The 72,089-nt window shown below is 41.3% G+C and overlaps 1 protein-coding gene and 1 pseudogene across 1 annotated transcript; one reads left to right on the top strand and one right to left on the bottom strand.

Moving 5' to 3' along the window:
• Nucleotides 1–46,126: 46,126 nt before the first annotated feature.
• Nucleotides 46,127–48,165, top strand: LOC119521037 (26S proteasome non-ATPase regulatory subunit 10). The gene has a single exon (XM_037819008.1). It carries the CDS (start codon nucleotides 46,144–46,146, stop codon nucleotides 46,822–46,824), a length of 681 nt encoding a protein of 226 aa, XP_037674936.1. The 5' UTR covers nucleotides 46,127–46,143; the 3' UTR covers nucleotides 46,825–48,165.
• An 18,751-nt stretch (nucleotides 48,166–66,916) lies between these two features.
• LOC119514890 lies at nucleotides 66,917–69,969 on the bottom strand (annotated as a pseudogene).
• Nucleotides 69,970–72,089: the final 2,120 nt, after the last annotated feature.

Genomic DNA, 72,089 nt, shown 5'->3' with positions numbered 1-72,089 from the left:
AAGCTATATATACACTCATCTTCAAGAATCAAGGCTACTGGTTTGCAGTTCAACAGTTTCAGGTATTTCCTTCTAGCTATTCTAATACACTAAACACTAAAAAGGGATATCTATATAATGCATAAGAACAGTCTCCAGAATGACTTTTTGACACCATTTGGAATCTCTCAGTCACAGAAACTTTACTTTGTTTCATTTCTTGTCCCCCTTTTGGTCAAGAAGGCTTTCTCAATCCCACAATGCTGAGTCCAATCTCATCCCTGGGAGTAATGTTCCATATTACCAGGAAGATTTACACCCCTGGGTGTCATGTCCCACATTGGGGGGAGGGCAGCAAGTCCACCTGCCAAGTTGGCACAGAGAGGGAGGCCACATCTCACCAACAAAAGACATTCTCTGGGGTGATTCAGGCACAACTGTAAGTAGGCTTAGCCTCTCCTTTTCAGTAAAAGGCTTCATAAGGGCAAGGCCCAAGATAAAGGGCTTGGCTTACTAAACTGGTAGTCCCCAGTATTTGTGAGAATATAAAGAATTCCACAGGTGAGTAAATTAAGTGTCCGGCGCTGCCCCGCTCGGTCCCCGGTTCCCGGCCGGCGAGGGGAAACAGGGAAGGAGAGAGAGAGATGCAGACTGCGCGAACTAACCTGGTCATGAATCACGACTCGAACCACACGGCAGTTGTGAAAGCAAGCCCTTTACTACAGCTAGATGAACATTCTGTGTTACTGGTTCCCACACAGGGCACGGCGCCTCGTGGGAGAGCAGCCTCGATGTGGCCGTCAGGCACGGCTCCTTGTGGGCTGTCTCCCCCTACCCCGTCCGGGTAAGACCTTTTATACACAATTAACAACCAATAAGCTTCTAGGCTAGTATCGCGTATACAGGATTTCGATTGGTAGGAGCGGGTGGCGGATACATGCGTCACTATGCGGAAACAGGATGCAGGCGCCATCTTGGCTCACTCGATGGGCGGGGGTAACTCTAGAGCAGGCTGCAGCGCATACGCTAGGCCCGATTCGGGAGGCAGCTTTCCACATCTCCCCCTTTCTTATTTATTTTTGACCCAGTGTCTCCAGTGATGAGCGTGCTCCCGTGAACCCAAATGGTTCACAACCTCTTTGGTGCTTTGGGGAGTCTGGACTAGGCCTCAGCCATCCAGCGGCGGAGCCTCTAGCACCAACCAGAATGCTCACGTCATATGGAGACCGGAGAGTCCGTAAGCTGGAAGCAACGTGACTCTCCCTGCAGTGCTTTGCCTGGCAACTGGGGAACAACGACGGGGGCAGGAACAGCAGTAACCAGAGTCGGGGGTGTCACTAGGTGTCTCTGTGCAATGGCTAGGGTCCAGTCTGGCCACAACTAGGACTCTGCCCTAGAGACCCACCTGAGACAAAATTATGACTACTGGTGTCGCCTTTTACACCCGAGAAACAGCCATGCGATTCGCTACAAATTTTGCTCCAAAGCGCCCCACCTGAGGCGACCAGGAAGGGGTATGGTTAATAAATCGGTCACTATTGGGGGTAACAGAGGTGGGAGTCATTGCCATCATAGTGGTAACACGCAATTGCTGCTGCGCTTGAAACAGGCGTTCTAGCAAACATTTAACAACGACTAATCCCACCAATAATCCCACTGCAATGAGGATCCAATTAGTTAAATTGGGCCAAGAGAACCAGGAAGAAACACTGTGCAATAGTTTCTGTAGAACCTCGCCTAACCCGGAGAGATCGACTTTAACGGGTTTTAACTTGATCCCCCCAATTGTGTCTAAACTAGATTCCACCTGTTGGGAGAGATTAACAAATTCAGGAAAATATGACCTTTTCAGCCAATCAGAGACTCTGGAAATGCTTCCGGTCACGTTGGCCCTGACAGGAGTGACACAGAATTTAACCGTAAGCCACCGGGTGTCACATGTTTGCTGAAGCACTCTCCAGAGTCCATCTATTTCCAGTCCAAGTTCATCTATCTCCGCTTGGAGTTTCTGAATGGCCTGGAAATTTAAGTTCAGCATCTGATTGTGGCGGCGTAGCACGTCTCGGGTAAGGTTGACCAAGCCATTTACCGTTTCCATCGTTATGGCGAGCTGCCGATCTGTCCATGCTTGTAGCACAGCCTGCCCGATCGTTGGGACAAACAAAGAGGAAGCTACACTGGCAGCATTCGATAGCCATTCTTTTATGCCTCTTGGACGCCTAGACTTAGAGAAGGGGATATTGTTAAGTGAAACAACTTGAGAAACAGGGCCAACCCAGTTGGTTGCCTTGACGGGGAGCCAGACATAACTTGGGCGATACACTAGGATAGCGGGGCGGCGAGGCATCCGGGTCTTTGGAACGGTTGCAGACTGTAGGAGCAAACCCCGGAAGGAAAAGGCACCTTTGAGTCTCCTTTTTACTCAAGATCCCTTCACAAGACTGGCGGCTCTTCCCTGTAACGTTAAGAAATTCAAGCAAGACTCCCTTACTTAACTCGCCATTACCAGTTTCACAAGTAGCATTCGCCGCAACTGTGGTGTTGACAACCTTGACAGAGAGGTTAGCAAAAGAGAGGATCAGTGTGTCATTGGTGAGGGGGAAGGACTCGTTGAAGCTTGTGGAGGGTCAGAAGGCAGGTGGTGGAGACCTAGAGACAGGGTACGAGTGAAAAACACAGGAGAGGCGGGAGACCCAGCAGAGAATGGGGCCAGGGTCGGGGGATGATGCCACAGGCCCCAAAGACCACTCTCCTGCGCTACCACAGTTCCACTAAAAAGAAAAAGGCAGATTAGAAGGATTGCTATAGGAGAGCAAAGAACAGAGTTACCGATCCTCTTTTTGGGCAACCGCGGGGTGGTCAGTCCTACTATTATCGTCTTGTCGGTCGTCGCCATCATCAGCAGGGTCGGAGGCTTGGTCTAATGGTTCAGGTTGTATATTCGTTGGCGTTTCTGACAGCTGTTCCTTGGCTTCTTCAGGTGATGTCACGGTTCTCACCAGTCTTTCCGGAACCCACACTGGTTGACGTCCTGGTTCCTGGGGAAAAACACAAACAGAGCCTCTGGCCCAGCTGAGCACCGGGTCAGGGCCTTTCCACTGCCCCGACAGGACATCCTTCCAACGGACTAGACCTCTATGCGGAGGACTCGGGGTGGTGTGTTGCAGGGCAGGTGTCATTCCTTGTGAATTTTCGTTTAAAAAATTATATGTGAGCAAGGCTACAGACAGTCGAGCTTTTGGGGACAGGCCGTGGCCTATACCCTCTTTCTGTTTTTTAAGCAAGTCTTTGAGAGATCTGTGCGCTCTTTCAATGATTCCTTGCCCCTGAGGGTTATAGGGGATGCCATGTTTTAATTGGACATCCATGTTGTCACAAAATTTTTGGAAGGATTTACTAGTGTAGGCAGGCCCGTTATCCGTCTTTAACGTCTTTGGCTTACCCCAAGCTGCCCATGCAGCAAGGCAGTGTGCAATGACGTGGGAGACTCTTTCTCCTGGTTCAGCAGAGGCAAATAAAACTTGGGAGCATGTGTCCACCGACACATGTAAGTACTTGATCTTACCATACTCTGAATGATGAGTGACATCCATCTGCCAAGTATCCCCTGGGGTGAGACCCCTAGGGTTGACCCCAACCGAGGGGACTGCTCTCTGCTCTGCACAATTGTTGCAGGCTCGGACAATATCTCGAGCAGCTGCACGTGGTATGCTGAACCGCTTAGCTAGGGTACCTGCATTGATGTGAAACTTGGCATGGAATTCTCGGGCTTGTTGATACGGTACCAGCGTCGGAAAGATGTGCAGCTGTCGAGTGGCTACATCTGCGCTATGGTTCCCCTGGGCCATAGGGCCAGGCAAACCTGTGTGGGCTCTAATATGGGTTATGTAAAAAGGGTGTTGCCTGGTCCATATAACCTCCTGTAGTTTGGCAAAGAACGTCCTTACTGTAGAGGAATGTTTAACAATGCCCACCGTTTCTAAAATTTGTACAGAGTTCACAACATAAGCAGAATCCGAGACGACATTTAAGGGCTCGGAAAGGCTTTCCAGGACTGCAATGATAACCTGCAGTTCTACCCATTGAGGCTTTTGTGGTTGGAAGAGCACTGTTTTAGGAGTGTCCCCCTCCACACAATACGCCCCTGTTCCAGAGCTGGAGCCGTCCGTGTATACGGTGGGGGCGCCTGCTAGTGGCCTAGGAGAGGTTACTTTGGGAAAAATCACTGGGTGCCGGGTGACAAACTGCAAGAGAGGAGCCTTAGGGAACTGATTGTTAATGGGACCAAGAAATGTACACCGGAGAATGGCCCATTGATCTATGCATCCGGTGAGTATCTCAAGCTGCTGGGAAGAATAAGGCACCCTGAGATTTTTGGGCTGCTGACCGAAATGCTGCACAGCCCTTTTAATGCATTCTAGGGCCAAGTCTGCAACCGCTGTAGGATAGTGCTCTAGGACTTTTTTGGGGGAAACTCCAGGGTGGACCCAGAGCAGCGGCCCCCGCTGCCACAGTACCGCAGTGGGCTGTAATTCTGTCGGCAGCACGCAGGCTTCAAAAGGCTCATCAGGGTCTATTCTCTTCAATGCAGCGCCACTGAGCGCCTGTTCCACCTGGCATAGTGCTCGCCTTGCCTCTGGAGTGAAGCTTCGAGGTGAGTTTATATTAGAATCCCCCTTCAACAGGTCGAACAAAGGTGTTAGTTTGACATTGGGTATTTTTAGGTATGGACGGATCCAATTGATATCCCCCATGAGTTTTTGTAGATCATTGAGAGTGTGTATATTGTCTAGCCTGAGAGACACCTTTTGGGGGGAAACATGAGTGGGTGCGACTTTCGCCCCCAGGAAAGTGGTAATGTCAGTCATTTGGATTTTTTCAGGGGCAATCTCTAGGTTAGCTTCTCTAAGACTAAGGACTAAATGTGACAAAACTGTTTTAAGAAGATCTGTGTCTCTATGGGCTAAGAGAATGTCATCCATATAATGGATGATTTTCACTTGAGGGAACTGCTGCCGAGTGCTAGCTAGCTTCGCAGCGACATACAGCTGGCACATGGTAGGACTATTAGCCATGCCTTGGGGCAGGACTGTCCATTCAAAGCGTTGACAGGGCTCCTCTTGATTACTAGAGGGCACAGTAAAGGCAAACTTAGGGGCAAAAGTATCAACATCATCAAGAAAACGCTGAAGGGAGCTTTTCCTGACCGAGATACCCCGTTGTTTCAAAAGGTTCTTTAAGGGAGCTAAGAGAGGTGAACTTCCGGACTGCCCCATGATTGCAGTCGGCACTATACTTCAGTCACTCGGAGAGCTCTTCCGAGTCCCCCGGGGTCACCTGAAAACCCACGGGCCCTAACTATCATGTAATAAGACGCACTCACCTTCTCGCGTTGATCAGGCGCGGGAAGTCCGCCGTAAGCTCGACGCGCAGCGCTGCTCTCCTCACAGAGGGACCGTCGAGAGCGAGGCAGGAGGAGGAGCGTCCCCGTACGGGCCACCACTTGTCCGGCGCTGCCCCGCTCGGTCCCCGGTTCCCGGCCGGCGAGGGGAAACAGGGAAGGAGAGAGAGAGATGCAGACTGCGCGAACTAACCTGGTCATGAATCACGACTCGAACCACACGGCAGTTGTGAAAGCAAGCCCTTTACTACAGCTAGATGAACATTCTGTGTTACTGGTTCCCACACGGGGCACGGCGCCTCGTGGGAGAGCAGCCTCGATGTGGCCGTCAGGCACGGCTCCTTGTGGGCTGTCTCACCCTACCCCGTCCGGGTAAGACCTTTTATACACAATTAACAACCAATAAGCTTCTAGGCTAGTATCGCGTATACAGGATTTCGATTGGTAGGAGCGGGTGGCGGATACATGCGTCACTATGCGGAAACAGGATGCAGGCGCCATCTTGGCTCACTCGATGGGCGGGGGTAACTCTAGAGCAGGCTGCAGCGCATACGCTAGGCCCGATTCGGGAGGCAGCTTTCCACAATTAAGTATTTCCACATTTTCCCCAGTCCCTTAAGGGGGCTTTTCAAGTACTTTTTATCTTATTCCCAAATTACTCTGAGATGTATCAGGGCTTCACACTAACCTGTACAAAAAACCAGATCTCACTCCCTATTCAAGTTTCTATGTAATTATGGTGTTTCAATACACTGACCATACAAGTTAAATTATGAATTGTGCTACAGAAAATAAAGATTTTCCACCAAATCAACATCTCTGTCTTCAATCTCACAAGGAAGTGGAAGCCTAAAAATAATTAATTTCATCCTTTACCCTTTACTCTCTGATTTACCTTAGTGCTAACCAAGGCCATTTTTTTTCCTATTTCTAATTGAAGTGAGATCTCCTTTTCAGCTTCTTTAACATTTCCTGTATGTGATAATGTTGTCATTCATAGCTATCAAAATCTAGCCCTGAGTCACAGGTGTCACACTGATACCTGAAGTTCCAGGGACTGGCCAGGTTATAAACAGGAGTTCAGCATCTCAGAATCTAGAAATAACCATTACAACTCAGGAATAGATGTAACCGCTGCAAGAGCTTACAATCTGGGAAACTTAGCCTTTGCCTGATAACCTACTCCCTCAGTTTCAATTCTCAGAGTTTGCACGTTATAGTTATTCCAAAATAGTGAGGTGTTATAATGTCTATCTTTTCATTTCTGGCTTATTTCATGCAACATACTGTGTTCGAGGTCCATTTACCTTGTTGCATACCTTACAATTTCATTTCTTCTTGAAGCTGCTCAGTCTTCCATTGAATGTGTACATCACAGTTCAACATTCCGTTCATCAATTGATACACCCTTAGGCTACCTCAATCCACTGAAAGTCATGAATACTGCCAAAATAAACACCAGTGTGCAAATGTGCATTCTGTCCCTGCTCTCAGTTCTTCCAAGTATAGAGCCATATGGCAACCCCAGACTTGGCTTCCTGTGGAAACACCACGCTGCCTTCCAGACGGGCTGCTCCAGTCTACTTCCCCACCAGCAGTGGTTAGGTACATTCCTTGCTCCACATTTTCCCCAGCACTTGTATCCCTCTGTTTAATTTTTAAAGCAACTTTATTGAGATATATTCACATAATATACACTCTTCCAGAGTGAACATTCAGTTGTTCACAGTATAATCATATACTTTTGCATTCATCACCACAGTCTTTGAACATCTTCATTATTCCAAAAAATAAAAGAAAAATTAAAATAAAAAAGAACATCCAAATCATTCCATTCCCCTCCTCCCCCCATTGTATATTTACTTTTTTTAGATACTCATTCATTGTTTCTTTTTTAACTTTATCAAAAAATTAAAAAAACAAACTATAAAAAAATTTCAAAAAAATCAAAACAAAGGTATAAGGAAAAACAAATAACCTAAAATAACTACATTGCTGTCAACTTGTTCCTACTATACCCCCCAAAATTAACAAACCATAGTCATTCCTGAGCATTCCCATAACATTAAGTTTAACCTCCATAACTTAACTGTTCTTATTAGATTATCGTTCCCCTTCACTCTTTGCTATCACTAGGTCCCCTACATTCTACAATATAAACCATTCACTTTACATTTTTCAGAGTTCACATTGGTGGTAACATACAATATCTCTTTTTTTGTGCCTGACTTATTTCACCCAGCATTATGTCTTCAAGGTTCATCCATGCTGTCATGTGTTTTCTTACCTCATTCCTTCTTACTGCTGTGTATTATTGCAATGTGTGTATATACCACACTTCGTGTATCCACTCATCTGTTGAAGGACATTTGGAATGTTTCAATCTCTTGGCAATTGTGAATGATGCTACAATGAAAATCAGTGTGCAAATACCTGTTCATATCACTGCTTTCAGATCTCCCAGGTATATACCAAGAAGTGAAATTGCTGGATTGAAAGGTAGCTCTATATCTAGTTTTCTAAGGAACCACTAGAATGTCTTCCAGAGTGGCTGTACCATTATACAGTCCCACCAACAATGAATAAGAGTTCCAATTTCTCCACATCCTCTCCAGCATTCATAGTTTCCTGTTTGTTTGATGACAGCCAATCTAATTGGTGTGAGATAATATCCCATTGTGATCTTAATTTGCATCTCCCTAATAGCTAGTGAAGATGAACATTTTTTCATGTGTCTTCTGGCCATTTGTATTTCCTCTTCAGAGAGCTGTCTTTTCATATCTTTTTCCCATTTTGTATTTGGGCTGTCTGTACTATCGTCATTAAGTTGTATGATTTCTTTATATATGCAAGATATCAGTCTTTTATCAGATACATGGTTTCCAAATATTTTTCCCATTGAGTTGGCTGCCTCTTCACCTTTTTACAAATTCCTTTGAGGTACAGAAGCTTTTAAGTTTGATGAGTTCCCATTTATCTATTTCTTCTTTTGTTGCTTGTGCTTTGGGTGTAAGGTCTAAGAAGTGACCTTCTAATACAAGATCTTGAAGATGTTTCCCTATATTATCTTCTAGAAGTTTTATGGTACTGTCTCCTATATTGAGGTATTTAATCCATTTTGAGTTAATTTTTGTATAGGATGTGAGGTAGGGGTCCTCTTTCATTCTTTTGAATATAGATATCCAGCTCTGCCAGGCCCATTTGTTGCAGAGACCGTTATGTCCCAGTTCAGTGGTTTTGGGGGCCTTATCAAAGATCAGTCAACCATAGAGCTGTGGATCTATCTCCAAATTCTCAATTTGATTCCATTGATCAATATGTCTATCTTTGTGGCAGTACCATGCTGTTTTGATCACTGTGGCTTTATAATAAGCTTCAAAGTCAGGGAGAATAAGTCCTTCAACTTCATTTTTCTTTCTTAGAATGTTTTTAGCAATTTGAGGCATCTTTCCCTTCCAAACAAATTTGACAACTAGCTTTTCCAGGTCTGCAAAGTAGATTGGAATTGCATTGAATCTGTAGATGAATTTCAGTTGAATTGGCATCTTAAAAACATTTAGCCTTCATATCCATGAATACAGATTTTTTTTCCATCTTTTCAGGTCCCCTTCTATATCTGTTAGTAAAATTGTGTAGCTTTGTATTTATAAGTCTCTTACATCATTGGTTACATTTATTCCTATGTACTTGATTTCTTAGCTGCTATTGAGAATGGAATCTTTTTCTTGACTGTCTCTTCAGTTATGTCATTTCTGGTGTATAGGAACATTACTGACCTATGTGCATTGATCTTGTATCCCACTACTTTGCTAAATTTGCTCATTAGCTCAAGGAGTCGTGTCATTGATTTCTCAGGGTTATTCAGATATAAGATCATATCATCTGCAAATAATGACACTTTTACTTCTTCCTTTCCAAGATGGATGCCTTTTATTTCTTTGTCTTGTTGGATTGCTCTGGCTAGCACTTCCAGCACAATGTCGAATAACGGTGGTGACAGCAGGCATCCTTGTCTCATTCCTGATCTTAGAGGGAAGGCTTTCAGTCTCTCACCATTGAGTACTATGCTGACTGTGGGTTTTCATATATGCCCTTTATCATTTTGAGGAAGTTTCCTTCAATTAATACTTTTTGAATGGTTTTTATCAAAAAAGGATGCTGGATTTTGTTGAATGCTTTTTCAGCATCTATTGAGATGATCATTTGATTTTTTCCTTTTGATTTTTTATTGGGTTGTATTATATTGATTTATTTTCTTGTGTTGAACCATCCTTGCATGCCTGGAATGAACCCCACTTGGTCATGGTGCATGATTTCTTTGATGTCTTTGGATTTGATTTGCAAGTATTTTGAGAATTTTTGCAACTATATTCATGAGAGAGATTGGCCTGTAGTTTTCCTTTCTTGTAGCATATTTACTTGGTTTTGGTATTAGAGTGATGTTAGCTTCATAAAATTATGTAGTGTGCTGGTTTGTATATTTATGTCCCCCAGAAAAAGCCATATTCTTTAATGCATTCTTGTGGGGGCAGATGTTTTAGTGTGGATTGGGACCTATTGGTTCAGTGTTGATGTGACCCACCCAGCTGTAGGTGATAACTCTGGATAATTTCCATGGAGGTGTGGCCCTGCCCATTCAGTGTGGACTTTGTTTAGTTTACTGGAGGACTTTATAAGCTCAGACACAAGGAGCAAGCTTGCTACAACCAAAAGGGACACTTTGAAGAATGCACAGGAGTGAGCTGGAGCTAAGACAGACATTTTGAGGATGGCCATTGGAGGCTGATGCAGACATTTTGGAGAAAGCCATTTTGAGACACAACCTGGAAGTAAGCAGACACCAGCCACATGCCTTCCCAGCTTACAGAGATTTTCTAGATGCCAATGGCCTTTCTCCAGTGAAAGTACCCTTTGTTGATGGACACTTTATGGCCTTAAGACTGTAATTCTGTAACCAAATAAACCCTCTTTATAAAAGCCTGTCCAATAGGGGACTGGTGGTTTGATGGGCTGAGCCCTCTACCACAGGACTTGCCCTTGGAAAGACTGTTGCTGCAAAGGATAGGCTAGGCCTCCCTATAATTGTGCCTAAGAGCCTCCTCTCGAATGCCTCTTTGTTGCTCAGATGTGGCCTCTCTCTCTAGCTAAGCCAACTTGGCAGGTGAAATCACTGCTTTCCCCCTACGTGGGATCAGACGCCTAGAGGAGTGAATCTCCCTGGCAACGTGGAATATGACTCCCGGGGAGGAATCTAGACCCAGCATCATGGGATGGAGAACATCTTCTTGACCAAAAGGGGATGTGAAAGGGAATGAAATAAGTTTCAGTGGCAGAGAGATTCCAAAAGGAGCCGAGAGGTCACTCTGGTGGGCACTCTTACACACAATATAGACAACCCATTTTGGGTTCTAATGAATTGGAATACCTAGCAGTAAATACCTGAAACTATCAAACTACAACCCAGAACCCATGAATCTTGAAGATGATTGTATAAAAATATAGCTTATGAGGGGTGACAATTGGGAAAGCCATATGAAACACACCCCCCTTTGTGTAGTTTATGGATGGATGAGTAGAAAAATGGGGGGGATAAAGGCATCCAATGTTCTTTTTTACTTTAATTGTTCTTTTTAACTTTAATTTTTATTCTTATTATTTTTGTGTGTGTAGTAACGAAAACATAAAAAATTAATTTTGGTGATGAATGCACAACTATATAATGGTACTGTAAACAATTGAATGTACACTTTGTTTTGTATGACTACATGGTATGTGAATATATCTCAATAAAAATGAATTTTAAAAAAAGCCAGTCCATTTCTGGTGTTTTGCATTCCAGCAGCATTAACAAACTAGAAGAGGTAGTGTTCCATTTTTCTTCAATTTTTTAAATAGTTTAAGTAAGATTGGTGTCAGTTCATTTTGGAACATTTGAGAGAATTCCCCTGTGCAGCCATCTGGCCCTGGGCATTTATTTATGGGAAGCTTTTTGACGACTGATTGGATCTCTTTGCTTGTGTTTGGTTTGTTGAAGTCTTCTATTTCTTCTCTGGTCAGTCTAGGTTGTCCACGTGTTTCCAGGAAATTGTCCATTTCCACTACATTATCTAGTTTGCTGGCATATAGTTGTTCATAGCATCTTCTTATCATTTTTTAAATTTCTTTTGGATCCTCAGTAATGTCACCTCTCTCATTTATTATTTTGTTTATTTGGGTCTTTTCTCTTTTTGATTTTGTCAGCCTAGCTAGAAGCTTGTCAATCTGATTTATCTTCTCAAAGAACCAACTTTTGGTTTTATTTATTCTCTCCATCGCTTTTTTTGTTCTCTATGTCATTTATTTCTGCTTTGATACTTGTTATTTCTTTTCTTCTACTTGGTTTAGGATTAGTTTGCTGTTCATTTTCTAGCTTCTTCATTTGTTCCATCAGCTATTTGATTTTAGTTCTTTTTTCCTTTTTAATGTATGCATTTAGCTCTTATAAATTTTCCCTTCAAGAATGCTGTCACTGCATTCCAGTAGTTTTGATATGTTATGCTCTCCTTTTCATTCATCTCTATACATTTAGCAATTTCTCTTGCTATTTCTTCTTTACCCCATTGATTGTTTAGGAGTGTGTTGTTTAACCTCCAGATATTTATGAATGTTCTAAATCTTTGATGGTTATTCACTTCTAATTGTATTCCACTGTGATCCAAGAATGTGCTTCAAATAATTTCAATATTTTTAAATTTATTGATGCTTGTTTTATGGCTGAGCATATGATCTATTCTGGAGAAAGTTCCATGAGCACTAGAGAAGAATGTGCATCCTGGTGATTTGAGATGTAATGTTCTATATATGTCTGTTAAGCCAAATTCATTTACCACATTGTTTAGGTTTTCAATTTCTGTATTGGTCCTCTGTCTGGTTGACCTAGCTATAGGAGATAGTGATGTATTAAAGTCGCCCACATTTATTGTGGAAACATCTATTGCTTCCTTCAATTTTGTCAATGTTTGTCTCAGGTACTTTGGTGCATCATGATTGGGTGCATAGACATTTATGATTGCTATTTCTTCCTGTTGAATTGTCCCTTTTATTAGTATATAGTGAACTTCTTTGTCTGTTATAACATCCTTGCATTTAAAGTCTATCTTATCTGAGATTAATATTGCTATTCCTGCTTTCTTTTGGCTGTGGCTTGCATAGAATACTTTTTCCATCCTTTCACTTTCAATTTCTTTGTGTCTCTGGGTCTAAGATGAGTCTCTTGTAAGCAACATATTGATGGTTCATATTTCTTAATCCATTCCACCAATCCATATCTTTAGTTGGGGAGTTTAAACCATTCACATTCAGTGTTATTACTGTGAAGGCATTTCTTGAATCAGCCTCTGTTTAATTTTAAACATTCTATCCTAAGTAAACAATCAGTGGTTCCCAACATAATCATATGTTTATGCATTCACCACCACAATCTATACGTGGAAATTTCCATTTCTTTAACAAAAAAAGAGGAAGAGGAGAAAAATAAAACATAAAAATACAAAAGAAAAAAATGAAAAAAAATAGAAATAAAAATAAAATGAAATACATTAAAAAGTTAATAGAAGAACATCACCGCAAAGAATCCCATAACACTCCCTTATATTTCCCTGTTATAGATATTTAGCTTGGTATATCGCCTTTGTTGCAATAAGTGTAGGCATATTACAATGTTACTGTTAACTACAGACTCCAGTTTGTATTGATTGTCTTTTCCCCTGAATACCATCCAATTCTGAACACCTTGCAAATTTGACACTTATTTGTTCTCCCTCATGTAAAAACATTCTTATATTTGCACATTTAATCACCACCATTAACCACTCTATGATTTGTTAAGTTATAGAGTCCCAGCCTTTAACTGCTATCTTTCCTCCTGGTGTCCTATAGGACCTTAGCCTTCCTCCTTCAACCATACTCACACTCATCTTTACTCAGTGTAAATAGAGTATTGTGCTACCAGCAGATAGTATTTTTACCCATTTCTGGATCTTTACAATCAATCCTATTGAACATTCTGTAGTCATTTGGCATCAAATGCCCAATCTCCACCTTCTTTCTATTTCCTGATAACCTGTGTTCTTAAATTTAGCTCCCAGAGTTTGCTCATTATATTTAGCTCATTTAGTGAGACCATACAGTATTTGTCCTTTCGTTTCTGGCTAATTTCACTCAATATAATGTCCTCAATTTCATCCACATTGTTATATGCTTCATGGCCTTACTCTGTCTTACAGTTGCATAATATTCCATCATATGTGTTTACCAAGTTTGTTTATCCACTCCTCTGATCATGGATATTCGGGCTGTATCTATCTCTCGGGAATCATGAGTAATGCTGCTATAAACATTGGTGCACAAGTGTTCATTCGTGGCCTTGACTTCAGTTCTTCTGAAGATAAACCTAATAATGGTATTGCTGGATCGTAAGGCAATTCCATGCTTAGCTTCGTGAGGAATTGCCACACTGCCTTCCAGAGTGGTTGCACCATTCTGCACTCCCACCTGGAGTGAATAAGTGTGCCTCCTTCTCCACATCCTTTCTAGCACTTGTAATTTTCTGTTTTTTTATAATGGCCAATCTAGTAGGTGTGAGATGGTAGCTCATCTTTTCATATGTTTCATATGTTTTAGAACCATTTGTATTTCTTATTAGGAAAAGTGTATGTCCTTGTCTTTTGCCCATTTTTTGACTTGTTTGTCTTTTTATTGTTGAGTTGTAGGATTTCTTTATATATTCTGGATATTAAACCATTATCTAAGATGTGGTTCCCAAATATTGGCTTCCATTTCATAGGCTGCCTTTTTACATTTCTGGCAAAGTACTTTGATGTACAAAAGTGTTCAAATTTGAGGAGATCCCATTTATCTGTTTCTTCTTTCACTGCTTGTACTTTGAGTGTAAGGTCTTTGAAACCACCTTCATATCACAAGATATTTAAGATATTTTCCTACATTGTCTTCTAAAACTTTTATATTCTTAGCTCTAATGTTTAGGACTATGATCCATTTTGTGTTAATTTTTGCATAATGTGTGAGATAGGAGTCCTATTTCAGTTCTCCAAACACCACTAACTGCAGAGGCTGCTCTTTCCCAGTAGAGCTGACTTGACCACCTTATCAAAGGTCAGTTGTCCATAGATGAGCAGGTCTATTTCTGAACACTCAATTCAATTCCATTGGCAGAATATATATATATATATATATACACATATACACACACACACATATATAGATACATAGATATAGCTATATGCCAGTACCATGCTATTTTGATCACTGTAGCTTTGTAATATGCTTCAAAGTCAGATACTGTGAGACTTCCCAATTCATTTCTCTTTCTCAAGAATTTTTGGCTATTTGGGGCACCCTGCCCTTCCAGAAAAATATGGTTATTGGTTTTTCTATTTTGGCAAAATAAATTGTTGGGATTTTAATTGGTAGTGCATTGAATCTATAAATCAATTTAGGTAGAATTGACATTTAACTATATTTAGTCTTCCAGTCTATGAACCTAGTATGTTCTTTGATTTTTTTTTTAGGTCTTCTGTGATTTCTTTTAGCAATTTCTTGTAGTTTTCTGTTTATAAGTCTCTTATATCCTTGGTTAAACTTATTCCTAAATATTTTATTCATTTGGTTGCTACTGTGAATAGAATTTTATTTTTGATTACCTCCTCAGATTACTCTTTACTAGTGTATAGAAACACTATCAATTTTTGCATGTTTCTCTTGTATCCTGCTAAATTGCTGTGTTCATTTATTAGTTCCAGCAGTTTTGATGTAGATTTATCTGGATTTTCTACATATAGGACCATGTCATCTGCAAACAGTAGAAGTTTTACTTCTTCCTCTCCAATTTTGGATGCCTTTTATTTCTTTTTCTTGCCTAATTGATCTACCTAGAATTTTCAGCACAATGTCAAATAACAAGGGTGACATTGGGCATCCTTGTCTTGTTCCTGATCTTAGAGGGAAAGCTTTCAGTCTTTCCCCATAGAGTATGACATTATCTGTATGTTTTTCATGTATTGCCTTTAACATATTGAGGAAGGTCCTTTCTAGTCTTAACCTTTTGTGTGTTTTTATCAAGATGTTGAATTTTGTCAAATGCCTTTTCTGCATCAATTGTGGTGATCATGTAGTTTTTCTGCTTTGATATATTGATGTGGTGTATTACAGTAATTGATTTTCTTGTGTGTTGAAACAGCCTTGCATACCTGGAAAAAATCCCACTTCATCATGGTATATAATTCTTTTAATGTGCAGCTGGATTTGATTTGCAAGTACTTTTTGAGGATTTTTGCAGCTATAGTCATTAAAGAGATTGACCTATAATATCCTCTTCTTGTAGTATCTTTACCTGGCTTTGGAACTAGGGTGATGTTAGTGTCATAGAATGAGTTAGGTAGCTTTCCCTCAGTTTCAGTTTTTTTAAGATTTTGAGCAGGATTGGTACTACTTTCCTGAATCCTTGCTAGAATTCACACATGAAGCCATGTGATCCTGGACTTTTCTTTTTGGGAAGCTTTTTGATGAATGGTTCAATCTCTTTAATTGTGATTGGTTTGTTGAGGACATCTATTTCTTCTCAAAGCATTGTTCACTGTTCATGCTTTCTCTAGGAAGTTGTCCATTTCATCTAAGCTGTGAGGTGTATTAGCATATAGTTGCTCATAGTACACTCTTAACTCTTATTATCTCCTTTATTTCTGCTGGGTCAGTGTTATTTCCCCGTTCACATTTCTGATATTATTTATTTTCATCCTATCTCTCTTTTTGTGGTTAGCCTAGGTAATGGTCCATAAATTTTATTGATTTTCTCAAAGTACCAGTTTCTAGTTTTGTTCATCTCTCTATTGTTTTCATGTTCTCAATTTCATTTATTTCTGCTCTAATTTTGTTATTTCTTTCCTTCTGCTTGCTTTGGGATTAGTTTGCTCTTCTTTCTCTAGTTCCTTCAAGTAAACAGTTAATTCCTCAATTTTTGCTCTTTCTTCTTTTTAAATATAGGCATTTAGTGTAAGAAATTTCCCTCTCAGCTCCACCATTGATGCATCCCATGAGTTTTGATACATTTCATTTTCATTTTCATCTAGAAATTTTCTAGCTTCTTCCTTGACCCACTCTTTGTTTAAAAGTATATTCCTCAGCCTACATATATTTGTGAATTTTCTGGCCCTCCACCTGTTACTGATTTCCAACTTCATTCTATTATGATCTGACAAAATGTTTTGTATAATATCAATATTTTAAAATTTATTAAGATTTGTTTTGTGACCCAACATGTGGGCTCTCCTGGAGAATGATCCATGTGCACTTGAGAAAAATGTGTATCCCACTGTTATGGTGTGTAGTGTTCTATAAATATCTAATTCTAGTTCATTTATTATACTATTCAACATCTCTGTTTCTTTATTGATCCTCATTCTTGATGTTCTATCCATTGATGAGAGTGGTGTATTGAAGTCTCCAACTATTACTGTAGTGGTATCTCCTCCTCCCTTTAGTGTTGTCAGCGTGTCTCATATTTTGGGGCACTGTGTCTGGGTGCATAAATATTTATGATGGTTATGTCTTCTTGAATTATCCCTTTTATTAATATATAGTATCCTTCTTTTTTCTCTTTTTATTGATTTAATTTGAAGTCTAATTTACCTGATGTTAATATAGCTACAATCACTCTTTTTGGTTGCTGTTTGCATGAAATATCTATTTCCAACCTATTTCTTCCTTGTGTCTAAAGTGAATCTCTGGTAGACAGCATATAAATGGGTCCTGTTTTTTAATCCATTCTGTCAGTCTATGTCCTTTTATTTGGGAATTTATTCCATTAACATTTTTTTTCTTTTTTAAATTTTTTAAATTCAGTTTTATTGAGATATATTCACATACCATACATTCATCCACGGTGCACAATCAACTTTTCACAGTACCATCCTATAGTGGTGTATTCATCACCCCAATCTAGTCTTGAACATTTTCCTTATACCAGAAAGAATCAGAATAAGAATAAAGAATAAAAGTAAAAACAAAATACCCAAATTATCCCCACTATCCCACCCTGGTTTTCATTTAGTTTTTGTCCCCATTTATCTACTCATCCATTATTACACTGGATAAAGGTTTCCAATTCACAAGGTTTTCACAATCACACTGTCACCACTTGTAATCTACATTGTTATACAATCACCTTCAAGACTAAAGGATACTGGGTTCAAGTTTAGTAGATTCAGGTATATACTTCTAGCTATTCCAACACAATTAAAACCTAAAAAGTGTCATCTATATATTTCATAAGAATGTCCACCAGAGTGACCTCTTGACTCCATTTGAAATCTCTCAGCCACAGAAGCTTTATTTCATTTCATTTTGTTTCCCACTTTTGGTCAAGAAGATGTTCTCAATCCCATAATGCTGGGTCCAGATTCATCCCCAGGAAACATCCTGCATTGCCAGGGAGATTTACACCACTAGGAATCAGATCCCATGTAGGGGGAAGGCAGTGAGATAACCTGCCATGGTGGCTTAGTTAGAGAAAGAGAAACACAACTGAGCAAAAAAGAGGCACTCAACAGAAGACTCAGGCACAATTATAAGCATGTTTATCCTCTTCTTTGCAGTTACAAGCTTCATAGGGGCAATATCCAAGACAGAGTGCTCAGCATGTCAAGCCATCAGTTCTCAGTATTTGTGAGAACATCAGTAACAGTACAGGTGAAGAAGTCCAACACCTCTGCATCCTGCCACAGATCCTCAGGTGAGAACTAAATATATATTTTTTCTCCATCCAAATTACTTTGGGATATGTTGAAATTTCACTCTAACCTATACAGACCTACCATATCTCACTTCCTATTCAAAGTTCCATGTAATTGTGGAGTTTGAACAAACTGACTGTAGAAGTTATATTGTTTAGAAATATAGATCCTACACCAAATAAACATTTCTTCCCTTATTCTCACATGGAAGTTGAAGTTTTAACACACAGTCAGTTTCAAACTTTACTCTTTAGACCAATTTTCCCTAGTCTTAACCAGATCTGCTTCATTCATATCTCTAATTGAAGTCTGAACTCTTTTTCAGCTTTTTAACAGTTGCTGTATGTGGTAATGCTGGCATTCATATCTGCCAAGCTCTAGCTCTGAGTTTCAGGTGTCACACAGATACCCAATGTTCCAGAAACCAATGAGGTTATACACCAAGGGATCAACATCTCACAGTTTGGAGATAGCCATGACAATTCAGGAATAGATGTGACTGCTGTAAGAGCCTACAATCTAGGGACCATTACAATAACCATTTCCCTGTTAGGCTGTGCTTTAAGGTTGAATTCCGAGTTTACACATTGTAGTTAGTTCACATCAGTGAGGCCTTATAGTGTTTGCCTTTGTTTCCGTGTGCCTACTTTTTTAGTGTTTTATCAAGTAAGAGTGTTTAATTTAGTAGCTTGATTTTTTTTAAAGTGTCTTCAGATGATAATGTGCTTTTTAATTTTTTTCCTTTTTTAAATGTAATTTTATTGAAATATATTCACATACCATACAATCAACCAAAATGTACAATTGTTTTCAGTTACATCACATAGTTGTACATTTGATACCACAATTATTTTTTGAACTTTTTCATCACTCCAAAAAATAAAAATGAAAATAAAAGACAAAGAGAACACTCAAAGCATCCCATAACCCACCTCCCCCATTTACCTTTTTTAGTTGAAATATATTCACATATCATACAATCATTCAAAGTTTAAAACAATTGTCCACAGTCTCATCAATTAGTTGTGCATTCATCACCACAGTCAATTATTGAATATTTTCATTACTCTCTCTGTTTTCTGCTGAGAGATCCACACTCAGTCTTATGGAGCTTCCGTTGAATGTGATGGATTGCTTTTCTCTTGCTGCTTTCAGAATTCTCTTTGCCTTTGACATTTGAAAATCTGTTTAGTATCTTGGAGCAGGTCTGTTTGGATCAATTCTGTTTGGGGTGTGCCGTGCTGGCCCAGCATTCTTGTCTCAGCGGCATCTCCTGGAGTGAGGGGCTGCGGGCGCCGCCGCCATCGCTGTCACCCGGCGGCCCAGGGAGTCTCGTGCCCGACCTGTCCTAGCCTCTTCGCTGCCCTGCGGCCCGGGCTCTGGGGCCGGCGGCGCGGCAGGCCCGGGGCGGCCATCCAGGGAGGCGTCCGCCACTCCCCGGGGCACGGCACGCAGCCTCGAGCCTGGTCCTCTCCGGCGGCGGCCGCTGGTTCCCGGGCCGGAGGGAGCGCAGGAGGCGGTGGCAGCGCCGGGGACATCCATGGGACCCTGCGGCCCGGCGGCCTCCACTAACATTTAATGTTATTACCGTAAAGGCAGCACTTTCTTCTACCATTTTGCCTTTTGGATTTATATGTCATATCTTATCTTTTTTCTCTCTTACCTGTTACCCTTCTTGATAGAATTCATTTGTACACTCTTCTCCAAACCTGTTTTACTTATCTTTTCCTATCAGCCTGTAGCACTCCCTGTAATATTTCTTGTAAATCAGGTCTCTTGTTCACAAACTCTCCCTGTGTCTATTTGTCTGAAAATATTTGAAAATCTCCCTCACTTTTGAATTACACTTTTGCTAGATAGAGAATTCTTGGTTGGAAGTTTTTCTCTTTCAGTATCTTAAATATATCATGTCACTGCCTTCTAGCATCCGTTGTTTCTGCTGAGAAAGCCACACATAGTCTTATCAGGCTTCCCTTGAATGTGATGGACAGAGAAAAAAATGATTGCCAAGGCTCTGGACTAAATATAGTCCAGTGGCCACAAAGGCTCAATTATCATGCTTACCTGTCCGACCAGGTCTCCAGACATCAGGCATCTTCCCATCTAGGTTGCCAAATTTTTAGCAGACTAAGCTGGTGAATTTTTTGTCTGACGCACTTAAATTACCAATTCCTGAGACCCTGGGGGTTCAAAGAGAGACAGAGTTTATTGTAAGACACAAATCAGGAGAGCAAATGGTCTATCAGCCCAAAATCTGTCTCCCCAAACTGCAGTAATTCTGATAGTTTTATAATATTGAAAGATGGACAGGTTTTAAAATAATGCTCACAATGATTCTAGATGATGTAATTAGAGGTGATCTAATTATTGAGCACGTGTAGATTGATTACATACTTAGTCACAGAATGTATGCAAGAGAATAGTATAATGATGGGCATGATTTTTTGTGTTATAGTGAGGTATAGGTGACTTACAGGTTAAAGTCTAAGCTACTGTGCCTGTCAGGCAGGCCCATTTTGGTTAGATCCAGCTTTGTTTATCAAGATAATTTTGGACTTGTGGTGGTTTAGTTCTGGGCTGACCCCAAACTTCATTAATAATCACTAGGGACTGTCTTTAGAGATTATAAGACTGAAGTAAAATAAAAATTGATGAAATGTGTACAAGTGAAGGTTATTCACAAGGGCACACAATCACAAGGGCAAAAGACAAAGGCTATACCATTGTATTAGTTAGGGTTCTCTAGGGAAACAGACTCAATGAGAGGTATCTACGACTATAACATTTATAAAAGTGACTCACTCAACTGTGGGTATGCACAAGTCCAAATTCTGTAGGGCAGTCAGCAAACTGTCAATTCCAAAGGAGACGTCCAATGAGCTCCTCAGGAAATGAACAAGCAACTTTGACGAACTCCTCAGGAAATGAACTGAGATCTTTGACAAATGTGTTCAATGAACGCCTTAGGAAATGAACAAGCAACTTTGATGAACTCCTCAGGAAATGCTTCACTGGGCAGCCAAAGAAGTGAAGATCCTCTATCTGTCTTGCTTAAAAGTCTTGAACTGATTAATTGGATTAAATCCAGCCAATTTCATTCTCTCATTGTGGAAGACATGCCCTTCAGTGAGTCATCAGTCATAGCTGCAGCCAATTGACTGATAATTTAATAAACCAGCCTGTTGGTTTATTAACCAGCCACAAACATCCTTACAGCAATTGTTAGGCCAGTGCTTCCTTGACCAGACAGCTGGGTACTATCACCTGGCCAAGTTGGCACATGAACCTAACCATTACAACCATCATTATAAGAGATTAAGGAAGCTGAATTATAGTTCAGAGATTTCAGGTATTTCCCTCTGTCTACTCTAATAAACCAGGAAGTAAAAATTAATATCTATATATTAATTCAGTAATCATACCCATCCCTTGAATTCTAACTTCTCAGTTATAAGAATGTGTCATTCTTGAGAAGAATGTGTACCCTGCTGTTGGGGATGCAGTGTTCTATATATGTCTTTTTGGTCTAGTTCATTTATTAGATATTTAGGTTCTCCATTTCTTTATTGATCCTCTGTTTAGTTGTTCTATGTATTGTTGAGAGTGTTGCATTTAATTCTCCCACTATCATTGTATGGTCATCTATTTCTCCCTTTGGTATTGCCAGTGTTTACCTAATGTACTTTGGAGCACCTTGATTAGGATCATGGATATTTATGATCATTATTTCTTTTTTGGTGAATTGCCCATTTTATTAATATATGGTGTCCTTCTTTATCTCTTGTAACATTTTGCACTTAAAGTCTATTTTGTCTGGTATTAGTGCAGCTACCTCAGCTTTCTTTCGGTTACTATTTGTGTGGAATATTTTTTCCATCCTTTCAGATTCAACCTATTTGAATCATTTTAAGAGGGATATGTAAATGGTATAAAGAAGGATCATATTTTTTAATCCATTCTGCCAATCTGTGTCATTTGATTGGGGAACTTAGTCCACTAACATTCAAATTTGTTACTGTAAAGGCAGTTCTTGAGTCAACCATTTTATCCTTTGGTTTTTATTGTCAGATATATTTTTCTCTCTCTTTTAATCCTTTAAGTTATCCTTACAAATATTCTTCAGTTCTCTACCCTCCTCCAGACCCCTCTCTCCTGTCTTTTCTTTTCATCTTGCACAACTTCCTTTAGTAGTTCTCATAGGGCCAGTCTCTTATTAACAAACTCTGTCAACTTCTGTTTACCTCTGAATATGATAAACTCTCCCTAATTTTTGAAGGACAGCTTTGCTGGATAGAGAATTCTTGGCTGGCAGTTTTTCTCTTTTAGTATTTTTAAATATATCATACCACTGCCTTCTAACCTCCATAGTGTCTGATGAGAAATCAGCACTTAGACTTATTTGGCTCCCCTTTTTTGGTAAGTCACTTTTTTCTTGCTGATCTCAGAAATTTCTCTTCCTCAGCATTTGACAGTCTGATTAGTATGTGCCTTGGATTGGCTCAATGTGGGGCTGCATCCCCCACTGTATTTGTGTCAGATTTCCCGAGTTGCCCCAGTCTGCAGCTGTCCCCAGGAAAGGATCAGACCCCCAGTTTCTGTTTTCCTCAAGGGTGGGGGATTGGCACCAGGTCCCAGAGCTTGAACACAGTCTCTGTCCAAGTTTATCAGACCCTTCATCCCTCACTGACCTGGGCCTTGAAGCATCCTCCCCTGTCCCCTATGCCCCCAAACAGTTGATTTATGTAGTTTCTGCCTGGCTACTTGCTGGTTTTAGGGAAGATTTTGGATTACCTCCCTGATCCTCTATTTTGGGAACGCCTCCTTGTTACTCTTTGTATTCCACACTCCCCCAAGGATTATATCTTACTGTGATTACATATGGGCACATGTCTCTGTTTCTGTACATAAGTAGGGATCTGTCTCACTGCTGTGAGAGATTTTATAGTCTGTGTCCCTGGTGTGATGTAGGAGTGATCCCAGCTGCTGCCTCTGTGCCCATCTTGAGGTGTGTGAGATCCAGTGAGCAGGAAGAGAGATGACTGGCCAGTCTGGGACAGAGGTTTCCCACCTGATATTTTTCACTTTCCTTGATTCAGCACTTCTTCTCCTGCCTATACCCTCCTCCCATTCTGAACAAGTGAGAATTGTCCTTTAATTCAATGAATATCTGGGGAGAGGTTTTCATCAGCTGTTTACATCATCATGTTGATGATGTCCCTTTCACATATAATAGCACATAAGTAAAGACAGTGCAGCAGCACACAGAATGAACCCCTGAGATTGCTCTTCTAAAAGATGTTCCTAGCCTGTCCATTCTAGGGGTATAAGACCATCCAGTCTCTACTTGGTACCTCCAAATACCCATGTTCATTGTTTCTCCTATATCTTCTCCTCCTCTTTCTGTTCAAGAGTACGAGAAGGGGGATGTGGGCAAGATGGCAGCATAAGGAAGTGTGAATTTAGTTAGTCTGGTAGAGCAACTAGTAAATAGCCAGAAACAACCAGAAAATAGTCTGTAACAACTGATGGGCAGACATCCAAGACCAGACAACACTGCACACCAGCCTGGAATGGGTGGAACAGTTGAGAACACAGCATAGAACTGTAAGAAAATCTCCCCAAACTGCGGAGCTGCTGTCCCTCCCCCACCAGCCCAGGCAGTCTGAGTGGCAAAACTTTGCTGTGGGAAAAAGAAGCAGTCACTGCCAGGAGCAAGGGAATATAGCTCAACCAAGCTCCAATTGTGGTTTTAATTATCAAATTTGGACTACTGGATACATGCTATGAACACAGATAAACCAGGAGCAAGAAGGAAAGGAAGACAGATTTTTATCCTGGCAGAGAAGAGGCAGGTCTGATGTAAAAAAAACCTACATAAATAAATAAAAACAGAGTCTTTGTAGTCCACTGAGCTCAGAATAATGGAAAAGAGCTGTGTTCCAAGAAAAGGGGCACAGAGAACCAGGTACCAATTTCAGTTCTTGCCTGGTGATATGAAGGACTGGGGACTGGCTCTGAAAATGGGACAGCTTGATTTTTCTTTTTTTTTCTCTCTCATTCTAAGCAGATCATTAGAGGAAGCCTCAGGCATTTTCAATTGTCAGCACTGACCCAGGTAAGGGTGGAGTTAAGATAATCAGTCAAAGGAAAAACTCAAGTGCAGGAGACAATTTCCAAAAGGGCTTATCTTTCCTAAGTGAATGGGGATGCAGAGCCAAGTTCAAGTAGTGGCCCTCCCATGGAGAACTCAGACCCCAGGGCCTGGGGGCAAAAAGGAGAAATAACTTAAGCTTGGCTTCTGGCACTCTCCACTCATGGCAGGGACAGGGTCTACTGAGAATTAAATGCACAGCACTTCTTTATGCCAGTGGGGAGCTTCAGGCTGACAAACTCCACCTGCCAGGCAGGATAGGAAAAGCACAGAGTCTAGAGGACTCAAAGGGAAGTCTGATAATCCTATGGGTCCCACTCTCAGAGAAACCTGATACTGAAAACAGACTCCTCCTGAGACAGGGGCCTGTCTGGTCTTGGGAATTCTGATTGGGGTAATCAAAGAAAAAATATGCCTAGACAACAAAAAATTATAAATCACAGCAGGAAAAACAAAGATATGGCCCAGTCAAAGGAACAAACTTACTCTTCACCTGAGATACAGGAATTGAAACAATTAATTTCTTTTTCATATATATTGAGATATATTGGCATACCATGCAGCCATACAAAACAAAGTGTACATTCAGTTGTTCACAGTACCATTATACAGTTGTGCATTCATCACCAAAATTAATTTTTGACATTTTCATTACCACACACACAAAAATAATAAGAATAAAAATTACAGTTAAAAAGAACAATTAAAGTAAAAAAGAACACCGGGTGCCTTTTTCTCCTTTTATTTTTTTCTTCCCCCATTTTTCTACTCATCCATCCACAAATGAGACAAAGGGGAGTATGGTCCATATGGCTTTCCCAATCACATTGTTACCCCTCACAAGCTACATTTTTATACAATTGTCTTCAAGATTCATGGGTTCTGGGTTGTAGTTTGATAGTTTCAGGTATCTACTGCTAGTTATTCCAATTCATTAGAACCTACAAAGGTTTGTCTATATTGTGCTTAAGAGTGCCCACCAGGAGGGGCAAGATGGCGGCATAGAGAGGAGTGGAAGCTAAGTAGTCCCCCTGGAACAACTACAAAAAAACAGAAACAACTACTAAATAATCCAGAATAACTGCGGGGGGACAAACGAGACCATCCACTCATCATACACCAACCTGAATTGGGAGGAATGCCCGAGAACACAGCATAAAATCTGTAAGTAAAACCTGTGGAACCAGGTCGGGAGACCCCCTCCCCCATAGCCCGAGCTGCTAAGCCTCCTGGTGCCAGAGAGAAGCTCTCTCCCAGCAAGCGAATATAGCTCAGCTGAGCTCCAACTGGGGTTTTAAGTAGCGAGTGTGAACTGCTCACTACAGGTACACATCCCCAAAAAACAGACAGAGGCTTTGGGTGATGACTGACCTGGGAGAGCCAGAGGGTCACCTTGGACTGGGTCTGAAGGGGACTATCTGTTTCTTTTTTTGGCTCAGTGGAGAAAGCCCCAGTCATTTTCAGTTTCCAGGGCTGTGACTCCGGGAAGGGTGGAGACACCACAAGCAGAGAGTGAGACCACTGAAATGCTAATGACCTCCACCTGAGGGGTCTGTCTTCTCTAGGAGGAAAGGGGTGGGGCCCTTTCCATTCAGAACCAGACCCCAGAGCCTGGGGGAACACAGCCATACCTCCTCACACCAGTCAAGAATTATAGGCTAACAGGCATCACCTGCTGGGCAGAAAAGCACAGTGACCCGAGGCATCAAAGGGTGGAGCAATTTTCTAAGACACCCGCAGGAAACCAGATACTGAATATTTCTTCCCTCTGGGACCTGAGCCTGTTCTGGTCTGGGAAAACCTGATTTGGATAACCAAGGAAACCATGCCTAGACAACAGAAAATTACAACCTACACTAAGAAAAACAAAGTTATGGCCCAGTCAAAGGAACAAACGTACACTTCAACTGAGATGCAGGAATTTAAACAACTAATGCTAAATCAATTCAAAAAGTTTAGAGAAGATATTGCAAAAGAGATAGAGGCTGTAAAGGAAGCACTGGGCATGTATACGGCAGAAATCAAAAGTTCAAAAAACCTACTAGTAGAATCTATGGAAATGAAAGGCACAACACAAGAGATGAAAGACACAATGGAAACATACAACAGCAGATCTCAAGAGGCAGAAGAAAACACTCAGGAACTGGAGAACAAAACACCTGAAAGCCTACACACAAAGGAGCAGATGGAGAAAAGAATGAAAAAATATGAGCAACGTCTCCAGAAACTCAAGGATGAAACAAAGTACAATAATGTACGTATCATCGGTGTCCCAGAAGGAGAAGAGAAGGGAAAGGGGGCAGAAGCAATAATAGAGGAAATAATTAATGAAAATTTCCCATCTCTTATGAAAGACATAAAATTACAGATCCAAGAAGTGCAGCATACTCCAAACAGAAGAGATACGAATAGGCCTACGCCAAGACACTTAATAATCAGATTATCAAATGTCAAAGACAAAGAGAGAATCCTGAAAGCAGTAAGAGAAAAGCAATCCATTACATACAAAGGAAGCTTAATAAGACTATGTGCAGATCTCTCAGCAGAAACCATGGAGGCAAGAAGGAAGTGGTGTGATATACTTAAGATACTGAAAGAGAAAAACCGCCAACCAAGAATCCTGTATCCAGCAAAGCTGTCCTTCAAATATGAGGGAGAGCTCAAAATATTTTCTGACAAACAGACAATGAGAGACTTTGTGAACAAGACACCTGTCCTACAGGAAATACTAAAGGGAGCACTACAGGGTGATAGTAGACAGGAGTGCATGGTTTGGAACACAATTTGGGGAGACGGTAGCACAACAATGTAAGTACACTGAACAAAGGTAACTATGAATACGGTTGAGAGAGGAAGGTGGGGAGCATGTGAGACACCACAAGAAAGGAGGAAAGATAAAGACTGGGACTGTGTAACTTGGTGAAATCAAGAGTATTCAACAATTGTGATAAAATGTACAAATATGTTCTTTTACGAGGGAGAACAAGCAAATGTCAACCTTGCAAGGTGTTAAAAATGGGGAGGCATTGGGGGAGGGATGCAATCAGCATAAACTAGAGACTATAACTAATAGAATCATTGTATTATGCTTCCTTTAATGTAACAAAGGTGATATACCAAGGTGAATGCAGATAAGAGGGGGGGATAGGGGAGGCATGTTAGACACTTGACATTGGAGGTAATGTCTGATTCTTTATTTTACTTTGATTTAAGGTTATTTTTCCCTTTGCTGCTTCCTAGCTGTCATTTTTTTTTCCTCTTTCTTTTTCCTCTCTACCTTCTTTGACTCTCCCTCCTGCCTTGTGGAAGAAATGTAGATGCTCTTATATAGATAATGGTGAAGGTGGTGAATACATAAATGTATGACCATGCAGAAAACCATCGATTATTTACTTGGGATGGAATGTATGGTGAGTGAACAAAACCATATTAAAAAAAAATGGATTGATGACAAAACTTCGAGGGCAATATACTGAGTGAAATAAGCCAGACACATTAGGACAATTATTGCAGGGTCTCACTGATAGGAACTAATTATAATATGTAAACTCATAGACATGAAATATAAGGTACCAAGATACAGGACAAGGCTTAAGAATAGGGAGTGGTTGCTTAGTATGAGCAGAATGTTCAATTAGGATGAACTTAAATGTTTGGAAATGAACAGGGGTGTTGGTAGCAAGATGTGAGAATAACTAACAGCGCCAAATGGTGTGTGAATGAGGTGGAAAGGGGAAGCTCAGAGTCATATATGTCACCAGAAGGAAAGTTGGAGGTCAAAAGATGGGAATGTATAAAACTGAATCCTATGGTGGGCAATGTCCATGATCAACTGTACAAATACTAGAAATCACTTCCATGAACCAGAACAAATGTATGACAATACAATTAGAAGTTAATAATAGAGGGACATATAGGGAAGAACTATATACCTATTACAAACTATATACTACAGTTAGTAGTATTTCAACATTTTTTCATAAACAGTAACAAATGTACTATATCAATACTATGAGTCAACAATTGAGGGGGGTTGGTTAGGGTTGGGGAGGATTAGAGTTTCCTTTTCTTTTTTTTTTTTTTTTTTCCTTCATCTTTCACTTTATTTCTTGTCTGGAGTAATGAAAAGTTTCTAAAAATTGAACAAAAATTAAGTGTGATGGATGCACAGCTGTATGAGGGTACCCAGGGGCAAGTGATTGTACACTTTGGATCTTTGGATAATTGTATGGTATCTGAACAATCTCAATAAAAATGAAAAAAAAAAAAAAGAGTGCCCACCAGAGTGGCCTCTTGGCTCCTTTTCGAATCTCTCTGCCGCTGAAGCTTATTTCATTCCCTTTCACATCCCCCTTTTAGTCAAGAAGATGTTCTCCATCCCACGATGCCAGGTCTAGATTCCTCCCCAGGAGTCATATTCCATGTTGCCAGGGAGATTCACTTCCCTGGATGTCAGATCCCATGTAGGGGGCAGGGCAGTGATTTCACCTGCCAAGTTGGCTTAGCTAGAGTGAGAGGGCCACATCTGAGCAACAAAGAGGCATTCGGGAGGAGGCTCTTAGGCACAATTATAGGGGGGCCTAGCCTCTCCTTTGCAGCAACAGTCTTCCCAAGGGCAAGTCCCATGGTAGAGGGCTCAGCCCATCAAACCACGAGTCCCCTGTGTCTGTGGGCACATCAGCAACCATTGAGGTGGGAAGCCCAACACCCCTGCATTCTCCACCAGCTCCTCAAGGGGGCTCTGCATATTTTTTTCATTGTTTTTTTTTTTTAATTAACTTTTTTTAAAATCAACTATATCAAACGAAAATTTAAAAAACATACAATAAAAAAATGTTTCAAACAAACCATAACAAGGGAGTCCAACATGTTCCTACTCTACCCCAAGAAAATAACCCAATATAGCAACATTTCTGTGAACTTGTTCCCACAATACCCACCAGAAATTAACAACTCATAGTCATTCCTGGGCATTCCCAGAATGTTAAACTGACCCACGATAGCATATCTGTTCTTATTGGGTTATCATTCCCCCTTCACCAATTGCTCTCTATCACTAGTTCCCCTACATTCTATATTATAAACCATTTATTTTAGGAGTGTGTTGTTTAACCTCCAGGTGTTTGTGAATTTTCTAAGTCTCTGATGGTTATTGACCTCTAAGTGTATTCCATAGTGGTCAGAGAATGTGCTTTGAATAATTTCAATTTTTTTTAAAAAATTTATTGAGGCTTATTTTATGTCCCAGCATATGGTGTATTCTGGAGAAAGTTCCATGATCACTAGAGAAGAATGTGTAACCTGGTGATTTGGGATGTAATGTTCTATATATGTCTGTTAAATCAAATTCATTTATCAGATTGTTTAGGTTTTCAGTTTCCTTATTGATCTTCTGTCTGGTTGATCTATCTATAGGAGAGAGTGGTATGTTGAAGTCTCCCACAATCATTGTAGAAACATCCATTGCTTCCTTTAGTTTTGCCAGTGTTTCTCTCATCTATTTTGTGGCACCTTGATCGGGTGCATAAACATTTATGATTGTTATTTCTTCTTGTTGAATTGCCCCTTTTATTAGTATGTAGTGGCCTTCTTTGTCTCTCATAACATCTTTGCATTTAAAGTCTATTTTATCTGAGATTAATATTGCTACTCCTGCTTTCTTTTGGCTGTAGCTTGCATGAAATATTTTTTCCATCCTTTCACTTTCAATTTCTTTGTCTCCCTGTGTCTAAGATGAGTCTCTTGTATGCAACATATTGATGGTTCATATTTTTTTTTATCCATTCTGCCAATCTGTATCTTTTAATTGGGGAGTTTAATCAATTTACGTTCAATGTTATTACTGTGAAGGCATTTCTTGAATCAGTCATGCTATTCTTTGGTTTATGTTTTTCAGATATAATTTTTCCCTCTCTCTCTTATTGTCCTTAAATGAACCAATATTAAGTCTCTTTAGTACTGAACCCTTCTCCATGTCTGTCTCTGTCTGTAGGGCTCCCTTTAGTATCTGAAGTATGGCAGGTCTTTTATTAGCAAGATCTCAGGATTTGTTTGTCTGTGAAAAATTTAAGCTCTCCCTCAAATTTGGAGGAGAGTTTTGCTGGATAAAGTACTCTTGGTTGGAAATTTCTCTCTCTCAGAATTTTAAATATGTCATGCCACTGCCTTCTTGCCTCCATGGTGGCTGCTGGGTAGACCCTATTTAGTCTTATGTTGTTTCCTTTGTATGTGGTGAATTGCTTTTCTCTTGTTCCTTTCAGAACTTGCTCCTTCTCCTCAGTATTTGACAGTCTGATCAGAATATGTCTTGGAGTGTGTTTATTTGGATTTATTCTATTTGGAGTTCACTGGGCATTTATGCTTTGTGTATTTATATTGTGTAGAAGGTTTGGGAAGCTTTCCCCCACAATTTCTTTGAATACTCTTTCTAGAACTTTGCCCTTCTGTGCCAGTTTGAATGTATTGTGTCCCCCAAATGCCATTATCATTGTGGTCTTGTGGGACAGACGTTTTGGTGCTGGTTAGATTTGCTTGGAATGTGCCCCACCCAGCTGTGGGTGGTGACTCTGGTGGGACAGTCCCATGGAGGCGCGGCCCTGCCCATTCAGGGTGGGCCTTGATCAGGGGAGCCATATAAACGTGCTGACTCAGAGAGAACGCAGTGCAGCTGTGAGTGATGTTATTTGAAGAGGAGCAAGCTTGCTAGAGAGGAATGTCCTGGGAGAAAGCCATTTTGAAACCAGAACTTTGGAGCAGACGCCAGCCATGTGCCTTCCCAGCTAACAGAGGTTTTCCGGACGCTATTTGCCATCCTCCAGTGAAGGTACCCGATTACTGATGTGTTACTTTGGATACTTTATGGCCTTAAGACTGTAACTGTATAGCCAAATAAACCCCCTTTTCATAAAAGCCAATCCATCTCTGGTGTTTTGCATTCTGCAGCATTAGCAAACTAAAACAGATTTTGATACCAGGAGTGGGGTGCTTTTGCTGCTGACTTTGCAAACACCAAACATGTTGGAATGGCTTTTTAAATGGATAAGGGGAAGTTTCTGGAAGAATTGTGAGGAGCTTGATAGAAAAGGCCAAAACTGCTTTAACGAGACTGCTTGTGGAAATATGGACTCTAAAGATACTTCTGACGAGGCCTTGAACAGAAATGGTGAATGTGTTGTTGTAAACTGGAAGAAAGGTGATCCTTGTTTTAAAGTGGCACAGAATTTGGCAAAATTGAATCCTCGTGTCAGATGGAAGGAAGAATTTAAAAGTGACAAACTGGAATACTTAGCTGAGGAGATCTCCAGACTACCTGTGGAGGATATACCCTGGCTTCTCCTTGCAGCTTATAGTAAAATGCAAGCGGAGAGAGATAAACTTAGAACTGAACTCTTGAGTTCAAAGAAACCAGAAGCTGATGGCTTGGAAAGTTACAAGCTTCCAGGGGGTGGAATCCCAGAAGCTATAGCCCAACGTGAGGATGGAACCAAACATGGAACCCAGCCGCCATTTCAGTACAAGCAAAGATTGGAAAAGGAGTTAAGCAGAAAGGATTTGTGGAAAGTCCTATTGTCTGATGGCTTTGACCCCTGCGTGCTTCATGCAAAGCCAACAGAATTTTTGCGAGATCTTTATAGACGGAGCCATTGCCGGTCTGGACTGGAGGAGACAGACAAGGAAAAAATTAAAGGAAAAATCTCTTCAAAGACAGAGCCATGGAGGTTGAGGTCTGGAGTCAGGAGGTCTCCGGCTGGGAGAGCGGAGCAGCCCACATGCATGGAAAGGGTGAGTTTGCCCTGGAGGTCGAGGGCGGGCTTTCCGCCTCGATGCTCTGGAAGAGCTTTGCCACCTCAGGTCCCAAAGAGGGTGGAGCACATTTCCAGGGAATTGAGGAGAGCCTGGCTGCCACCACACTGTTCTGAAGGGGTTGAGCGTGTGCCCCGGAGATGGAAGGGAATCCGGGAGCTGCCCCGATGTTTGAGGAGGATGGAGCCGAGAAGGTGGTCTCCCCAATGTATGGAAGTGTTGGAGCACTCACCCAAGCGTTTGAAGAGGAAAGGGCTGCCGAAAAGGCCCTTAGGAAGGGTTAGACTCCCGCTCTCTCAAGCCCCAAGGATGCAACATTGTTCTGTAAATGACTCTCGGACTTTGAAATCTAATGGAGTTTGTCCTGCAGGTTTTAGGAACTGTTTTGGTCCTGTGAACCCTGTTTTCCTTATGCTTTCTCCTTATGGCAATGGGAATGTTTATCCTATGAATGTCCCTCCTTTGTATACTGGAAGCATATAACTTGTTCTAAGTCCACAGATCCAAGCTAAAGGAAAAGTATGCCTTAGGACTGACCACGCCTATATTTGATTTTGAAGGGATTTTGTACTTAACTTTTGTTACTGAAATGGTTTAAGTTTTTGTGATATTGTGATGAAATGAATGTATTTTGTATTTGGAAAGATAATGTCATTTTGGGGTCCAGGGGGTGGAATGTGCCAGTTTGAATGTATTGTGTCCCCCAAATGCCATTATCATTGTGGTCTTGTGGGACAGACGTTTTGGTGCTGGTTAGATTTGCTTGGAATGTGCCCCACCCAGCTGTGGGTGGTGACTCTGGTGGGACAGTCCCATGGAGGCGCGGCCCTGCCCATTCAGGGTGGGCCTTGATCAGGGGAGCCATATAAACGTGCTGACTCAGAGAGAACGCAGTACAGCTGTGAGTGATGTTATTTGAAGAGGAGCAAGCTTGCTAGAGAGGAATGTCCTGGGAGAAGCCATTTTGAAACCAGAACTTTGGAGCAGACGCCAGCCATGTGCCTTCCCAGCTAACAGAGGTTTTCCGGACGCTATTTGCCATCCTCCAGTGAAGGTACCCGATTACTGATGTGTTACTTTGGATACTTTATGGCCTTAAGACTGTAACTGTATAGCCAAATAAACCCCCTTTTCATAAAAGCCAATCCATCTCTGGTGTTTTGCATTCCGCAGCATTAGCAAACTAAAACACCTTCTCTTCCCCTTCTGGGACAGCAATGAGTCTTATATTTGGATGTTTTATTTTATCTATAATATCACTGAGGTCCATTTTGATTTTTTCTATTTTTTCCCCATTCTTTCTTTTGTTCTTTCATTTTCCATTCTTTGCCCTTGAGGTCACTGATTCATTGTTCAGCTTCCTCTAGTCTTATGCTATGAGTATCCAGAATCTTTTTAATTTGGTCAACAGTTTCTTTTATTTCCAAAAGATCATTTTTTTTATTTATTCTTGCAATTTCTTCTTTATGCTCTTCTAGGATCTTCTTCATGTCCTTTATGTCCTGTGCCATGCTCTTCTTCATGTCCTTTATGTCTTGTGCCATGCTCTCATCGTTTGTCTTTAGTTCTTTGATTAATTGCTCCAAGTACTGTGTCTCCTCTGATCTTTTGGGTTTGGGTTATCCATATCATCTGTTTTTTTCATATGCTTTACAATTTTCTGTTGTTTCAGTCTCTTGGCATTTTCTTTACTTGATAGGGTTCTTTTAGGATATGTAGGATTATTCAAAGCCTAATCTTTAATTTGTCAGATCTACAGCTTGGTGGTGTACACTTTAACCAGCAGATGGCATCTGTGAGTCACCTATTTCTCTCAAGTCAGTTTTCCCCAACTTTGTCTTTGTGGTGTGTGGGGGTCTGATTCTTGTGGGTCCAACTGGTGCACCAAGTTTGGGTGTGTTGTTGGTGCTGTCCACCTTGAATGTGGGGCATGTGTCTGAGTGGTTAGGGAGGGAGGGCAGCTTTAATAATCAAACCTTCCAGGTGTTGCTGGAGATTTAAGGCTGTTGCAAGAGTCTAAATCTTCATTTCAGTCTCACCACAGATTGTCTCTGCCACTGATCCACAAGTCCTTGGTATTGGCATATGGTCCCTGGGATTTCAGAGTGGGTCTCTGTTCTAGTTTGCTAATGCTGCTGGAATGCAAAACACCAGAAATGGATTGGTTTTTATAAAAGGGGGTTTATTTGGTTACACAGTTACAGTCTTAAGGCCATAAAGTGTTCAAGGTAACACATCAGCAATCGGGTACCTTCACTGGAGGATGGCCAATGGTGTCCAGAAAACCTCTGTTAGCTGGGAAGGCATGTGGCCAGTGTCTGCTCCCGAGTCCTGGTTTCAAAATGGCTTTCTCCCAGGATGTTCCTCTCTAGGCTGCAGTTCCTCAAAAATGTCACTCTTAGATGCTCTTGGGGCATTTGTCCTCTCTTAGCTTCTTTGGAGCAAAAGTCTGCTTTCAAAGGCTGTCTCCAGAATGTCTCTGTAAGCTGAAGCTTCTCTCAGTTCCAGTGCATTCTTCAAAGTGTCCCTCTTGGCTGTGCTCCTCTTCAAAATACCACTCACAGCTGCACTGAGTTCCTTCTGTTTGTCAGCCCATTTATATGGCTCCACTGATCAAAACCCACCCTGAATGGGTGAGGCCACACCTACATGGAAATTTTCTCATCAGAGTTATCACCCACAGTTGGGTGGGTCACATTCCATGGAAACACTCAAAGAATTACAATCTAATTAACACTGATAGGTCTGCCCACACAAGATTACATCAAAGATAATGGCATTTGGGGGACAGAATATATTCAAACTGGCACAGTTCCTCTTCCAAGCAGTGCCCTTCCAGGGCCTCTACTGAGGGAAGGTTGTGCTATGTCACAAGTGCATGCCATCTCTCAAAGGAAATTCTGGGCCACCGGGCTGTGTAGGTGCATTCCAAGCCTGCTGTAAGGATGGCTGTATGGGGTGTGTCAATTTCCCCCTTTTCACACAATTCCACCTTCCCAGCTCTGGGACAATTAGCTGTAAGTGTGTAAGGCTATTGTCCACATCTGATATTGTGGCATGTGTGTGTTTTTCTGGAAACACTTCCTGTCATACTGGGTTTTTTAGCACAGCTCTGGGCTGTGGCTCTGGCCCTGGGCAGGAGCATTCCCAGCCCACCAGGAAGATGGCTGCAAGGGGTGTGGTTATTTTCCCCTTTTGGCTGACCTCTGCCTGCCTCACTGTGAGACAATTAGCAGTGGGTGCCCAAAAGGCTATCTTCCATGCCAGATACTGAGGCATTCGCACAGCCTGCCACACTTCACTGTGCAGTTCTCACTGCCATATCTACAGCTACTTTAGGGTTTTTTAAAAAAGAACTCATCTACCTTCAAATGCCAACCCATGGTTTCCCCACACCACAACATGGCTGCTGGACATTCAGCAGGCTTACTCACTTGTTTCAGAATGTAGACTCCTGGTTTCACCAAGTACACATTCACTGTGGTTTTAGCAGATCTTGTCCAGCTGGTGCTTCACTGGAACTGGTGCTCTGGGTCACTTTCTGGCTTTTATCTAGTATTTTTCACAGAGGTGTTTTTTTTGCCCTGTCTCTCCTAACTGCCATCTTAGGTTCTCCCTGAAACAATTAATTATTAACCAAATAAATCTCCTAAATAAATTAAAAAACAAAATCAATGAATTGAGGGCAGATATGGCAAAAGAGATTAAGGATATAAAGAGGACATCGAGCAAACATAAGGAAGAACTTGAAGGTTTGAAGAAATAATTGGCAGAACTTATGGGAATGAAAGGCACAACAGAATAGATGAAAAACACGATGAAGACATACAGCAGGAGATTTGAAGAGATGGAAGAAAGGGTCATGCACTGGAAGACACAAGAGCTGAAATCATAGACACAAAAGAACAGATATGGAAAAGAATGAAAAACTATGAGTAGGAGCTCAGGGAATTGAATGACAACATGAAGCACATGACTATATGTGTCATGGGTGTCCCAGGAGGAGAAGAGAAGGGGAAATGGCCAGAAACAGTAATGGAGGAGATAATCACCAAAAATTTCCCATCTATTATGAAAGACAAAATTACAGATCCAAGAAGTGCAGCATACCCCAAGCAGAATAGATCCAAGTATACTGACTCCAAGACACTTATTAATCAGATTGTCAAATGTCAAAGACAAAGAGTGAATTCTTAAAGCAGCAAAAGAAAAGTAATCCATCACATGCAAAGGAAGCTTGATAAGATTATGTGTAGATTTCTCAGTAGAAACCATGGAGGTGAGAAGGAAATGGTTTGATATATTTAAAATACTGAAAGTTAAAAACTGCCAACCAAGAATTCTATATCTGGCAAAACTCTCCTTCAACCATGAGGGAGAGTTTAAAATACTTTCAGACAAGCCAACAATGAGAGAGTTTGTGAAAAAGGTACCTGCTCTATAAGAAATACTAAAGGGAGCAATACAGGCAGATAGTAAAAGACAGGAGAGAGAAGTTTGGAGAAGAGTGTAGAAATGAAGATTATCAGGAAGGGTAAAAAAAATAGAGTCAGGAAAGATAGAGATAAAATAATATCTGGCATATAAAATCCAAAAGACAAAATGGTAGACAGTAGACATTATGTTGAATGAAATTAATCAGAAACAAAAGGATGGATACTGTATGGTCTCACTACTATGGACTAACATTGATGAGCAAAATTTGAGAGTTGAGAACACATGTTATCAGGAGATAGAGAGGTTGGATATCAGGAGTTTGATGCTGAAGGAGTATGGAAGTTTCAAAAGGATTGATTACATAGATCTATAAATGGAATGGATAGCATAATAGTGTGTGATGGTAACACAATATGGTAAGTACTCTGAACAAATATGAATTTGGTTATGGTTGAAAAGGAAGACTAAGTGCAGGTATGACACCCAAAGGGAAGATAGAAGATAAAGTTGGGGATAGTGTAACAGTGAAACCTAGAGTGGTCAATGATGGCGATTAAATGTACAAATATAAGAATGTTTTTAATGAAAAAGAACAAATGAATGTCAACATTGCAAGGTGTTGAAGATTGGATGGTACGGGGGAAATATAATCAATGCAGACTAGAGTCTATACATAGATTGCAGTAAAACTGTATTTAAAAATAAATTTAAAAAATTAAAAAAATCTACAGTCTATAGTTAAAAGTTGCATTATAATATGCTGCCATTAACTGTAACAAAGGCAATATACCAAAGCTAAATGTCTGTAGGAGGGAGATATAAGGGAGCGATACAGGATTCTTTGCAGTGGTGATGTTGTCTGATGTTTTCATTGTATTTTTTTTATTTTTCTTCTATCTTTTGTATTTTTAGTCTACATTTTTTCTCCTTTTCCTCTTTCTTTGGGGAAGAGATGTAAATGCCCTCATATAGATTGTGGTGGTAAATGCATAATTAAATGATTACACTGGGAATCATTGATTGTTTACTTATGGTAGATTCATGCTGTGTGTACAAAACTGTTAAAAAAATAAACAGAGGGATACAAGTGCTGAAGAAAATGTGAAAAGAGGGATGTACCTCTTCCACGTTGGTAGGGAAGTAAAATGGCACAGCCCACCTGGAGGGAAGTGTGGTGTTTCCACAGGAAGCTAACTATGGGGTTGCCATATGATCCTACATCCCTGTTATTGGGTATATACTTGGAAGAATGGAGAGCAGAGACATCAGTGGACATTGCACACTGGTGTTTATGGCAGCCATATTCATGATTCACAATGGATAGAGGTGGCCTAAGGGTACATCAACTGGTAAACAGAATGGTGAATTGTTGTGTACATATACAATGGAATACCAAGCGGTGGCAAGAAGAAAAGAAGTTGTGAGTTATGAACCTAAGTGAATGGAGCTAGAGGACAGTATGTTGAGTGAAACAGGCCAGAATGGAAAAGACAAACATTATAACACCTCACTAATATGGACTAACAATAATGTGCAAACTCTGAGAATTGAATCTGAGAGCATAGGTTAGCAGGGGATGGCTTAGTGTAAAGGTTTCTAGATTGTAAGCTCTTACAGCAGTCACTACTATTCATGAGTCATAACAGTTATCTTTAAATTCTCAGATGCTTAAATGGTCAGTACCTGTAACTTTGGGTATCTGTGTGACATCTGAGACTCAAAGCCAGAGTTTGGTAGCTATGGATGTCAGCATTACCCCATATAGCAAATATTTAAGAAGCTGAAAAAGAGATCAGAGTTCAATTAGAGATATGAACAAAATGGACTTAATTAGAACTAAGGTAAACCAGACTAAAAGGAAAAGGATGATACTGACTGTGTTTTAAAACCTCAACTCCTGTGTAAGACCAAAGGAAAAGATGTTTATTTGGAGCAAAATCAAACTTTCTGAAGTACACTATATAATTTAACTTGTATGGTCAGTTTATTCAGACACCATAATTATATGGAACCTTGAATGGGGGTCAGATCTGGTTGGTTTATACAGGTTAGTATGAAACCCTGATACATCCCAGAGTAACTTGGGCAGAGAATAAAAAGAATTTGCAAAGCCCCCTTGGGGGAAAATGTGGAAATATTAATCTTCCCCACCTGGGGAACTCCTGCTATTCTTGCAAGCATTGGGGACTACCATTTGTAGTAGGCCAAGTCCTCAATCTTGGGGCTTGCCCTTATGAAGCTTGTCACTGCCTAGGAGATGCTTAGCCTACTTACAATGGTGCCTACGGGTCACCTACCGAGCACCTCTTTTGTTGCTTGGATGTGGCCTGTCTCTCTCTTAGCCCACTCAGCTGCTCACTGCCCTCCCCTGAAAGTGGGACATGACTCCAAGGGGTGTAAATCTCCCTGGCCATGTGGAACATGCCTCTCAGGGATGAGTCTGGAATCAGCATTGTGGGATTAATAAAGGCTTCCTGACCAAGAGTGGGAAAAGAAATGAAACAAAGTAAAGTTTCTGTGACTGACAGATCTCAAATGGAGTCGAGAAATCATTTAGAGGTTATCCTTATGCATTATATAGATATTCCTTTTTAGTTTTTAGTGTACTAGAATAGCTAGAAGGAAATACCTGAAACTGTTGAACTGCAATCCACTATCCTTGATTCTTGAAGATGATCGTGTAACGATATAGCTTCTATGGGGTGACTGTGTGATTGTGGAGGTCTTGTGGTTCACACTCCCTTTATCCTGTGTATGGACAAATGAGTAGAAAAAAGGACAAAAACTAAATGAATATGTGATGATACTGTGAACAATTGATCATACACTTTTGGATGATTGTTTGGTATTTGAATATGTCTCTATAAAATTGCATTAAAATTAAGAGTACAAGAAGCCTCTTGATCCATTCTTAACTCTCCAATTCTTCAACGGTTTCTGCAGGGCCATAAATTAAAATCTGTATACCCTAGTTCATCTCCTGAATGCATGCTAAAATTAAAAAAGCAGTATTTCTTATGGTTTATTCCATTTATAATGTTTGAATAAATGTTAGCTACAAAAGTGAAATTTGGCAATTGGTATATACCTGGAAGACCTGAAAACAGGTCTTCCAGATATTTGTTCACCAATATTCATAGTGGCATTATTCACAATTGCCAAAAGATGGAAACAACCCAAATGTCCATCAACTGAAGAGTGGATAAACAAAATGTGTTATATACATAAAATGGAATATTATTCAGCAGTAAGAAGGAATGAAGTCCTGAAGCATGCGACAAGATGGATGAACCTTGAGGGCATTATGTTAAGTGAAATAAGTCTGTCACAAAATGACAAATATTTTACATTCTCACTGATATGAACTAATTATAACATGTAATCCCATAGATGCAAAATATGGAATGACTGTTACCAGGATATAGAATAGGGCTAAAGAATGGGGAGCAGTTGCGTTCCATGCATAGAAAGTTTAACTAGAGTGACCTCAAATGTGGGAAATGGACAGAAGTGATGGTATCCCATCATTGTGAGAATAATTAACAGGGCTGAATGGTTTGTGAGTTTGGTCGAAAGGGGAAGTTTAGAGTTACGTATATCATCAGAAGGAAAGTTGGAGGTTAAAACGTGAGAATGAATAACAGCGAATCTTGTGGTGGACAATGTCCATGACTAACTGAACAAATATAAAAAAGTTCTGCCATGAACTAAAGCAGAAGTATGACACTATTTTGAGGAGTTAATAATAGAGGGGTTTATGGGGAAAAAATGTACCTATTACAAACCATGGACTATAGTTAACAGTAATATTTTAACACCCTTTCATCAACAGTAACAGATGCACCAAAACTATATATCAGTAATATGGTGGGATGAGGAGTATGGAAGAATTAGGGTTTTCTTTTCTTATTTTTATTTATTTTCCATAGTAATGAAAATGTTCTAAATTCAATCATGGAGTTATATGAACAACTGTGCTCTGGTGACTGTATACATCAGACGGTTTCTATGCTGTCTGAATATATCTCAATAAAATTGCATTAAAATAGTCCAATCAGAGGTTCCTTGTGGAACCCACCAGCAAAGCAAACTTAAGAAAAAAGGTCTGTATGTTAAATTGTTATTCTTGCAGCACCTATGTAAATAATTAGGCCAAATATAATGAAACCAGCCTTATTGTATGATGAAGAATAATTTTTTCAAGTTGTATTTGACCAAAAGGAGGGTAAAATGTAGAGAAATTTTGTGCTTCAATAGAAACTGTAGCACACTACTGTGGCTTATTAGATTCTGCTCCTGTTCATTGTCTCAGCTATTCTGAATCCCCTTTGTAAACAAACATGAGTTTGTTACAAACCTGTAAACTAGAATTGATCCTGTGCTCTTACATGTATTGTCTACCCTAAATGCCATTCAGGAAGAAAACAGAATCATTTGTACACTGGTCTTTAAACTTAAAAAGGATAATATCCCCAATTCCTTTCCTTTCCATAATACATGGTTACCTTCTTTCTTGTGCAGCATCAAATTTTTCCTGGGAATAAATAATTTGGAGTAAACAGTTATAAACATACCCAGGGTTAGCAGAGTTTAACACCACTTCAGTGCGCTTCATAGCTGCAGGCTGAAGTTGAAAGCTGAGCACAATGTTCTTGCAAAACAGATAGAATGTAGATACCCTGTCTGCCTGTGAACAGTGTTGCACTGATGTTAATAAGCCCGGCTCAGTGATAAATATCCTGAATATTTTAAAGGATCAAGTCAAGGTGTTTCATATCATGTGGGGTCAAACAGTTCAATGGATAAGATTATTTCCTGACATAGGTATTTGGTTAATGAAATATTGAGACAAACTAGTGTTTTTTTGATTTATGCTTTTAATTCTGATTATCAGACTGTATATTTTTATTTCTTTTGCAAACCATGTGTGCCAGTTTGAGTCTTTAATGTACCCTATAAAAGACTATGTTCTTTTAATTCACTTCTGTGGGGACAGACCTATTGTGGGTGGGAACATTTGATTAGACTGTTTCTATGGAGAGGTGACCCCACCCATTCAAGGTGGGCCTTAATCCTTTACTGGGCTACTTTAAAAGAACTCAGAGAGAGGGGAGAGAGAGAGAGAGAGAGAGAGAGAGAAAGGGAGAGAAAGGGAGAGAGAGAGAGAGAGTTCAGAGAAGCTGACAGAGACATTTGGAGAGAAGCTAAGGTATATAATCCAGGGCTTGCCTCTGGGAGAAACAAGGAGAACCCACAGGAGCCAAAAGACTCAGAAATATTTAGACAGAAATGCCCTGGGAGAAACAAGCAGAGAGCCAAGAGAAGCTAAGACAGAAGCCCAGAGACCTCCTGGAGAAAGCCATGGGAACCAGCAGCTAAACCCAGAGGGGACAAGAAGACCCTGGTAATGTGCCCTCCCATGTAACAGCGGAAACCCAGATGCCATTAGACTTTCTTCAGAGGAGGCATCCTGTTGGCACCTTAATTGGCACACGTTCATGACCTTAGAACTCTAAATTTGTGAACAAATAACCCCCATTGTAAAATCCAATGTATTTCTGGTAAATTGCATTCCAGCAGCTTTAGCAAACCAGAACAGATTTTGGTACCAGAGAAGTGGGGTGCGTCTACAACTCACAAATGCCAAAAATGCTGAAACTGCTTTATAAATGAATAAGGGGAATATCCTGGTAGAATTGTGACGTGCTTGATAGAAAAGGCCTTGCTTGCTTTGAAGAGCTATAGTAGAAATATGGATGCTAAAAGTACTTCCAATGAGGCCTTAGACAGAAATGGTGAATGTGTCATTGCCAACTGGAAGAATGGCAATCCTTATTTTAAAGATAATTTGGCAAAATTGAGTCCTGGTGTTGGATGGGGGGCAGAATTGAGAAAAACATGAGCTGGGATACTTATCTGAAAAGATTTTCTAATTAAATGTGGAAAGTATGGCCTGGCTTCTCCTTGTAGTTATAGTAAAATGCAAGAGGAAAGAAATAAGCTGGGAACTGAAGACTTGGGTACAAAGAAACCAGAAATTGATGTTCTTGAAAATTCTCGGCTTCCATAAAGTGAGATCCCAGAGGCTAGTGCCCCACAGAAGGATTTAACCAAACATGGAACAACTCAGCCATGTCAGGATGAGCTAGGCTTGGAGATGGCGTTATCCAGGAAGGATTTGTGGAAAGTCTGATTGTTTTGATCCCTGTATGTAGCATGGGAAAAGAGCAATATTTTTGTGGGATCTGTATAAATGGAACCACTGCCAGTCTGGACTCAAAGAACAGAAAAGGGACAGGTTGAAGGAAAATTACTTCAAAGACAGAATGATGGAAGCTGATGTATGGAGTCCAGAAACTAGGAGAGTGGACCCACCAGTGCATGTAGAGAGGGTGAGTTTGCCCAAGAGCTTAAGAGTGCTGCTGCCTAAGGGCTCTCAGATGCCTGGAGAATTGAGGGCAGCTTGGCTGTTCTGCTGTTCAGAAAGAGTGTTGCTGCCCCAGGCTCTAGAGAGGGTGGAGAACATTCCCAGGGATCAGGGAGAACCTGGCCACCACCACACAGTTTGGAGAGAGGAGAGCCTATGCCCCAGACCTGCAGAGGGTATGAGTACCACCCCAATGATTGAGGAAGGTTGAGAACTGGTGGTCTCCCCAATGCTTGGATATTTTGGATCACCCCAGCATTTGGAGAGAAAAGGGCTGCAATGCAAGATTTTGGAAAGTGCGGGTCTGCTAGTTTCTCAAGTCTGGAGACTAAAACACCATTCTATAAATGTCTCTCTGACTTTGAAATCTAATGGAGTTTGCTCTTCAGGTTTTTGGAACTGATGACCCCTGTTTTCCTTCCAATTTCTCCCTATGGCAATGGGAATGTTTATCCTATGAGTGTCCCTCTTTTGTATATTAGAAGCAGATAACAAGTCCACAGCTGGAAGGGAATTTTGTCTTAGGGCATACCATGCCTGTAACTGATTTTGATAAGACTTTGTACTTAATATTGTTATTGAAACGATTTAAGGCTTTTGTGATATTGTTATGGCATGAATGTATTTTTCATATGGAAAGAACATGTCTTTTCAGGGTCCAGAGGGTGGAGTGTGCTGGTTTGAACCTGTTATGTATCCCATACAGGACTATGTTCTTTTAACCCAAATTTTTGGGGGCAGACCTATTATGGGTGGGAATATTTGATTAGACTGTTTCCATGGAGATGTGACCCCACCCATTCAAGGTGGGCCTTAATCCTTTACTGGAGTCCTTTAAGAGCGCTCACACAGAGAGAGTTCAGAGAAGCTGAGGGAGACATTTTTGAGAGAAGCTAAGTAATGTAATCTAGAGTTTGTCCCTGGGAGAAGCAAGGGTGACCCACAGGAGCAAAAAGAAGCTAAGAGAGATGCTTGACAGAAATGCCCTAGGAGAAACAAGCAGAGAACAAATGAAAACTAAAACATTAGCCCAGAGACATTTTGAAGAAAGCCATGAAAACCAGAAGCTAAACCTGGAAGGAGATCCACAGACTCTGGCCATGTGCCTTTCCACGTGACAGGGAACACCAGATGTCATCGGCCTTTCTTCAGAGGGGTATCATCCTGTTGGTGCCTTAATTGGGACATTATCAAGGCCTTAGAACTCTAAATTTGTGAACTAATAGACACCCCATTGTAAAAGCCAATCAATGTATGGTATATTGCATCCTTCAGCTTTAGTAATGGAAACACTGTGTTTCATGATTTTGTTCAAATTCCTTCCCACCCTCAAGAAAGAATATAGCTCTTAATATAGCTAACCAAAAGGAATTTGAGACAGAAATGGAACTCTTTCTAGTAGTCTGAGAGTAAAATAAAATTAAAATAATAGATACCCAGATTCAGTGAGAGGGCTGTACCCATAAAACACTCAACTGAAGAAATAACCCCAGTCCAAGTTCTTAAATGTAATTTAACAGACACTCAAGAAACCCCATTGCAATCAAGAAAGAAATGCAACAGATACAAAAAAAAAAAAAAAAGAAAGAAAGAAATGGAACAAAATGACTGACCAAGGATTCTCAACTACCTGACAAGAAAATAAATTCATGCTGGTTGCCAGAGTGTTTTGGTCAAGTTTCAATAAGATTGAACATAAAGGCATAAATAAGACAACATAAACAGCTACTGGAAACTTCTCTTCTCTCTTCCCAATGGAAAAAGGACAATTCTGAATTGTTTGAAACTCTGGAGGAGGATACAGACTGCAGAAAGACCCTGCAAATGCCAAACTGAAGAAAGAGAAGAAATATCAGGTAGGAATCTTCTGTCCCAGGCCAGCTGGCACTCTTCCCTCCCCCTCAGTCTCAGTGTGGGGAAGGCACAGGATCAGCAGACAGGACCCCTCCCACCATGAACACAGACTACAAAATTTCTCACAGTAGTGAGACACACCCCCACCACTTGACCCAGGAGACAGAAGAGGACATATCAAGGCCCAATTCAGTGGGGGAAAAAGAGACTGAGAAAATATGAATACAGACTCTGTTTCCAGCCCTGGGTCTGAGAGCCATTCCCCCACCCTTGAGAGAAGAACTAACCAGCAGCTTTTCCTTCCCTTTGGGACAGCTGGAATACTGGGTCAGCTGAGGGAGTAATTTGCCACTGATGAAGCCCCACATCAAACCAGATTTGGTTGGCAAAGTGAAGGCATATGAGTCCCACAATTTCAGTTCACCTGTGTAGATGCAGCCTGTGCCCAGAGGCAAAGTAGCTTCTGAGGTCAAGCACCATCTGTTGGACAGTCTGGAAGGTGCAATACATTTGAAAAATTTTTCAAAAGATGCCCCAGACCATTTCTTAGATGCAGAACTGGTCTGCATGCCCTATACAGAAACATGGCCCTGTTTTGGCTAAGAAATACAGAATTTCCAACTGTGAAAGCAGGGATCTAAGACAAACTCAGGTAATGCTCGTTGGCAGAAATCAGAGCACCACTGGAAGCCAGCAGACTTGTATTACCACACACAGTGAACTTCCTGGGGTGCCTAATGCCTATCTCTCATCCCTGTGACAGGTCATAGTGGGCACCTGAATTTGGAGGAATTCTGTGGAGCAGAGCCAATCTGACAACTAGCCAGTGAGAGAAACAGAGAAAAGATAGAGATCAAAGACAACCAAAAAACCCTAGGCAAAAGAGAGAAAACAACCTCCTGAATAAACTAATCAAGAAATTCTGATGCCTAGACAGCAAAAAGTCACGAGCCACACCAGGAAACACAAAGATATGGACCAGTCAAAGGAACAAACTAACATTTCAACCAAGATTTGGGAGTTGAAACAACTAATTAAAGATATTCAAACAAATCTTCCAAATCAAATCAATGAATTAGAAGAAAATGTGACAAAAGGGATGAAGGATATAAAGAAGACACTAGGTAACCATAGGAAGTATTCATAAACTTGAAAGAACAAATGACAGAACTTACGGGAATGAAAGGCATAATAGAAGAGATGAAAAACACAAAGGAGACATAGAACAGTAGACTTGGAGAGGCAGAAGAAAGGATCAATGAAATAAAAGGACATCTGAGACGCAGATCCTAAGGAGAGCGAAATGGAGGGGTGTGTGTCTAACTTGATGGTCTGCAATCTGGCCTACACTGGAAAGCTGGAGGAGTTGAAGGAGAAGATCCTGGCCGATAAATCCTTGGCTACCCAAACTGACCAGGACAGCAGAACTGCATTGCATTGGGCATGCTCAGCAGGACATACAGAAATTGTTGAATTCTTGCTGGAGCTTGGAGTGCCAGTGAATGATAAAGATGATGCAGGCTGGACTCCTCTTCATATTGCTGCTTCTGCAGGCCGGGATGAGATTGTAAAAGCCCTTCTGGGAAAAGGTGCTCAAGTGAATGCTGTCAATCAAAATGGCTGTACTCCTCTGCATTATGCAGCTTCCAAAAACAGGCATGAGATCGCTGTTATGTTACTAGAAGGTGGGGCTAATCCAGATGCTAAGGACCATTTTGAGGCTACCGCAATGCACCGGGCAGCAGCCAAGGGTAACTTGAAGATGATTCATATCCTTCTGTGCTACAAAGCGTCCACAAACATCCAAGATACTGAGGGTAACACTCCTCTACACTTAGCCTGTGATGAGGGGAGAGTGGAAGAAGCAAAACTGCTGGTGTCCAAAGGAGCAAGTATTTACATTGAGAATAAAGAAGAAAAGACACCCTTGCAAGTGGCCAAAAGTGGCCTGGGTTTAATACTCAAGAGAATGGTGGAAGGTTAAGCAGCTTCGATTTATTCTTTATTTGTGTTATGGTTGTCCTCAATGTCCTGGAAACTAATGTACTTTGTGCACAAGACTTCATCTATGTATGATGAAGTTTTTCTCACCTGTAAAGTCTTGTAACATGTTGAATATGGTTCCTGCTAAGGTACTTGTTCTAAGCTTACAACTTGCTGTCCAAGCATTGAATAACTGTTGAGAGTGTTCTTGTTGTTGTATATTATTCTATATTGAATTTTAGCTAATTTTGGGTAAGTGAGTCTGTGGTCATTGTGCATCTTTGGCATCCTCCCGTGCACCGTCTCCCCCTCTGAGGCAAAACAACCCCAGTAGCACCAGGCCACTTGTTTTGCCAAATGTTTCTAGGTGGATTCTAGAATGTTCCTCCATACAGTTGAAACTTACCCTTGTTTTCCAAGCTGATTTGGAGGCCTATGCCAAAATTTTCGTTTTTTTTTTTTTTTCTCAATCATAAGGTGTAATTTATTTTTGTTATAGGAGGAATCCTTATGGTTTTTAGTGGACCAAACTTTAAGTTGGAGGGCATTCATAAACACTAAAATAAATTAAATAAAATAATGAAAAATAATAGCCATGTATCTATGTATCTTTTTAATGAGCTGTTTCATTCTAAAATAAAACATATTTTTAAAAGGCAGTTTTTAAAGTACCTATTTAAGTCATCCTGTATTGAAAGGAATGTCAAGCTTGTTAAAATGATACGTAACAAAAACATATTTTGATTTGTATTTCAGAAATTAAAAATGTTGAGAGAATCTTCCAATTTTTCTCTCAAAAGTACTTAGTAAAGACATTTCTCAGTTTGGGGTAGTTCTAAAGTCAATAAGATTAGTGAAGCGTGAACTGCAGCTAAAGTCATTGAAATAGTAATCTTCTGAACTGCTAATTAAGTCTGGAGCAAAAGGAAATTAATGAGTGTAAACTTGAACTCAATTTAAGGTAACATCTTAAATGACCACTAGTCATAAAATATAATGAACTCCAAGTGACTCTTCAAATTATTTGTTCAATTTGAATTTTATGCTACAAATATTGCTTGAAATAAGTGATCCAAGTGAGCCCACAAGTTTGCATCGATTTTGGCCAAAGACTTAATGACAGTAGTGAAAGTGAATTTTGTAAGCATGTACTGTGGTGTTGATATACAACCTTTTTTTACATAAAATATTTTGAGTGCTTATCTTTACAAATATTAATCAGGGAAGCACCTTAAGGAACTAAACTTTGTTGAATGCTGGTGATAAAGTTGATGGCAGAGGGAATCATTTCCATTTTTTTTTTTTAGCATGGTCAAAAAATAAAGTTGTGCCTTATAGGGCCTGTTAGAACTGAAGACATTTTTTCTTCATAAATATTGAGTTTATTGTCTGAGATAATAGGATTTGTGGATGTAAAAGAAAGTTCTTCCTATTTCTTCAATAAGCAGTACAGATGGAACCAAGCCTCAGGTAATTTGTGGGTTATTGGCATTTTAAATCAAGTGGCTTGTTAACATTAAATCACTGATTTGTATAGACAAGGGACACTAATGGCTTCAGATATTGATCAAAATTGTTATCTTTTCCCCATAGGAAGCCTGATAGAAATAAAGCTGATTCAAGATCAGTCAGTTTTAGTTACTCCCAAAGTGAGCTCACAAGACAGATGACAATTATAGATCTTAGCTTAGAATATAAGATGGAAGAAATAAGTAAATGGCAACAGTAGGCAAAAAATTGCATTCTTAAGTATCTATTATAGAGAATCCGTAATTTCACTGAGGTTCTATGAGATTCAAGGTAAATCTGAATTTTACTACATAATCTCTGACTTAACAAAATTTGTCTGTTATGATCCCAATGTTTTGATTTCCTGTTTTCTCAACTACAACTACAATGAATTCAAAAAAAAAAATAAAAAAAAAATAAAAAAAAATAAAAAAAAAAAAAAAGGACATCTGAAATCCTGCACACAAAAGTACAGATAGGGGAAAGAATAGAAAAATACGAGCAGAATATCAAGGAACTGAATGACAATATGAAGCACACAAATATACATGTTATGTGTGTTCCAGAAGGAGAAGAGAAGGGAAAATGGGAAGAAAGAATAATAGAGGAAATAATCAATGAAAAATTTCCAACTCTTATGAAAGACATAAAATTAAAAGTAGAAGAAGTGCAGCATGCCACAAACTGAATTGATCCAAATAGGCCTACTCCAAAACACTTACTAATCAGATTTTCTAACATCAAAGACAAAGAGAGAATTCTGAAAGCGGCAAGAGAAAAACAATCCATCACATACAAGGGAAACTTGATAAGAATAAGTGCAGATCTTTCAGCAGAAGCCATGGAGGTGAGAAGGCAGTAGTATGATATATCCAAGATAATGAAATAGAAAAACTGCCAACCAAGAGTCCTATGTCCAGCAAAACTGTCTTTCAGAAATGAGGGAGAGTTTAAAATATTTACAGAATAATAGACACTGAGAGAGTTCATGAAAAGGAGACCTCCTCTACAAAAAAAATAGTAAAGGGAGCATTACAGGCAGATAGGAAAAGACAGGAGATAGAGGTACATAGAAATGAAGATATCAGGAGACAGAAAGAGGGCAGTGTTCTAGTTTGCTAATGCTGCCAGAATTCAAAACACCAGAAATGGATTGTCTTTTGTAAAGGGAGTTTATTTGGTTACAGTCTTAAGGCCATAAAGTGTCCAAGGGAAGTCATCAACAATTGGGTACCTTCACCGGAGGATGGCCAATGGTGTCTGGAAAACCTCTGTTAGCTGGGAAGACACGTGGCTGGCATCTGTTCCAAAGTTCTGGTTTCAAAATGGCTTTCTCCCAGGACGTTCCTCTCTAGGCTGCAGTTCCTCAAAAATGTCTCTCTTAGCTGCTCTTGGGGTGTTTGCCCTCTCTCAGCTTCTCTGGAGCAAGAGTCTGCTTTCAATGGCCATCTTCAAACTGTCTCTCATCTGCAGCTTCTCTCTCAGCTTCTGTGCATTCTTCAAAGTGTCCCTCTTGGCTGTAGCTCCTCTTCAAAATGTTACTCTCAGCTGCACTGAGTTCCTTCTGTTTGCCAGCTCATTTTTATGGCTCCAGTGATTTAATTTAGATCCACTCTGAATGGGTGGGGTAACACCCCCATGGAAATTAACCAACCAGAGTCATCACCCACAGTTGGTTTGGGCACATCTCCATGGAAACACTCAAAGAATTACAATCTAATCAACACTGATACATCTGCCCACACAAGATTACATCAAAGATAATGGCATTTGGGGGGACATAATGCATTCAAACCAGCACATTCCAGCCCCTGGACCCCAAAATGACATGATCTTTCCATATACAAAACACATTCATCCCATCACGATATCACAAAAACTTGAATCATTTCAGTAACAATAGTTAAGCACAAGATCCCATTAAATCAGTTACAGTTGTGGTCTGTCCAAAAGCAAAATTCCCCTCTGACTGTGGACCTGTAAACTTAGAACAAGTTATGTGCTTCCAATATACAAAGGAGGGACATACATAGGATAAACATTCTCATTGCCATAAGGAGAAACAGTAAGGAAAACTGGGTTAACAGGACCAAAACAGTTCCTAAAACCTGCAGGGCAAACTCCATTAGATTTCAAAGTCTGAGAATCATTAACAGAATGATGTTCCCTCTCTGGGGCTTGAGAGAGCAGCAGTCCAACCTGTCCTAAGGGCCTTTGTGGCAGCCCTTTCCTCTCCAAATGCTGGGGTGAGTGTTCCAACATATCCACACATTGGGGAGACTACCTTCTCAGCCCCACCCTCCTCAAATATTGGGGCAGCACCCAGATTCCCTTCCATCTCTGGAGTACATGCTCAACCCCTTCAGAACAGTGTGGTGGCAGCCAGGCTCCTCCCAATTCCCTGGGAATGTGCTCCACCCTCTTTGGGGCTTGGGGTGGCAGAACATTTCCTGAGCATTGAGGTGGAAGGCCCGCCCTCAACCTCCAGGGCAAACTCACCCTTTCCATGCATGGGCTGCTCCACTCTCCCAGCCTGAGACCTCTTGACTCCAGACATCAACCTCCATGCCTCTGTCTTTGAAGAAATTTTTCCTTCAATTTGTTCCTTGTCTGTATCCTCCAGTCTGGACTGGCAGCATCTCTGTCTATAAAGATCTTGCAAAAATTCCATTGTCTTCCCATGAAGCACACAGGGGTCAAAGCCATCAGACAATAGGACTTTCCACAAATCCTTTCTGGATAACTCCGTCTCCAATCTTGGCTTTTACTGAAACGGTGGTGGGGTTCCAAGTTTGGATAAATCCTCAGGTTGAGCTATAGCTGCTGGAGTTCCACTCCCTGGAAGCCTGGAATTTTCCAAACCATCAGTTTCTGGTTTCTTTGACCCCAAGAATTCAGTTCTAAGTTTATCTCTGTCCTGTCACATTTTATTATAAGCTGTAAGTAGAAGCCAGGCTACTTCTACTTTTTGCTTGGAGATCTCATCAGATAAATATTCCAGGTCATCACTTTCAAATGCTGCCTTCCATCTGACACCAGAATTCAATTTGGCCAAATTCTCTGCCACTTTAAAACAAGGATCGCCTTTCTTCCAGTTTGCAACAACACATTCATCATTTCTGCTCAAGGCCTCATCAGAAGTATCTTGAGAGTCCATGTTTCCACAAATAGTGTCTTCAAAGCCTTTTAGGCCTTTTTTAAATAAAGCTCCTCACAATTCTTCCAGAATCTTCCCCTTATCCATTTAAAAAACTGTTCCAACATGTTTGATGTTTGCAAACTCAGCAGCACCAGCACCCCACTTCTCGGGTACCAAAATCTGTTCTAGTTTGCTAATGCTGCTGGAATGCAAAACACTAGAAATGGATTGGCTTCTATAAAAGGGGATTCCTGGCATTAGTGTTGTTGTCTGACATTTATATTATGTTATATTTTATTTTTATTTTATTTTCCTTGTATATTTTATAGTCATCATTTTTTTTCTGTTTTCTTTTTCCCTTTTTTCTCCTCTTCCCCTTTTTTTGCAGAAGAAATGGAAATGTTCTCATATAGATTGTGGTGGTGAATTCATAACTATGAGTATACTGGGATGCGGTCGCGGTTACTACTTCTAGGGGGAGAGGCGGCCGGTAGCCGAGCCCTCAGCTCTCGGGGCTGCTCAAGGGGTACCGGCGGCGGGGGCTCTTTCCCGGAGGCGAGGGCGAGGCGGAGGACGTGGCCAGGGTCCTCGGCGAGAGGCGTGCAAGGAGGGCGGCGATAGGGACAAGACACTCTTCATCTAGTAGGAGTATGCGCCAAAGAGATTTATTCAGGGGTGATTACAGGTTATATAGGCTGGTAAGAAGGGCAGGGCTGGAAAAGAGGTGAAGTAGCCTTAAATGGCAATATTGAAGGGATAGGGGCTAGGATTGGTTCTGAGAGAACGCCGGAACCGTTGCAGCGGGGCGGGGGTTGTTCTGGCCACGGGCATGCGCGCTGGCGGTGGCAGGAGTGGCCTTGGCACCAGGGAGTGAGTGGGTAAGATAAGGAAGTGGGGAAAGGGCAGTTGGGAGAAAGGCGGTTTCCTCCGGCAAGCCTCCCCTGCCAGTGGCATTTTGGGTGAGGAAAAGGGAGCTGCCTTGACCTCGCTCCCCAGGCTCGGGGGGGCTGCAGAGGGCACTCACGCCCGTACCTACTACCCTCCCCAGGGGGTGATCAGGTCCCCTGGCCCAGGCCTGGTAAGTCGAGGTACAAGCTCAGACACCCGCAATTCCCCTTTCTTTTCTAATTAGAGGAAGAGGCTTTACCGGAGAGGTCCGCTAAGGGTGAGGGAAGGGGGAGGTTAGGGAAGGGAAAAAAGGGGTTGACGGTGGCTCAGCGAGGCTGGAGCTCAGTGTTGGTGTGGTGCCCGGGCGCTTGACAATGGCTTCGCTGCAGCGGGCTGGGCGAAGGTGAGGGGTTTAAAGTTCAGGGGTTCAGAGAAGCTGGAACTCGAGGTGAGAACGATGTTCAGGTAATTGAGAAGGGTCTCGCGGTTGGCGAGTCGACCGGTGGCGTTGAGGTCGCGGAGGGTTGGCTGTCATCTTGGAGTGGGGGGCGTCAGAGGTGGCGAGTCGCTGATACTGGATTTGCACGAACGAGGAAAGAATGGCATCCGTTTGTTTTTTTACAAGCTGGACAATTTTGCGGATGAGGCAGGGTCCTAAGATGAGAGCTAGAATAATTATTAATAGGGGGCCAAGAAAAGGAAAGATGTATGGGAGGATGGGAGTGAAAAAAACTGGACCAATAACTGGTGGCTTCACGATCTCTTTTACGTTTCTCTAGTCCTTCTCGGACCCTTTTCAGGCTGTCCTCGACGAGACCTGTGGAATTGGCATAAACACAGCACTCTTCTCCTAGGGCGGCGCAGAGGCCTCCCTCTTTGAGGAGGAGAAGGTCAAGACCTCGGCGGTTTTGGAGCACTACCTCAGAGAGGGAATTGACAGAATTTTTTAGATGGTGAATAGCGTTTTGTAAGTGATGAATGTCTTCGTCAACAGCCGCCCTGAGGTGCGTTAGGGCGGAGTCTTGACTGGCTAGTGCAGCGATTCCGGTGCCAGTGCCGGCAAGACCTAGGAGGGAGGCAATTGTAAGGACGGTGATGGGCTCTCGCTTTTGCAGTGGGGCAGGAGCCGCAGTTTTTTCCAGACGGAGGAAGAAGTCTTCTTCGCTGTGGTATAAGACCCTAGGGATAAGGACAATTAGGAGGCAAGTTTCTTTATATTCATTGATGACATTCGTGCTGAGACAGGGGGTAAGTCCTGTAGAGGAACAGAGCCATTGGGAGGAGTTATGAGGAATGAGAAATTTGGCAGAGTTGCTGGGAGATGAATAGCTGGCACAGGCAGTGAGGTCGGGAGAGTTAATGGAGCGAGGGCGGACGCACTTTCCCGTATAGGAGACTGAATGAAAGGTCAGGGGGACGGCAGAGGTATTCCAATTGCATTCCGAGGGGCTGTTTTCTGTGCTTTCTGAAAAGGAGAGGTTGGAGGCAACGGGCTCGTATAGCGAGGAAGAGGTGGAGAGGCAGAGCCAGCAGGATGAGGTAAAATTGGGGTTGGAGGAGTTTATTGAGGCAAAGGCGGCTTGGATGAGGCTGAGGAGGGGAGAAGAATAACGAGAAGGGGGCAGAAAAGGTTGGGGTGGTGGGGTTTGAGATGCGTTGTTTGCAGCTGAGGTGCGGCCTCCGGATGCGCTGCTTGTACTTGAAGTGCGGCTGGAGGGCTGTGGAAAAAGGGGGTTAATGACTTGGTTGGGACCTATGCCAGAGGGTGTTCTTAATGCAGTATTTTGGCCTGGTTGGTTTACAGTCTCCTTCTTTTTTATAAGAATAAGTGATTCTCGGTCGGTTCCTTCTCATAGATTCTGAAGCCCCAAATTTGACCGAGTAACCAGGAGGGATTAGTGGGGAGCTGCACTGTAAGATTAAGATGTGTGCAGGATCCCTTACTTTCTTGGCCGAGCCAGTTAATAGTAGGGAGTTTGCACCCTGTAGGGGCCCACTTTAGGGTAAGGTAATGATTAGGAACAGGAGGTTTTCAATTAGTGGTTAGTGTTTCACACCCCCAGTATGCACAGTAGTACTCGTTGGGGGAATTACAGTACGATTTTCCAGGATTTGAGGATGGGCACATGTAATATTGGGCCTGGGGATTACTTACCTTTCAAGCGCAGGTTTCTTCGACTCTGGAGACAAAGGTGGCGAAAGGCTTACTCGGCTCCTGGAAGAGCTTGGTGAATTTATTAGGCCGACAGGCAGAGCAATTGGCAAACGCGCGTAAGGCGATGCCTCTGAGGATAGTTCAGAAGGTGGCAGGGACATTAATATAAGCAGACGCATTTAGAAATGCTCCAGTGCCCAAATAGGCTTCAGGGGGATGATAGACTCCAAGGGCTGCGTCTTGCTCACTTTGCTTAGCTGCTTCTGCCTGGAAGTGAGCACGCCAGTCAACAAACTGACCGGGGTTAAGAATGGAACGGGCAAGCGAGGCCCAGTCTTGGGGGATGCAATAGTCCATGCCGAGATCCTGCAGTATTTGGGAAGCGTATGGGCTACCTAACCCGTCCTCCCTGACGGCCCTGCGAAGCTGCTTGATAGTATCTGAGTCAATGGGATACCAGTCATACGGTTTCTGTGGGGTGGGGGCAAGGTTAAGAGGAAAACAGCGAAAAGCACGAGAGAAAGGAGGACACGCTTGCAGAGGACTTGGCGCGGGAGTGGGGGTAGGGGGAGCGTTGCCCCAAGGGTTGCCTTGAGGTGTAGAAGGCAGCCAGGGGTTGTTAGTTGGCGGGGTGGAAGGAGCGGCGGCAGCTGCCGGTAGCGGCTCCGAGGGGGAGCTCGCCGAAGGGGGAGGTGGGAGTGGGAGGCCCCAAGCGTCGCAAGATGGCGGCGCGGTGGGCGTGGCTAAGACACAAGATGGTGGATCAGCCCCGCCCTGTGAAAGGGCGGGGCCCAAGGCATAAGATGGTGGACTAACTCCGCCCTGTGGAAGGGCGGGGTAAAGCATATGCGGTTTCCGGCTCAGCTTAGGGCTGATGTCATCGCCGGAGCATTTCCTCCCCTCAATGGAAGAAGAAGGAGGAAGTTCGCCATCTTGGCGTGGCGCAGTGTTATTTTGCTTTTTGGGAGTCACCTCGAGCGCGTTGTTAATTTGCTCGACTAAGGACTCCGTGTCCGAGTTATGATTTGAATTAGTATCGCTATCTGAGTCTGTTGGCTGGGTTGATAGGGCCTCCTTGGATTTAACGAGGCCTCGATCAGGGGGGAGGGAGCCTTGAAGGCAGGAGCGGATGGTTATCAAGGTGGGGAGCAAGCCGGGAGGGAAGCGCTTGCTCTCATGTTCCATGGCATTAGTGACTCGATCAATAAGACGATCATAAGTAACAGGGTCCCAAAGATGGCAAGTGGTGAGCCATGGGTTAAAAGGCAGCAGGAGGTCCCAGTACACCTGCAGCTGCCGGACAGACACTTTGCAGCGATGCGTATCTAGGAGACCCGCTAGAGCACGAACTTGAGGTGCCTGACATGTAGATATACGATTACCCATAGCTGAGGGGGGAGTAGGGGGGATTGCTCCCGAGCCGGGCCGGCCGGCTGGCAGGGAGGAGGAGGAGGAGTTGTTTACCGAGCAGAGAGAATGAGATAAGCTGCGGCCGCAAGGCCGAAGGAGACGGCGAGAGCAGAAAGCAGTGCCCTTTGGCAACGGGAGCAGTCAGGGGGGGCGGTTGCAAAGAGGCACACGGCACCAAATGAGGAAATAAAAATACAAAGAACTACAGCAAAGTAATGTAGGGGAAGAGGGAGAGTGTTAGGAGGAACGGGGGTCATAGAAGTGCGCATACAAAAGGACGCAGAGAGCGTGGGGGAAGGGAGGAGTTCCTACTGGATGAAGAGAGCGTGGGGGAAGGGATGAGCGGCTTCGGAGCAGGGAACCTCCCGCGGCTCCAGAAGCGGCGAAGGAGAGGCGGCCCTACCCTGCAGGCGAGGAAACGGGAAGCTGGAGAGGCGTCCGGGCGAGCGATCGACCTGCTGAACTGTTGTGTGGAGACGTTCCTCACACGGGGCACCAGTTGCGGTCGCGGTTACTACTTCTAGGGGGAGAGGCGGCCGGTAGCCGAGCCCGCAGCTCTCGGGGCTGCTCAAGGGGTACCGGCGGCGGGGGCTCTTTCCCGGAGGCGAGGGCGAGGCGGAGGACGTGGCCAGGGTCCTCGGCGAGAGGCGTGCAAGGAGGGCGGCGATAGGGACAAGACACTCTTCATCTAGTAGGAGTATGCGCCAAAGAGATTTATTCAGGGGTGATTACAGGTTATATAGGCTGGTAAGAAGGGCAGGGCTGGAAAAGAGGTGAAGTAGCCTTAAATGGCAATATTGAAGGGATAGGGGCTAGGATTGGTTCTGAGAGAACGCCGGAACCGTTGCAGCGGGGCGGGGGTTGTTCTGGCCACGGGCATGCGCGCTGGCGGTGGCAGGAGTGGCCTTGGCACCAGGGAGTGAGTGGGTAAGATAAGGAAGTGGGGAAAGGGCAGTTGGGAGAAAGGCGGTTTCCTCCGGCAAGCCTCCCCTGCCAGTGGCATTTTGGGTGAGGAAAAGGGAGCTGCCTTGACCTCGCTCCCCAGGCTCGGGGGGGCTGCAGAGGGCACTCACGCCCGTACCTACTACCCTCCCCAGGGGGTGATCAGGTCCCCTGGCCCAGGCCCGGCAAGCCGAGGTACAAGCTCAGACACCCGCACTGGGAAAAGTGTTTTAAAACTTCAACTTCTGTAGATGGCAGAGTGGGAGTTGTGGGTTTTAGTTACTCCTCCAGGGCAGTAAGTAGAAAGCCAGGAACTGTGTGGATGGGACATTGCAGAGCAATTTGACTTTGGGCATACTTCATGTAACACTCACGAATGTGTGGAACAGCTGAGATCAGCGAAATCTGGAAGTTCTCACTGCGAGGGGACCCGCACCCCTCCCTGCCAGGCTCAGTCCCATGGGGGGAGGGGCTGTCAGTGCTGGAAATGAGGAGGGAGAACTGCAGTTGAAGCTCTTATTGAAAACTCAGACTGCTGATCAAAACTCCAAACATAGATAGACTGAGACCAGACATCAGAGAATCCAGGAGCAGTCAGCCCTGTGGAGAGGAGATAGGGCTAGCAAAAACAGCAAAAAACAAAAAAACAAAAATAAAAACAGAGACTTTTTGGAGTTCCAGTGAACAGAAAATGGAGAAGGGAAGGGCTCAAACAATCAGGTGCATAGGCAAATCCAGAGGGTGTTGTCCCTTGTCTGAAGAGCTGGTTTCTCTGCTTTCTTGATTGTTACTTTATGGCTCTAATCTCCTTGTCTCTTATCATTTCAATAGCCCATTAGATCTGCAAGGAGGGCCCTTCTTTTTGTTTTTCCTTTTTTTAATCTTTTCCATTTTACTAAAACAATTACTCTAGGAAGCCCATTACAGAAAACTTCAAAGACTTGTAATTTGGGCCCAGGCAAGAGCAGGGCTAAGATAGCTCTGAGAGACAAAGCAATAAATCTAGTGGCTGAGAAAATTCACTAAACACCATATTTCCCAAGAAAAGGGGGTGTCCACTTACAGCCATCTTCCTGGCAGGCTGGGAATGCTCCTGCCCAGCATCAGTGCCACAGGCCAGAGCTGCCCCAAACAACCCAGTGTGATGGGAAGTGTTTCCAACAACGTGCACACATGCCACAATATTGGGCATGGACAATAGCCTTTTGTGCACCCACAGCTAATTGTCCCAGAGCAGGGAAGGCAGAGTTGTATGAAAAGGGAAATTAACAAGCCCCATTCAGCCATCCTTTCAGCAGACTGGGAACTCCCCTACATGGCCCTGTGGCCCAGAACTCCCCTTGGGGGATGGTGCTCACCTGTGATGTGGCACAGCCTTCCCTCAGCAGAGGCCCTAGGAGGGCACGGCTTGGAAGAGGGACCCACTCGCAAGTCCGAGGGACCCTACGTCAATACCAAGGACTTCTGGGTCAGCGCAGAGACAAACTGTGGTGAGACTAATGGAAGGATTAGACTATTGCAACAGCTTTAAATCTCCAGGAACACCTGGGAGATTTGATTATCAAAGTGACCCTCCCTCCCTAACTGCTCAGACACACGCCCCACATTCAGGGCAGGCAGCACCAACTACACATGCAAACTTGTTACACAATTGGAGCCCACAAGACTCACACCCCCACTCATTACAAAGTCAAAGTTGGGGAGAACTGGCTTGAGAGGAATAGGTGGCTTGCAGAAGCCACCTGCTGGTTAGTTAGAGAAAGAGTACTCAACCAAGCTGTAGATCTGACAAATTAGGAATAAGTGTTTGAATCAGTCTGAATATCCTAAAAGAACCCTATCAAGTTAAGCAAATGCCAAGAGGCCAAAAACAACAGAAAATTTTAAGCCTATGAAAAAAACAGATGATATGGATAACCCAAACCCAAACACCCAAATCCAAAGATCAGAGGAGACACAGCACTCGAAGCAATTAATCAAAGAACTAAAGACAAACAAGAGCATGGCAGAGGATATAAAGGAAGTGAAGAAGACCCTAGAAGAGCATAAGAAGAAATTGCAAGAGTAAATAAAAAGATGATCTTATGGAAATAAAAAAACTGTTGACCAAATTAAAAAGATTCTGGATACTCATAGTACAAGACTAGAGGAAGCTGAACAGTGAATCAGTGACCTCAAGGATGACAGAATGGAAAAGAAAAGAACAAAAGAAAAAATAGGGAAAAATTTAAAAAAAATGGAAATGAATCTTAGGGATATGATAGATAGTATAAAACATCCAAAAATAAGAGTCATTGGTGTTCCAGAAGGGGAAGAGAAGGGCAAAGGTCTAGGAAGAGTGTTCTAGTTTGCTAATGCTGCTGGAATGCAAAACACCAGAGATGGATTGGCTTTTATAAAGGGGGTTTATTTGGTTACACAGTTACAGTCTTAAGGCCATAAAGCATCTGAGGTAACACATCAGCAATCAGGTACCTTCACTGGGGATGGCCAATGGCATCTGGAAAACCTCTGTTAGCTGGGAGGTGGCTGGTGTCTAATCCAAAGTTCTGGCTTCAAAATGGCTTTTTCCCAGGACGTTCCTCTCTAGGCTGCAGTTCCTCAAAAATGTCACTCTTAGTTGCACTTGGGGTATTTGTCCTCTCTCAGCTTCTCCAGATCAAGAGTCTGCTTTCAATGGCCATCTTCAAACTGTCTCTCATCTGCAGCTCCTGTGCTTTCTTCAAAGTGTCCTTCTTGGCTGTAGCTCCTCTTCAAAACATCACTCACAGCTGCACTGAGTTCCTTCTGTTTGTCAGCTCATTTATATGGCTCCACTGATCAAGGCCCACCCTGAATGCGTAGGGCCATGCCTCCATGGAAAATATCCAATCAGAGTCATCACCCACAGCTGGGTGGCACGCATCGCCAAAGAAACACTCAAAGAAATCTAATCAGCACCAAAATGTCTGCCCCACAAGACTGCATCAAAGAATATGGCTTTTTCTGGGGGACATAATACATTCAAACCAGCACAAAGAGTATTCAAAGAAATTGTTGGGGAAAACTTCCCAAATCTTCTAAACACCATAAATACACAAATCATAAATGCCCAGTGAACTCCAAGTAGAATAAATCCAAATAAACCCACTCTGAGACATATTCTGATCAGATTGTCAATTACTGAAGAGAAGGAGCAAGTTCTGAAAGCAGCAAGAGAAAAGCAATTCACCACATACAAAGGAAACAACATAAGACTAAGTAGTGACTACTCAGCAGGCACCATGGAGGTGAAAAGGCAGTGGCATGACATATTTAAAATTCTAAGAGAGAAAAATTGCCAACCAGAATTCTTTATCCGGCAAAGCTCTCCTTCAAATTTGAGGGAGAGCTGAAATCTTTCACAGACAAACAAATGTTGAGAGAATTTGCCAAGAGGAGAACTACCCTACTTGAGATACTAAAGGGAACCCTACCAACAGAAAACAAAGAAAGAAGAGAGAGATATGGAGAAAGGTTCAGTAACTAAAGAAATTCAGTATGGGTACATTAAAGGACAATAAGAGAGAGAGGGAAAAATATATCTGACAACATAAACCAAAGGACAGGAGGGTTGATTCAAGAAATGCCTTCACAATAATAACATTGAAGGTAAATAGATTCAACTCCCCAATTAAAACATATAGATCTGCAGAATGGATAAAAATTATGAACCAACAATATGGTGCATCCAAGAGACTCATCATAGACACAGGGACACAAAGAAATTGAAAGTGAAAGGATGGAAAGAAATATTTCATGCAAATAGACAAAGAAGAAAAAAAGACAAAGAAGGCCACTACATACTAATAAAAGGGGCAATTCAACAAGAAGAAATAACAATCATAAATGTTTATGCACCCAATCAAGATGCCACAAAATACATGAGACAAACACTGTCAAAACTAAAGGAAGCAATGGATGTTTCCGCAATAATTGTGGGAGACTTCAACACATCACTCTCTCCTATAGATAGATCAACCAAACAGAAGACCAATAAGGAAACTGAAAACCTAAACAATCTGATAAATGAATTGGATTTAACAGACATATATAGAACATTATATCCCAAAGCACCAGGATACACATTCTTCTCTAGTGCTCATGGAACTTTCTCCAGAATAGATCATATGCTGGGACATAAAACAAGCCTCAATAAATTTAAACAAAATTGAAATTATTCAAAGCACATTCTCTGACCACAATGGAATATAATTAGAAGTCAATAACTTAGAAAATTCACAAATACCTGGAGGTTAAACAACAGACTCCTAAACAATCAGTGGGTAAAAGAAGAAATAGCAAGAGAAATTGCTAAATATATAGAGATGAATGAAAATGAGAACACAACATACAAAACCTATGGGATGCCACAAAAGCGGTATTGAGGGGGAAATTTACAGCACTAAATTCACGCATCAAAAAGGAAGAAAGAGTTAAAATCAAACCACTAATGAAACAACTGAAGAAGCTAGAAAATGAACAGCAAACTAATCCTAACCCAAGTAGAGGAAAAGAAATAACAAGGATTAAAGCAGAAATAAATGACATAGAGAACAGAAAAACAACAGAGAGAAAAATAACACCAAAAGTTTGTTCTTTGAGAAGATCAACAATATTGACAAGCCCCTAGATAGACTGACAAAATAAAAAAGAGAGAAGACCCATATCAACAAAATAATGAATGAGAAAGGTGACATTACTGTGGATCCCAAAGAAATTTTAAAAATTATAAGAGGATACTATGAATAACCATATGGCAACAAACTGGATAATGTAGAGGAAATGGAGAATTTCCTGGAAACATATGAACAACCTAGACTGACCAAAGAAGAAACAGAAGACCTCAACCAACCAAACACAAGCAAAGAGATCCAATCAGTCATCAAAAACCTTCCCACAAATAAATGCCCAGGGCCAGATGGCTTCACAGGGGAATTCTATCAAACTTTCCAAAAAGAACTGAAACCAATTTCACTCAAACTCTTTCAAAACATTGCAGAAAATGGAACACTACCTAACATATTTTATGAAGCTAACATTAATCTAATACCAAAACCAAGTAAAGATGCTATAAGAAAGGAAAACTACAGGCCAATCTCCCTCATGAATATGGATGCAAAAATTCTCAACAAAATACTTGCAAATCGAATCCAAAGACACATTAAAAAAAATCATACACCATGACTAAGTGGGGTTCATTCCAGGCATGCAAGAATGGTTCAACATAAGAAAATCAATTAATGTATTACAACACATTAACAAATCAAAAGAGAAAAATCAAACGATCATCTAAATAATTGCTGAATAAGCGTTTGACAAAATGCAACATCCCTTTTTGATAAAAACACTTCAAAAGATAGGAATTGAAGAAAATTTCCTCACTATGATAAAGAGCATATATGAAAAACCCACAGCCAGCATAGTACTCAATGGTGAGAGACTGAAAGCCTTCCCTCTAAGATCAGGAATGAGACAAGGATGCCCGCTGTCACCACTGTTATTCAACATTGTGCTGGAAGTGCTAGCCAGGGCAATCCAGCAAGGTACAGAAATAAAAGGCATCCAGATAGGAAAGGAAGAAGTAAAACTGTCATTTTTTGATGATATGATCTTATATCTGGAAAACCCCAAGAAATCGATGATACAACTACTACTGCTAGTAAACAAATTTAGCAAAGTAGTGGGATACAAGATTAATCCACATAAGTCAGTAATGTTTCTATATGCTAGAAATGCACAAAGTGAAGAGACACTCAAGAAAAACATACCATTTTCAATAGCAACTGAAAAAAACAAGTAACTAGGGATAAACTTAATCAAAGATGTAAAAGACGTATACAAAGAAAACTACAGAACTCTACTAAAATTAGTAGGAGGGGACCTTAAAAGATGGAAAAATATTCCATGCTCACGTACAGGAAGGCTAAATATCCTTAAGATTTCAATTCTACCCAAACTCATCTACAGATTCAATGCAGTCCCTATCAAAATTCCAACAACCTACTTTGCAGACTTGGAAAAGCTAGTCATCAAATTTATTTGGAAGGGACAGATGCCTTGAATTGCTGAAAGCATCTTAAAAAAGAAAAATGAAGTGGGAGGACTTACATTCCTGATTTTGTAGCTTACTGTAAAGCCACAGTAGTCAAAACAGCATGGTGCTGGCACAAAGATATGCACATTGATCAATGGAATCAAATTGAGAATTCAGAGATAGACTCTCAGATGTATGGTCAACTGATCATTGATAAGCCCCCCAAAGCCACTGAACTGAGACATAACAGTCTTTTCAACAAATCGGGCTGGGACAGTTGGATATCTATCCATATCCAAATGTATGAAAGATGCCTGCCACTTCACACCCTACACAAAAATTAACTCAAAGTGGATCAAAGATCTCAATTTAAAAAACAGTACAATAAAACTCCTAGAAGATAATGTAGGGAAACATCTTCAAGACCTTGTATTAGGTGGCCACTTCCTAGACCTTACATCCAAAGCACAAGCAACAAAAGAAAAAAAGAGATAAATGGGAACTCCTCAAGCTTAGAAGTTTCTGTACCTCAAAGGAATTTGTCAAAAAGGTGAAGAGGCAGCCAACTCAATGGGAAAAAAATAGGGGAAACCATGTATCTGACAAAAGACTGATATCTTGCATATATAAAGAAATCCTACAACTCAATGACAATAGTACAGACAGTCCAATTGTAAAATGGGCAAAAGATGTGAAAAGAAAATTCTCTGAAGAGGAAATACAAATGGCCAAGAAACACATGAAAAAATGTTCAGCTTCACTAGCTGTTAGAGAGAAGTAAATTAGGACCCAATGAGATACCATCTCACACCAATTACAATGGCTACCATTAAGCAAACAGGAAATTACAAATGCTGGAGGGGATGTGGAGAAATTGGAACTCTTATTCATTGTTGGTGGGACTGTATAATGGTTCAGCCACTCTGGAAGTCAGTCTGGCAGTTCCTTAGAAAACTAGATATAGAGTTATCCTTCGATCCAGCGATTGCACTTGGTATATACCTGGAAGATCTGAAAGCAGTGACATGAACTGATATCTGCACATCAATGTTCATAGCAGCATTATTCACAATTGCCAAGAGATGGAAACAACCCAAATGTCCTTCAACAGATGAGTGGATAAATAAAATGTGGTATATACACGATGGAATACTATGCGGCAGTAAGAAGGAACAATATTCTGAAACATATAACAACATGGATAAAGCTTGAAGACATAATATTGAGCAAAATAAGCCAGGCACAAAAAGAGAAATATCATATGCTACCATTAAAGTGAACATTGAAAACTATAAAATAAATGGTTTATAATGTAGAATGTAGGGGAACTAATAATAGAGATCAATTAATGAAGGCGGGGGTGATAACCCAATAAGAACAGATATGCTATCTTTGTAAATTTAACATTCTGGGAATGCCCAGGAATGACTAAATTTGTTAGTTTCTGGTGAGTATGGTAGGAACAACTTCACAGAAATGCTGCTATATTAGGTTATTTCCTTGGGGTAGAGTAGGAACATGTTGGAAGTAAAGAAGATATTTTAGGTTAGTTGTCTTTTTCTTACTCCCTTGTTATGGTTTGTTTGAAATATTTTTTATTACTGTGTGTTTTTTTTAAATTTTTTATACAGTTAATTTTAAAAAAAGACACTAAAAAAATGAAAAAAATATGCAGAGCCCCTCTGAGAAGCTGGTGGAGAATGCAGGGGTGTTGGGCTTCCCCACCTCGATGGTTGCTGATGTGCTCACAGACATAGGGGACTGGTGGTTTGATGGGCTGAGCCCTCTACCACAGGACTTGCCCTTGGGAAGACTGTTGCTGCAAAGGAGAGTCTAGGCCTCCCTATAATTGTGCCTAAGAGCCTCCTCCCGAATGCCTCTTTGTTGCTCAGATGTGGCCCTCTCTCTCTAGCTAAGCCAACTTGGCAGGTGAAATCACTGCCCTCCCCTCTACGTGGGATCAGACACCCAGGGGAGTGAATCTCCCTGGCAATGTGGAATATGACTCCCAGGGAGGAATGTAGACCCGGCATCATGGGATGGAGAACATCTTGACCAAAAGGGGGATGTGAAAGGAAATGAAATAAGCGTCAGTGGCAGAGACATTACAAAAGGAGCCAAGAGGTCATTCTGGGGGCACACTTATGCACAATATAAACAACACTTTTTTTTTTTTTTAGAAAAGGAAAGATGAGTTATTCATTAGCAGGTGTTATTGTTAGGTTAGGAACCAAGTTTTTCCCAACACCTACCCCGCTGCCAGCAATGGGAGTGGTGACAACTCATGGTATAAAAGTAAACATTTTATATTACTTTGAAATAGGTAATGACAGATTATTTCAATAATATGGAAAGCAAACATTCTTGATCACTTAACAAGGACGTTCTGGAAAAATTCTATTATGTTCTCAGCGTTAATCTGGGCAGGGGAGAGAGGGTGGTACAGATGGAAGACTTAAAAACAAAGATGATAAAACATACAAGAGAAATAAATCATTATGTATTTAGTACAAATAATGAAAAATTACCTCCCGGTGCTCATATTTTTCAAGAAAAGTTATTTTACATATTTTGAAATCATGTTAAATTAAGTATATTGAAAGGGATTATTTGTAAGTTAAAAAAAGATGATTGATAAATTATGATCAGTTTTAACATAATTCATGCAATTATCTACTGTCCAAAGTCACAAAATTTATGCTGACACATATTAAAATCATTTCTTAAGATAAATTATTTTGCATTTGGTGCTGACAGAGCTCTTGAGAAAGTGCCATACAACCCCAAGTTTATAGAAAATTTTAAGTGATGATCTTAAAATACCATACAAAAATCTGTAAATGAAGTAATGTTTTATAATTGCAGGGCATTATAAAATTCATGATTTGGATTAGGACAAGAGACTATCTCATGCATTTTTTTTTAATTGGTAGCTTAATTTTTAAGGTTTAGAACTGGGTTCTCAGTCAGCAGCCAAAGGTGCTGAATGCAGCACTGTACTTTACAGGACCTAATGAGTAATTGCAGATGTGCTGCTTATCGGCTCAGGGACTGGGCTAACCTTTCACAGCACAGATTCACACACTAGTGGATGGACATACAAAAAAACTAGCCCTCAGATTTTAACAGGTCTCACCTGAGAGATGCTCTAGCATTAAAATGTCTATCCTCCTCCTTTGTTTACTCTGTCAGAGAGGAAAATTGCTTTTTAAAGATATTACAAACAATATAAATGATAATAAAGCACTATAAAAATTAAGTATGATATTTTTGGCACAAAGTGCTTTTTAAATCCAAGCTCAATTTGCAAAATATATGTCTGGGATTTCTCATTTGAAAATGAAAACTTTTAACATACACACAATGTGTGAATGATTTTATGAAAATATCAGTTAGAATCTAAGTTTCCTTAAATACTGCAAAAACCTTCAGTTTACTTTAGTACCAATATCTGCATGCATACCTCCACACTCTACATTATTCAGGTATTGCACAAGTAACATTGCCAAAGTACACACTAATGCAGTCTGGCAAAATATAGGGTTTATCATTCAGTATTGTTTTTTGGTAAGTTTTCAGATCCAATACTCTTCAGAAAAGCTAGATGGTCAATTTCAGAAAAAGAATGGTTGTTATCACTCCTTGATCCATAACATTTATATCTATTGAAATATTTAGGAATTCCATTTATTTTTCCAGAATTTTAAAATTCAGCAAAACCTGTTTTTGACATTTCTTCTAGCATTCCTTCAAAAACAGGAAAAGCTTCATCTAATGTAAAAAATTAAAACGAGTCCACAGGGTGGTACTTTTCCCACCACAGGTCTCACTTGACATTCAGAAAAACATTGCCAGAGCAATATTTAAGTCTGTTGACTTTCAGAGAGCCATTAAGTGCAAAGTCTGCTAAAACACTTGTAACATACCATGATAGCTATACGCATTTCTTAACTGAATTGCACAATATTATTCAATTTTTTCCTCCCTAAAACTGTTTAGGGTATGCTGCAGCTGCTAAAAGGATTTCTGTTTTTTCTGGTCCTTGGTTTGTTGGGTCTAAGGTTGATGACATCCCCACCATTAAGTGTACTTGAATTCTGACCCAAGTGACTTCCACCAGAAGTATTAAAGATACCAATTTTGTTACTACTTGAACACATTAATTCTGGGTCCTCAGCTATTTGTTGTTTGAGTTTTTGAAGATATTTTTCAGGCAAATATTTAAAAACTTCATTTACATTTAGATCCTCTTTCACTGATGTTCTGTAGAATCTTAACTTTAATCTTTGTGCCTCAGCTTCCTCATTCTTTATACAACAATCATCCAAAAGATTAATCTTGTTTTGTACAAGGACAGTGGGTATATCTCCAACTTCAGCTACTACTTTCTCTCTCCAACTGGGAATTGCTTCAAAAGACTGCCTTTCAGTGGTAGAAAATACAAGCACACAAGCCTGGGCTCCTCGATAGTAGGCCTTTGTTATTGCATCAAATTCCTCTTAACCTGACATATCCCATAACATTAGTCTGACATCTTCATCATTTACTTGGATTTGTTGCTCCAAAAAATCATCTCCAATGGTTTTCTTGTAGCCGTTCATAAAAATGCCTTTGCAATATCACCGAATCATACTTGATTTTCCAACTGCCCCATTCCCTACAACCACCATCTTGATGGCCACTTCCATATCTTCCTCCAATATTTTTAGAGTTGAAAAGGAGTTTCTGTACCAACTCTAATTCCAGATGATTAGATCTTCTCTCTCAGATCATTCCCTGCCTGCCACAGACCAGCCTCTGGGTGCGACCAGCTCCTCCTGGTCATGACACAACTGCTGCCAATACAATCCTTGCCACCTCCTCTTTGCAGCATGCCAGCTCCCCCGGCAGGGCCACTTGGCTAGCTCGTGCCCTCTCTCTAGACAACCCTTTTAGGTTCTAATGAATTGGAATAGCTAGCAGTAAATACCTGAAACTATCAAACTACAACCCAAAACCCTTGAATCTTGAAGACGATTGTACAACAACGCAGCTTATGAGGGGTGATGATGTGATTGGGAAAGCCATATGACCACACTCTCCTTTGTCCAGTGTATGGATGGATGAGTAGAAAAATGGGGGCAAAATAAAGGCACCCAGTGTTCTTTTTCATTTTAATTGTTCTTTTTCACTTTGATTTTTATTCGCATTATTTTTCTGTGTGTGGTAATGAAAATGTTCAAAAATTAATTTTGGTGATGAATGCACAGCTATATAATGGTACTGTGAGGAACTGAATGTACAATTTGTATGACTGCATGGTATGTGAATGTATCTCAATAAAATTGTATTAAAAAAGGTACTCATTTTAAAAAAAAAAAAGAAAGCAATGATGAACAAGTAAGTGATGAAATTCTAGGCAGATGCTGAAATTCTACATTTATAGTTGCAAGTTGCAGAACAGCATGATAGTTTAACATCATTTATATAACATTTTATATCTTTTTGTCTGTGTAAGTTTACATGCATCCAAAAATACTTGGAAAGAGGTTTACCAAAATATTATTAATGGTACTCTCTTAGTCCTGAGATTTTACTTTTCTCTTTGTACTTTTCTATATTATTTGAGTTTTCATAATAAGCTTGGAATATTTTTATAATATAAGAAAAATAAAGCTATTTTTATTTTGAGTAAAAGAAAGTTTTCCTTCAGCCTCTGCATGTGTCCAAAGTGGTGCTAGGAATTACAAGTTAGAGAGAAGAAGTCTGTGGTGTGGTCACCTGGGCGCTTACAATCTAGCTGGGAAGACAGGGATGGTATAGTGTGGAGTAAGCAAGTGTCACTGTCAGGGTGTGTGGCTCAAGGGCATCAGGACAGGAAGGGTGAGGTTATGTGGAAGCTTTCACTGAAGGGAGGAGCCTCCGGGAGATAAAGATGGGCAGAAATTGAACAGGAGAGAAGGAAGAAGGCATTTTAGGCAGGAGCTTGAGCACTGAGGTGATGACGTAGAGTTTTAGAAGAGTGAGGAAACCAGCTTATCTAGTGTGATAAGCAAACATGATCTGTGCTGCATTGCCAAGTTTCTTCTGTAAAAACGTCTTTATTTTGATAGATGGCAAACTATATTTTAGTGTGCTTGAGAGCACTTTAAAAATTATAGCCTAGGAAAAATAAATATTATTCTGAGTATTAATTGTAAAGTAATACAGAAACTATTGAATTCTCTGGAAAATTTTATTATTTCATGTACCAGTGTTCAAGGAGCATGAGGTATATGACCTACTGAAATGTTCAGAAAATGGTTAGATGGATAGATAGATAGATAGATAGATAGATATAAAAAGAAAGAAAGCAAGCAAGAAAGCAAGAAAGTGAGAGAGAAAGAAAGAAAGAAAGAAAGAAAGAAAGAAAGAAAGAAAGAAAGAAAGACAAAGAAAGAGAAAGAAAGAAAAAGAAAATATGGCAAAAGTAGTGAAATTGTTAAAATTGTTGGTATCCAGCGGGTAGAGAGGGGGTATGTTGGAGTTCTCTGTATGGGGTTTGTCTTATTTTTGTAACTATCCTGTAAGTTTGAAAGTATTTCACAATAAAAAGCTTAATTAAAAAAACAAACAAACAAACTTCAGCTTCTGTGTGAGATCAAAGGAAGAGATGTTCATTTGGTGCAAAATCTGTATTTTCTGTAGTGCACTATATAATCTAACTCGTATGGTCAGTTTATTCAAACACCATAACTACATGGAACTTTGAATAGGGAGTGAGATCTGGTTGGATTTTACATGTTAGTGTGAAGCCCTCATCCTTCCCAGAGTAAATTGGGCAGAGAATAAAAATGTATTTGCAAAGCCCCCTTGATGGCCTGGGGAAAAATGTGGAAATAGTAAACTTCCCCACTGGAGAATTACCAATGTTTTCACAAGCATTGGGGACTAACCATGTAAAAGGCTGAGCCTTCAATCTTGGGGCTGGCCCTTATGAAGCTTGTTACTACAAAGTTGAGGCTAAGCCTCCTTATAATTTTGCCTGCGTCACCCCCAGAGAACCTAGTTTTTTCCTCACATGTGGCATGTCTCTAAGCCAACTCTACAGGTATGCTCACTGCCCTCCCCTCTACGTGGGACATGACTCCCAGGGATGAGCCTGGACCTGGCATCACAGGATTGAGAAAGCCTTCTTGACCAAAAGGGGGAAGAGAAATGAAACAAAATAAAGCTTTAGTGACTAAGAGATTTCAAACGAAGCTGAGAAGACATTCTGGAGGTTATTCTTGTGTGTTATAGAAACATCCCTTTTTAGTTTTTAGTGTATTAGAATAGCTAGAAGGAAATATCTGAAACTGTTGAATTGCAACACAGTACCCTTGACTGTGTAACTTGAAGATGATTGTAACTATATACATTACACTGTGTCACTGTGTGATTTTGAAAACCTTGTGACTCACATTCCCTTTATCCTGCGTATGGCAGATGAGTAGAAAAATGGGGAGAAAAAGTAAATGAATAATGGGGAGGGATGGGGAGGTGGGATGTTTGGGGTCTTCTTTTTTACTTATTTTTTATTCTTATTCTTTTTTGTGATAATTTAAATATTTGAAAATTAATTGTGGTGATGACTGCACAACTATATAATGGTACAGTGAACAACTGATTTTACACTTTGGATGATTGTGTGGTATATGAATATATCTCAATAAAATTGAATTTAAAAGATTTAACAAATAATTACAATCGAAACATTATATGAATGCCTTTTTCTTATATTCTAATATATTATAGAATAGGCAAAAAGAAGTACCTGAAATTACAAACAAACACTGAATTGAAAATTGTAAAACCTCATGCCTGGCCCTGCCTGCACCACCTCATCCTGTTCTACAACTTCAGAATCTTATAAACACAAAGACATCCCTCTAATGTTCATGAAGGGTCTTCAGTCAGCCCAGAACTAACCACTGACTTGTTACTGTAGTGGCTAGTGTAGTTCTAGCTTACCTTCACTCCTTTACATTTGTAAATTGTAGTTGTTTTTGTAATGGTAACAACTCAATCTCCCATATTTGAATCCATAAAAACCCTAAACTCCTTAGGCTCAGGGAGACAGATAATATATAGGTCATCTGATCCCTTGGCTTTACATAGAAACAAACTCTTTCTCCTTTTGAAACCCTGGAGTCATAGATTGTCTACTATGTGCATCAGGCAGGGTTTAAATTTGGTGACCCAGATGTGACATCAGTGTCCACAAAGAATAAGAGGTCTGATTTCCTGAATTCCCAGAGCTGTGGCAGGACAAGTAAGGATGGTAACTGAGCATTTTGTGGTGACTAGACCCTTTTAGTCTACTGGCTCAGCAACTGAGTTTTCTTCTGTCCTGCTGGGACCAGGATCCTCAGCACTTTAAAGCTTCAGAGGAAGAAGTTCCCCATCCCAGGTCCAGACATGTGACCAGGTGCATGGGTCACTAAGATAAAAGTGGATTGGGAAGGGTTTTACGGGGCATAGAGGCCCTTAGACCTGGGTTTGAGGACCTGGATCCTGCTTCCAGAATGACACTCCTTGTAGAGACTTCTGCACCTTTGCTTTCTGAGTACAATTCTGTCAAGGCACTGACCTGAATCTGTCTGCTGAGTATACTCCCCAAGCACATTGTAAAAGAAGTAATCCAACAATTAATTGGTATTTTGAAATTAAATAATTGTTTAATGTCTGTTTAAATTGCTAGTTGGTTTGCTTGTTTGGAACTGTTGTGTACCCCGGAAAACACAATGTCCTTTTCATCCACTCCGGTGGGTGCAGACGTATTGTGGGTGGGACCTTTTAATCAGGCTGTCTCCATGGAGATGTGACCCTGCCCAGTCACAGTGGGCCTTAATCCCTTTGTTGGTGCCCTCTAGGCAAGGGTCAATGGCAGGGGCATTTCGGAGAGAGCCCAGAGAGGCTAAGGGAGAAACAGCCAGAGACGTTTTGGAGACAGAGAGCCATTCTGAAACAAGACCTCGGGAGGAGGCCCAGCAGACACTGTCGTGGGCCATCCCATGGGACAGAGGAACCCTGATGCCCTTGGCGTCTCCTCAGAGCAGGCATCTGCCTCTTGACATCTTAACGTGAACATTTTCATGGCCTTAGAACTGTAAATTTGTGAACTCATAAACCCCCACTGTAAAAGCCAATCCATTTCCGGTATATTGC

This window comes from Choloepus didactylus, chromosome 2 (genome assembly GCF_015220235.1).
Source record: "Choloepus didactylus isolate mChoDid1 chromosome 2, mChoDid1.pri, whole genome shotgun sequence".
Lineage (NCBI taxonomy): Eukaryota > Metazoa > Chordata > Mammalia > Pilosa > Megalonychidae > Choloepus > Choloepus didactylus.
This window is presented reverse-complemented; position numbering and strand designations above follow the sequence as displayed.

Coding starts and splice junctions, on each gene's coding strand:
- LOC119521037 (XM_037819008.1), top strand. CDS start 46,144: ATGGAGGGGTGTGTGTCTAACTTGATGGTCTGCAATCTGGCCTACACT.